Here is a 72,089-nt window from a genome sequence, read left to right as displayed (position 1 = left end):
CTGGTCTTGTAAAATAGAGAGACAGCCTTACTTAAGTCATAAAAGTAGCTATAAATATGTATAAAGTTGTCTTAAAGGTAAATAAGGTAGGAACATCTGTTAAGATGTGCAGAGCTTCACAATTTATGGATGGTTATGCAAGATATTTACACTTCCATTCAACAAGGTCTTATAAAAATAACACAGAAATATCTGCTTGATATTTTCATCTAGCAGTGGTGCACTGGGCTCCTGGCAGCCGGGAGAATGAGTGCTCTGACGACAGTCATCAGCCTTTTGTTGGTTGTTTTCAGGGCAGTTGGATGCTGTCTTTAATTCCACAAACCATGCATCATGAATATTGCATTTCAAAGCCTTTTTTTTAATTACAAAATCCTTTATTACAAATATCGGTGCTATACAATATATACAAAACAGTGGCAAACACAATTACTAAACTACAAATAGACAATAGACATTACACCAAAATGTTGCCATCTCTATCCACGATGGTATTTACACCCCGCGGAGCCCAACGGTCTCGAAACTCCTCTAGGGAACCCTTCCTGGGTGCGTTCACACTGAGAATGAAAACAAGTGTGTAACAAACTAATTTACATATATTTCCTTGAGTAGAGTGACATTCTTCAGGTCCATAGGCTTCCCTCACCTTGATTTGTCTCCAACTTCATCAGAGGTGGATAACATTGCATCTACGTGGAATCATTCACCATCCTGTAGTTTTGACAGACTCTGGGTCAAGGTCTCTTTAGGGGGCTTCTGCTGTTGCTTGCATACTGGGGAGTGGGGTAGGATAGGGGGTCAGTGCTTCTGCTGGTGGGAGTAAGGGGGCTGATGCATTTGCTGCTGCTTGTGCAAAGGCATTGGGGAGTGGGTGTTGTCGTGGTTTCTTGAAATAACCAGGAGACGCAGAAGATTCTTCGAGAAGTTTAAGCCTTTATTTGCAAACAAAAGCTGAGACAATTAATGAGCATGTCACAAATTGTCCGCTGAGCCCTAGTTCACAGCACTCTTTATAGTAATTTCTTATCTTAGTCGCATTAGCATATACTTGTTCTAGTGCCTTGACTGGTCCCCATACCATCACACCACTCCATAGCCCATACGTGCTCTGGTCTACCCCCTGGAAAATGTGTACCCCTTCCTGGCTTTGACTGGTCCCCATACCATCACACCACTCCACGATCCTGTCTACCACCGTTATCTCTACATTGCTTACTTTCACTGTTAGCTACATTCTCAAGGCATTGATGTGTTCAATAGTACAGAGACAATACAGAGATTTCATTCTCCTACTAAATTGGATACACACATAGCAAATAGCAAACACGAAGCTGGCTACATAGTTTTGGTTACACAGCAAACAATGCAACTTTATTCTCCAATAGTGTTGGGGCTTCAATCTTTCTATTATTCATTCTATGGGGTGTCTTGTTTCGTGGATGTCTGTGTAGAGTAAGAATTTCAGATTGTATACTGCATACAGACTCATATTAAATGAACCCCTTTGAACCTTCGAATGCAAGCATATCCCAGAGGCTTACAGCCAATGAAATGTAAAGTATACCAATATATAATGTTTTTATTAACACAGAATAAAAGGTGCATATTATTATTTTAATCTAAATAACTAATATTCCCTGCCTTTTTTTCGATTGGTGTCATTCAATCTTGTATGTCCCCTGAGGGAGCAGATAGAGCCTTGTTCTAAGTTCTTGGCTGAAAGGTAGATGGGGATGTCCTTAAACATATGGGTTGTTCCTTTTCACACCTTGTGGTGTATCGGGCAGCATTTTATGCCTTTTCCTTTGTGTTTTGTCCGTTTTTTTTCCACATTGCTAGTTTGACCTTCAACCCAATACACACAGAAAGCATGGAAGGAACTGCCTGGGTTCGAACCTAGGAACCACTGGGTGTTGATACCACTACACCGCTGGCCAGCTTATGTGTACTCTGTGACTCTCCAATAATACACAAATGATCAATGACCACGATTCTTCTCACTGCTCGAGTTATAACGAGAATCCCTCATTTCATTCTGTACAATTCATCTTTACATAGAATGTAAATTACTGATCGATGGTTTCCCCTTTCATTTGGTTGCTTTGCCTGAGTTTAACTACGTAGCATTGTGCAGCCTCTGCCATTCCGTTCTTGTTAGTCTGGGCAAAAGGCTATTCCAGCAGTTTCTCTGTGTCTCTGGAGACTGACATTTCTTTACGCAGGATTAATTATCAGTACGAGATAACAAATTGCATTGTAGTGACATTTAGAGAAACATATTCAAGGTTCTGTTCATTTGCAGTTCAACAACTGTGCACGGCAGCATAGTGGTTAGCACAACGCTTTACAAACCAGCGACCCAGGTTCAGTTCCCGCCGCTGACTGTAAGGAGTTTGCACATTCTCCCCATGACCACATCCCTTTTCATTTAAGTAGATTCTTACACAGCTCATATTTCTCTTAAGAAGCAGTTCACTCTAGTAACTGGGCCAGTATCAAAATGTCACCAGGACAAAAATCACTGGCAAAAGAATAAAAGACAGGAGATGCTGTTTTTAACCATAGAATGTAACTTCCCAGTTAAAATTATGGTGGAAGATTCTGCATGTGTTGAAACAAAAGGTGAAAACATACATTGGCCATCAGACGTTGCAGTGTAGTAACGTCGAGGAGCTGTGGATACCTCAAGGGAGAAAAGCACAGTCCCTGCACAAAACTTTATATAGATTGGAATTGATTAATTTACACTGTGCAACATTTCAGGCTGTGTTCCAGGAAGGTCTCATGACTCATGAGACTGTATATGCGTGTTTTCATTTTTCAATCTTCATCTGCCGAGTGCCCCATCAACCTCTTCTTTGTGTCTCTGGGATAATATTTCTGTAAGATCTTACTCTCTAGGAAGCTAGAACACCTGCAACCCTCTCTTCCCGATGCTGCTGCTGGTGAATTACAATATGCAGATCGATTTCCCCCCCATCCCCCAATCCTTTACTGCAATTGAAGTACCAATATCAGAACTGGCGGCTGAGTCAGATGTAGTTACGATGGGCCTTCTTCGATCTCATCTCAGCTAGCTGCACACATCTCCTTGCTCTACGCTTCTGTCACTTACCTTCTGATCGGATTGGAGGGCGCACCAAGGAGCAACGTGCAGTTGTGATGCCACACTTGCTGGGAGGTAGGACTTGCTAATGTGATTAATGACTTTCTACCGTGTAACATTGGCTTTGGCCTGACCCTGCCAAGTTCATCTGCTCCCTGTTATGGAACTACAGAACTGAAAGGGTTTCCAGTTCTATTCCCCTCCCTCCAACGTAACCCTGCTCTAAACATAGACAACTTCTCACTTCCTTTTTCCCCTGTCCTGGTTTTCCAGATGCCATTCCCATTCCCATATTTAGCCCCAGATTCCTTAATACTCAATGTTCCCTCAGTTTTTAAGTTTCACATAATACCTGGGTTTTAATTAATTGAAGCTTTGGTAATTTCAGCCCGAGGCTTTGGAATTCCCTGATATTCCTTAATATGTATCAATAATGCTTCTGTAAAAAGCTTTGGGATATTTCACTGCTAAGTAAATGCAAATTGCTGCTGCCGTTCTAGGGATTCAATCAGCACAGTTTAATTATGAGATGCTTCCACAGGACTCCAAGGATGTTGCTCATTGGTTATTACTTATTAACCAGCTATGAATAAATCTTTACCTGGCATCAGTAATGAATTCAGAAGAACTACCTGCAGATAAAACATGGGAATGACATGTTGTGGTCAACTTTGTCCAGATCAATACCAATAATTTCAGTCTGAACCCTCCTCCTTAACTCCCATCTCTCATATTTCTCCTTCCTAAAATCTCCCACTCCAACTCTAGCCCACTCACCCCCCTTCAACTCTCCTACTTCCCCCCATATCATCCTCTGTCTCCATCCTCCCTCCACTATCTTCCTCTCTTCCTTCCAAACCTCTTATTTTGCCCCCGCATGTTTCATTTGCATATTTTCTCTCCATACTTCCCTCCCTCTGAACCTTTTCCTCACTTTCTTTCTTCTTCAATGCCATACTCTCCTTCTCTCCAAATCCCTCCCTGACTCTCTAACTCTCCATCCACTTTCAGTCAGCCCTTGATATCCATATTCACCCAATACTTTCAAGAAGGCCACAAAGGACAATTGGTTTCACATTCACAGACAAGATTTCCTGACTCTCTGTGACTGCCAACTTCACACTTCCCTCCTGACCTCTCTCTTCCCCTCCTCTATTACCTCTTTTTCTTCATGTCTCCTCTATTTTTGTCTCCATCTCCTCCCACCTCTCCTTTCACTACAAGCTTCCCCTACTTTCCCCTCCTGTCTCCCACATCTTCTCTCCCCTTTCTCCATTTCTGTATTCTCCCTCTCCCCCTTAACTGCCTCCCCTCCTTCTGTCTCCATCTCTCCTCTCCCCAAACCACATCCGCTCTATACCCCCCACTCTATTTCTCCATCTCATCATCTCCTTTTCTCCTTTTCTCTCTCATTCTGCCTCACTCTCCCTCCCCATCATTTCCTCCATCTTACTGTTCTCCTCCTTCACTTTGACCCATCTGAAACAGCAACCACCAGGAGCTCAGTGCAGTAATTTGACAGCTTGTTAAGTCATATTCCCGTGCTCCAATGTTTATTGCAATACATTTGTACATGCTCTCTGCGTCTTTCAATCTACCTGACGATAACCCTAGACACATCTTGTAGCACAGGTTTCCTGCCTTGATATTAGTTACCCTCAATCACATGGTAAATATTTTTTCTCTTATCTGAGTACTTGAAGAACCGCGTCCATCAAATATTTCAATAGCCCATGCAGGAAACAGTGATCACACCTCTCCCTAAACAGTTGCAAAACTTTTATTGATACACACAGAAAGTATCTGGGTGCATCAGGGCTTGGTACGGCAACTGATCTGCCTGTGGCCTTAAGAAACAGCCTTGTGTTGTTTGCACAGTTCAGCACATCACAGGAAGCAGCTTGTCCTCTATGGACTGTGCCTGCGTTTCTCACTGCCTTGGTGTCAAGACCCCATCCAACCCAGACATTTTCCCTCTTCCATCGGGCAGCAGATATAAAAGGCTGGAAATGCATACTGCCAGGGTCAGGGGTTGTTTTAATGCTGCTGTTACGAGACTATTGAAATCCAGAAGTTCAAAGTAAAGTTTATTATCAGAGTACATACACATCACCACGTACAATGCTGAGATTCTTCTCTTGTGGGCATACTTGGCAAATCTATAGACCAGAAACTGTACACAATCTGTGCAGATGCAGATATAAATATATAGTAATAAATAACGAGCATGCAATAACAAGATAACAGAGTCCTTAAGTGAGTGCAGCTACTCCCTTTTGTTCAAGAGTCTGATAGCTGAGGGGCAGTAACTGTTCTTGAACCTGTTGGTGCGAGTCCTGAGGCTCCTGCACCTTCCACCTGATGGCAACAGTGAGAAAAGAACATGGGCTGGGTGGTGAGGATCTTTGATGATGCATGCTGCTTTTCTATGGCAACATTTCATGTAGATGTGCTTAATGGTTGGGAGGGTTTTACCCTGATGTACTGGGCCAAATCCATTACCTTTTGTAGGATTTTCCACACAAAGTCTTCAGTGTTCCCATACCAGGCCATAATGCAGCCAGTCAGCACAATTCCCACAACACATCTACAGAAGTTTGCCAAGGTTTTCGATGACTTGCTAAATCTCTGCAGACTCCTGAGGAAATAGAGGCACTGTCGTACTTCCTTCGCAATAATATTTATATGATGGGTCTAGGAGAGGTCCTCAGAGATGATGACACCCAGGAATTCAAAGTTACTGACCCTCTCCATCTCTGATCCTCCAATGATTACTGGCTCCCAGACCTCTGGTTTCCATCTCCCGAAGTCTACAATCAGTTCCTTGATCTTATTGACACTGAGTAGAGGTTATTATTATTACACCAGTCAACGAAGTTTTCAATCTCCCTCCTGCATGCTGATTCATTTGATACAGCCCACAACAGTGGTTCATCAGCAAACTTGTATATGGAGTTGGAATTGCCCCTGAGTACAATAAGGTGGACTTTTGACCTCACAATCTACCTTGCCATGACCTTACAGTGCAAATTCCCTATAACTGTAACATTTTATTCTGCAATCTGTTGCTGCCTTTACTGTGTATTACCTTAATGCACTGATGTGATGAAATGGTTTCTAAAGATGGCATGCAACACAAAATTTTTCACTGTATCTTGGTACGTCACAATAATAAACCAATTTATCAATTTACCAATTGTCCCTTGTGAATACTTGAGGTATATTTTGCAGGATCTGTAGAAAACTGTATGCCATGAACATTTTATATGTAGGCACGGCTGACTGGTAAAGCACTAACCCACCCACTCTGTCCTGGCTGTCTAGATAAGGTAAAAGCCATCTATTCTCCTTCATTTGTTACTCATTCTTAGCTGTTGAGTACCTTTGACCCCAATGTTAGGATCTGAAGGAGGAGGTCTTGCCAAATCTACACCTGTCAAAACTGCCAAAGGACTTGGATTATCTGTGAATGTCAGAGATGTTCACATAATCAAAATAATTGATTGCTGTGATTAGTTAAATTGGGCGGTATAGTAGCATAGTGGTTAGCACAACGCTCTACAGTTCCAGTGACCAGGGATCAAGTCCCACAACTGCCTGTAATGGGTTTGTACTTTCTCCCTGTGATTGCATGGGTTTCCTCCGGGTGCTCCATTTCCTCCTCAGTCCAAAGACACACCGGCTGGTAGGTCAACTGGTCATTGTAAATTTCCTCTGATTAGGGTAGGATTAAATCGGGGGTTATTTGGCGTGTAGCTCGAATGGCTGGAAGGGCCTATTCCACACTGTATGCCAACAAATAAATATATATTAATGTATTTGATTGATTAATTTTTTTTAAGATGCAAAAATTAAGCATTAAAACCCTAAAAAAATAGGGTAAATAGATTTACATTGTGTGATCCACCAGTATCCTGGAGGAATTCAGCAAGTCAGGCAGCATCTGTGGATTCCTCTTGTCCAAAATGTTGGCTGCTAATTTCCCTCCTGATTTGCTGTGTTCCTCCAGCACTTTGTGTGTGTAGCTCAAGACTTACAGCATCCGCAGAATCTCTGGTGTTTAAAATACATTTACATGACCTCGATTAATTAAATGTAAATTACCTTTTGCTCCTTTGAAGTAGTTTTATGCCATTGGAAAGAATGGAATTACTAGACTGGCTGGGTACAACTTATGGACATTTGCAACCTGCTTCTGGACAGAGTGATCCCCTCTTCACAGCTGATTCCCAGTTTCCCTGCTGGGTTGTGTGAGGGCTTTCCATCAACAATGAAGCCTGTGGCTCCCACAAAACCTGGAGACCAGGGTGGAAAAGTCTGCAACAGAAATGATGTTCCTCTCTTTGGAAAGCTGGTTTGGAAAATTTTTATTCTAAATTAACCAGTACGGTATGGGGCTACACTTCATCTGCAATCTGCAGCATCAGTTTCCCTACTCTACTTTTTCTAGCCTCACACACACCACACCGAAGGTATAATTGCTTCTACATGCTCACTGCCCACCCTCCCACCCCATGTCCATCCATCGGTCATCCTCATTTGAATACAGTTTCAGGGGGAGAGTCTAACATCCTTCACTATGGATTTCACAGCTGCTATTGGTATGAGAGCAAACGAAGTCGGCTCAGCATCAGTGATTTCCCCAGCTTGGCGGCTTCACAATTAAATAGGGACCCACTTTTTATGTGTCACTCAGTCACATTGATGCCAACAGAGACTAATGCAAAATTACGTTCCTGTTGAAAAGTTAAGGCATGTTTCCTTTGCTAGATATAAATTGCAGAGAGGAGCTCATGTATCATGATACATATTGCAGGTGTATAAAACTGCACCAGATGAAGTACTTGCTCATTGATGCATTTTTTGCTGGTGGGGGTCATTGCTTTGTTGCTGTGTATGCGTAGGTGGGGGGAGCTGGGGGGCTTTGGGGTTCTAACATTTATCTGTCATTCATTCTTTGGGGCACACCTCTGTTTTTGTGGATGGTTGCGAAGAAAAAGAATCTCAGGATATATTCTGTATACATTTCTCTGACATTAAATGTACCTTTGAAACCTCTGAAACCATTGATGGGACCAGTGTCACCCAGTGACTCAGAGGATGGTGGCAAGGACAGTGGCGATAGGCTCCATTTGGAAAGACCTCTCAGCTGGCCATGGATGCTGGAACCAGGTGGGCAGTGAGGAAGTCCACTCAGGAATGAGTGGGTAGCTATTACAAACGGTATGATAATGATGTTCTCGTCCAAGCATAGAACAGACAGCACTGCTGAACACCAAGCCACTATTCAAATGAGAGCATGCATTCTATAATTGCATGAAAGATGCCACATCATTTTCAGTGCCCTTAATATGTCTATTATTGTTAGATGCACTATACAGATCATTTCATCACAAGAGTACATTTAGATAGGACCTGGAAAATAAACAGAATGTAGAGTGAAGTGTTACAGTTATAAAGGATGTGCACTGCAAGGCCATGACAAGGTAGATTGTGAGGTCAGAGTCCATCTTATTGCACTAGGGCACAATTCAAAAGTCTCAGAACAGCGGCATTGACCTTACCTTGTTAGTTTTGACCTTGCCTTGCGAGTGACCACTGATAGGCATAAAGCACTCTTCACTGTTGTGATGGTCATGAAATATAGCTGAGCAAGGGAGTGCTGTTGATAATACAGGCCATACAAGAGAAACTCTTCTCAAAGCCTTTCCTATTCCTACCCTCCTTATCTCAGTCACTATCTAATGTCTGCTGTGTCCATGTTTCTAGACGATTGAGACAAGGGGACAGTTTTTTTTTCGGATGAATTCGCCCCCACGGACTCCGAGAGAGGCATCAAGGATCAGGGTAGATTGTTGAAGCTAAAAGGGCCTCACAATAAAAGAGTGTTTGGACAAAGACGTGGAAATCCTAGCAGTTACGCAGGAGTGCTGAAGTGACATGATGTGTTTGAGGAAATGTAATGCTGGTCAATTATTTTAAAACATTATAGGAAATGGGAGCAGGACTAGCCACATGATGCCTTGCAATTGCCTTTACTAAGATTAGAACCATCCTGCACCACAAGTGCACTTTCCATCTTTATCTGCACAACTCCTGATCGTTTCATTTTTCAAAAAGCTATTGGTCTCTGACTTCAACATCCCCCACATTTGAGCTTCCTCATTGCAACTTTAGATTTAAACATCGGCCCAGATAGACTGGACAGGCAGGGTATCGCGAGTCGGCCCGATTTCGCTCGCTCTCCCCTGATGTTCACTCCTCTCTCTGAGGCACTGAGGCTGTGAGCCTGCCCCTGGCTGATGTGCTTCATGTCTGCGAACTTTGCGGGGATTTACCTCGTTAATATGATGAACTGAATACCAAGGCTTTGGGCCTACTCTAAGCTGCTCTGGAGATTTGGATCTAAGGACTCAATTTGGATCGGAATGCTGTTGCTGTTGCTTGCTTCTATTGTTTGCATGATTTGTTTTTTTCTCTCTATGATGCACCATCAATAACTCACTCTGAGACGTAAGAAACGAGATATCGGCTTTTATTGACTGGAAGAATGAACAACACTACATCCTGGAGAATGAGGCCGGGCTCAGGCCTCAGGCCTCAATCGCCTTTATACAGGGGTCTGTGGGAGGAGCCACAGGAGCAGTCCAGACAGGTATATGTAGTTCACCACACTCTATCCATGTGCATTGAGGATTGGTCTTTATTTTTGCCTGTTTAAAAAAAAATCTTCATTTGGTTTTCTTGCTTTGCAGCTGCTGGTAAGCAGACAAATCTCAAGGTTGTATAATCTGTACATTCTTTGATAGTAAATGCTCTTTGAATCTTTGAAATCATGTCAAACTGATTTTTTTAAATGTGGGAAAAATGGTTGGTTTATGGCAGATATCCATATTGAAATAAGTAAGAATGGCTATTGGAGTGAAAAGGAATGTCTTTAAACAAGTGTAATTTTAATCCCAATTTGCTCCCTGGTTGCGAAAAGAAAACTCCAAGCTAAAAAAGTTTGCAGAAAATAGCCTTATATACAGTATTTCTAGCTTTATTTATTTGTTTTATTGTTGGTATCTGCATTATATCAGTGTTGTAATTTCTAAACTAATCATAATAAGCTAAATCTGCAAGTTTTTGCTAAGTAACCACTTGGATTATAATTAGATACATGGATTTGTCAATCTATTTAATAATGTAAACAAATGTCCTAATGTGCTTTGCAAGTGTCTCACAGTTTGGTTTGCAAATAGTTAACATTTCCTGTTGCAGTCTCTGCAAGCTTGTGTAACCCTTGGTGTTTGCTTGTTCCCCTGCAAGAAGGAAGATGTTACAAATAATGTTAGTTCAATAAAAATAACTTTAGCATTCTTTCATCTCTGTTTTTTGGCTCTGAGTATATCCTTGTTCACTTTCAAAGCTTGAGAGAAGCTGGTTTTTATCATCAAGAATGACAAAAGCTTCTTGCATTTTTGACAACAGTATTTGGCAATATGGCAATTTTTCTCTCTGCTGTAGAACCTGTTCCATGTGCCTCAATCAGCTAACCACTAGTGTGAAGAACATCACTGCAAATTTAGCAGAGGTGTGAACTACCGCAGAGGTATAGTAAACAGTGCGAAAAACAAAAGCGGACTTTGGGAGATCATCGAGAAATGGGCGGTTAACAGATGAGGTTGCTTGCATTTTGGATGGAAGAGTGAAGAAAGGCAGCAGGCCAGATTTAAATGGCGTTCTCTATTGACCAAACTTGATCATGTGCATAAACAGAAGAGATTCTGCAGGTGCTGAAAATCCAGAGCAACACACACAAAATCCTGGAGGAACACAGCAGGTCAGGCAGCATCTGTGGAAAGAACTAAATAGCCAATGTTTCAGGACAAGACACTTCGTCAAAACTGGGAAGGTAGGGAAAAGAAGCCAGAATAAGAAGGTGGGGGCAGGTGAAGGAATAGAAGTTGGCAGGTGATAGGTGAAAGTAGGTAAGAATACGATATGAAAGGACAGTGGACCATGGGAAAATGGTAAGGGAGGAGGAACACCAATGGGAGTTGATGGGCAGGTGAGGATAAGAGGGCTGAGGGGGTAGCCAGAAATGGGAAAGTGAAAAGAGAGTGGGAGGAGGTGGAAAAACCACTGGATGTTAGCGATATTGATGTTCATGCCATGAAGTTGGAGGCAACTCAAACAGAATATGACATATTGCTCCACCAACCTGAGAGTGGCCTATCATGACAGTAAAGAAGACAATGAGCTGACATGTCAGAATGGGAACGGGAGATTGAAGTGAAATGGGTGGCCACCAGGAGATACAACTTTCTGTGGCAGATTGAGTGAAGGTGCTTGATGCAGTGGTCCCTCCTCTATGTTGGGTCTTCCCAAGGTGAGTGCTGAATCCCAGTAAATGACCTCATGGACAGTGCTCATGTGCACTTTGGGTTTGAACCTTTTGTTCACAAAAGTTGTTGAAAGTGTGAGTCATTGCAAGATGAGTGAAACGGGGTACCAGGGACTTCTATTCATAACAGTTAATATTCGGCACTTTCACGAGTTTCCATTTCATTGCTGCATCTCTGACGTCACTGATGTCCTCAACACAGCCACAAGTGAAAATTCACCTCCCTCCCCTCAAAAAGGAAGCAGCAGGTTTTAGAGGCACACAGATTAAACAGGAATATAGGCTTCTCCAAAGTTCTGCTGATGCCTTCTGCTGAGCCTTAAGTTCTTCATGAAATACAAAGGACATCACTCCATGCTGAGTGATACTTGGAGAATGTTTGGACACGTATTTCGAAGGATCGTTTGCATTGGTTGCCATGGGTCACCAGACTTACAATTGGCACTATCCCCATCATCCTTGATTTTTCCTTGTTTGTTACATATGAATTAACATGGTGGCGGTGAATCTGTAGATGCCAGTGAAGGCCAAGTGATTGGGTATATTTAAAAGAGAAGATGATAGGTTCCTGGTTAGTAAGGGTGTCAAAGGTTACAGGGAGAATGGAGTTGAGAGGAGTAATGGATCAGCCATGATGGAATGCTGGGGCAAATGGCCTAATTCTGCTCCTATCTCTTATGGACCTATGATCATGTGGATTCACGCATAGTCAAACACGTGACGATTGTATTAGTGAGGATTAGATTATCATTTCAATCCATAGCCACTTGAACTGGCAAAGCATTACAAGTTTGGAACAAAGAATCAAGCTGGGAGGAAAAAAAATCAGCCCTACAATCAGTACAAGTAAAGCAAATTATTCTATCATGGGTCTCATGGGACTACTAAAGGAAAACCTTTCTAATCCAGTGCCATCAAAGATTTGTTCAGACATTGCAACTTTTACAACTTTGGGAAATTCTTAAACTGTTTGCTGTAGGATTAATTTATATGTGGCTTAAATGATGAATGGTTGGGTTCAAACTGTTAAGCATACAGATCCCTGTATTTGATTTGGCTTGCAAAATCACAACCTGACTGGTAAAGGTAGGGAAAAATGCCAAGAAATATTATCCATTACCGAGCATAAATATAACTGTGGTCTTCAGTGAGAAAACAGTAGCAAACGCTACGTTCCTAAAACAGTGTCCTCATCATATGGGCATAATAGCTGCGAGTCCTTGAGACAGACGCAAGGGCTACCATTCATTACAGGTCAATAGAACCGACATAAATCCAAAGCCAGTGGGATGCTGCTTTACAGGGAGCAACATTGTCCGCTAGGAATATACGGAGAGCCATTCTTCTTTACAGTGAAACTGGTCCAGATAGAGTTGAATTCCTCTATTGGAAGTGATAGGAGCAAAGTAGCAGTACAATTAAATACTAATTAGTACAAGTAAAGCAGATTATTCTACCATGCATCTCATGGGACTACTAACGGAAAACCTTTCAATCCAATACCATGAAAGATGTTTTAAAGGTACAGGCTTAGCACCAGGGATCAGAAGTTATGGGGAAGGAAAACAGGCTAAGAAGGAGAAGAAACAAGAGAAAACCTGTAGATGCTGGAAATCAAAGCAAGACACATAAAATAAGCCCATGGACTTTCTGACCTACCTGGATATAAACCCATGGACTCTCACCTGAACTATACCTCTTCCCAACCAGTTACTTATAAAAATGCCATCCCCTTCTTTTGATTCCTCCGTCTCCACTGCATCTGCTTTCAGGATGAGGCTTTTTCTTCCAGAACAAAGGCGATGTCCTCCTCTTTCAAAGAAAGGGGCTTCCCTTCCTCCACCATCAACTCTGCCCTCAAACGCATCTCTCCCATTTCACGCACATCTGCTCTCACCCCATCCTCCCGCCACCCCACTAGGGATAGGGTTCCTCTTGTCCTCACCTACCACCCCACCAGCCTTCACCAACAACACATAATTCTTCGAAACTTCCACCATCTCCAGCAGGATCCCACCACCAAGCACATCTTTCCCTACCTCACCCCCCCCCCCTTTTCTGCTTTCCGCAGGGATTGCTCCCTACGAACTCCTTTGTCCATTTGTCCCTCCCCACGGATCTCCCTCCTCGCACTTATCCTTGCAAGCAGAACAACTGCGACTCTTGCACCTACACCTCCTCCTTCACTACCACTCAGGGCCCCAAACAGTCCTTCCAGGTGAGGCGACATTTCACCTGTGAGATTCTTGGAGTCATATACTGTGTCCATTGCTTCCGGTGTAGCCTCCTGTATATCAGTGAGCCCCAACGTAGATTGAGAGATCGCTTCGCTGAGCACTATTACTCTGTCTGCCAGAAAAAGCGGGATCACCCAGTAGCCACCCATTTTAATTCCACCTCCCATTCCCATTCCGGTATGTTCATCCATGGCCTCCTCCACTGTCCTCATGAAGCCACACTCAGGTGGGAGGAACAACACCTTATATTCTGTCTGGGTCGCCTCCAACCTGACGGCATGAACATCAATTTCTCGAACTTCTGGTAATGATCCCCCACCTTTCTTTCACTATTCCCCATTTTACCTTATCTCCTTGCATGCCCATCACCTCCCTTTGGTTCCCCTCCTCCTCCTTTTCTTTCTTCCTTCTGTCCTCTCCTTTTCCTGCTCTGCATCTCTTTCATCAATCAACTTCCCAGCTGTTTACTTCATCCCTTCCCCTCCTGGTTTCACCTATCGACTTATGTTTCTCGCTCCCTTCCCTCGCCTTACAAATCTAGTCAACATCTTTTTTTCTCCAGTCCTGCCGAAGAGGCAACACTTCACCTGTGAGACTGTTAGGGTCATATACTCCCGGTGTAGCCTCCTGTATATTGGTAAGACCCAACATAGATTAAGTGATCACTTCACTGAGCACCTACACTATCTGCCAGGAAAAGTGGGATCACCCAGTGGCCACCCATTTTAATTCCACTTCCCATTCCCATTCCAATATTCTGTCTATCAGACAGAATGCACAATTCCGATATCCGATATCAGACAGAACACACAACATAAGCATTTTGCGTGTGTTGTTAAGTAGCAGATGAGTTCTAAATTGTGGAAAATTCAATTTTACTGAACTGACAAGTGATTTAACAAGTGGTTACTTGATGGTATATTAGTCTCACAGCGATAGATGGCTTTTAAGAATAAATCTAGCTGTATTACTGAACTGCCATAAAAATCTCTCCTTTTACTTATCAAGCATTAAAATCAGAGTTACAACCCCACCAGCCTACTTGGTTACACTTGCTACTTAGTGACTAAGAGTATTACTCCTAAATGCTAATGGCTAATTTCTCATTCAAATGTCTCAAAACCCTACACAGTCATGGAGAGAATGTACAAACTTTACACAACCAAAATCAGGATTAAATCATCTCAATGGAGCTGTAAGCCAGAACTCAATTAGCTGCACCACTTTGCTACCTCATTTTAATATATTTTAGTCTTCTCAATCCTAAGGAGAACCACCTCGTTTTCCCTAGCCTAACTTAATTGTCATAACAACTGCTTGACCTGCTGAGTATTATCAGTGTTTTCTGTTTTTAATTCCTGATTCCCAGCATCAGTAATATTTTTATTTCTTTTCTGATCGCTCTCTTCTGCAGCCTCTGCAAGATATTTTCCCTCAATTAAGGCAACCAGAACAGAATACAAGAAACAGATCTGAGGCCAAACTAATGATCTCCCAAGGATTTCTTGCTTTTGTGCTTTATAGTTTAGTTTATTTAATTCATGATATCACACCCTTTGTACCAGGGCTATTCACTTCTGCAGCCAGCTTCAAAAATTTCTTCATGCAAAATTTCCCATCTCTCTCATGCACAAGGCCCATTTAAGTTGTTCGATTTAGTTAATCATGGCCAGATTTTGCTGAAGAAATAATTATGGCTGAACAAGCATATCCTTCTTAAAGCACAAATTAACTAGCAATTACTGGGGAGGAAACAGCAATACAAGAACTACAGGAAGTCATATTACTGTTGAAACATGAAACTTTGACATTAACTTCTGAAAAAACCTGTCCTTCAGCATTGGCTAGAGATTACTACTGTAAGCAACCTGTTATTAAATTTCTGATTGTTTACGATCACCAATGCTCTTTCTTCATTTTCTTTTCGCTTTAGTCTTATGCTTTGTTGCTTATTAAAGTCCCAATTGCTGTCTTACTTGCTGCTGCACTGGAACCATCCTACAGCAACCTCGTGAAAAAAAATGGTTTAAATTAAGAATAGTTTTGTTTCATGTAAAATAACATATTTAATGAATGGGCCATGCAGCCAAAATCTGGCCCATTGCCTCTCCTCATCTGTCCTCTTAAAATACTTTACAGTCCAATGCAATAAATTTATTTTACAGCGTGTCATGTCATAACATTCACCTGCCCATTCCTCTATTTTCTCTTGAGATCTGCTATCTGCTTTCTGGGATCAGAATATCCAACTTTGAAATGATGTTCTTTCTGTCAGCACACAGTTAATTAATGTCCACTAAACCAATTCCAAGTCTTTAAGAAAAATTGACATAACGCTGGTTCAGCTTCTGACAGCAACATAAAGAGAAAGCTGCTTTAGTCATTCGCTCTCTCTGTGCAGTTGAGGACAATTCAGAGTTAATGAACAGAGGTGCTAGGAGTCCTGGGTTTTAGATGTTTCAAAAGGGAGCAGGGAGTGAGGTAAAATAGGTTGAGGAGTAGCATTGCTAATCAGGAAGAATAACACGGCTGCACAAATGGAAATTGTAGTGGAGGGATTATATATTGTGTTATTGTAGGCTGACAACAGAAGCAGGAGAGAGCAATTGTTCTAAGGCATATTCTATAAACTGCGCCCCTCCCCCCCCCATCAAAACAGAGACACCAAAAGCAGATCGAGAGGCAGATTTTGGAAAGGTGCAAAAGTAACAGAGTTGTTTTCGTGGGTGACTTCAACTTCCCTAATATTGATTGGCCCCTACTTAGTGCAAAAGGTTCAGATTGGGTGGAATTTATTAGGTGTGTCCAAGAAGGATTCCTAACCCAATATGTAAACAGTTAGGAGAAAGGCCTTACTGTGTCTGGTACTAGCCAGTGAACCTGGTCAAATGACAGATCTGTTGGTGAGTGAGCATTTCAGAGACAGTGACCACATCTCCCTGATCTTTACCATAGCCTTGGACAGGGTTCGGAACAGATTGTATGGAAAAGTATTTAGTTAGGGGTGGGAGAAATTATGATTCTATTAGTTAGGAACTTGGGAGAGTAAATTGGAAACAGATATACTCAGGGAAATGCACAACAGAAAGGTGGAAATTGTTTATGGAGCACTTGCATGTGGTTCTGGATAGGTTTGTCCCATTGAGGCAGGGAAAGGATGGTAGGATGAAGGAACCATGGCTGATAAGGGATATGGAACATCTAGTCAAGAGAAAGAAGGAAGTATACTTAAGGTGTGGGAAGCAAGGACCAGACAGGGCTCTAGAAAGTTACAAGGTAAACAGAAATGAGCTTAAAAATAGACTTAGGAAAACTAGAAGGGGCATGAGAAGGTTTTGGTGAGTAGGATTAAGGAAAATCCCAAGACATTCTACATGTTCATAAAGAACAGGAGAATGACTAGAGTGAGAGTAGGACTGATAAGGGATAGAAGAGACAACACATGCCTGGAGTTGAAAGAGGTAGGGTAAGTCCTTAATGAATACTTTGCTTCAGTATTCACTGGTGAGTGGGACCCTTACAAATAAGAGAAAAGTGTAAAACAGACTGATATGGTGGACCACAAACATGAGAAAATCTGCAGATGCTGGAAATCCAAGCAACGCACACAAAATGCTGGAGGGACCCAGCAGGGCAGGCCCATCCATGAAAAATAGCAAACAGTTGATGTTTCAGGCTGAAAACTTTCATCAGGACCGGAAAAGAAAGATGAGAAGTCAGAGTAAGAAGATGAGGGGAGGGGAGGAATAAGCACAAGGTGGTAAGTGATAGGTGAAACCACGAGAGGGGGAGTTGTGAAGTAAAGAGCTGGTAAGTTGATTGGTGAAAGAGATAAAGGGCTTGAGAAGGGGGGAATCTGATTAGAGAGGACAGAAGACCAAGGAAGAAAGGGAATGGGGAGGAGCACCAGAAGGAGGAGATGGGCAAGTAAGGAGATAAGGTCAGGAAGGGAAACAGGAGTAGGGAATGGTGGAGAAGGGTGGGGGTGCAATTACCAGAAGTTCAAGATATCGGTTCATGCCATCAGGTTGGAGGCCACCCAGGTGGAATATAAAGTGTTGCTCCTCCAACCTGAGTGTGGCTTCATCACGGCAGTAGAGGAGGGGATGGACTTGACATGTCAGGATGAGAATAGAAAGTAGAATTGAAATGGATGGCCATCGGGAGATCCTGTTTTTTTTTTTTGGCAGATGGAGCAGAGGTGCTTGGTGAAGCAGTGTCCCAATCTACATTGGGCCTCACCAATATAAGGAGGCCACACCAGGACTACTGGATACAACAGACTCACAGGTGAAATGTTGCCTCACCTGGAAGGACTATTTGTGCCCTGAATGGTAGTGAGGGAGATGGTGTAGGTGGAGGTGTGGCCCTTATTCCACTTGCAAGGGTAAGTCCCAGAAGGGAGATCAGTGGGGAGAGATGAATGGAGAAGAGAGTTGCGTAGGGAGTAACTCTTGTGAAATGTGGAAAATGAGGGACAGGGAGGGAAAGATGTGCTTGGTAGTGAGATCCTGTTGATGATGGGGGAAGTTGCAGAGAATTATATGTTGGACTCAAATGTTAGTGTGTTAGGTGAGAACAAGAGGAACCTATCTCTGATGGGGTGGAAAGAGCATGCAGTAAGGGAAGATGTGCGTGAAATGGAGGAGATGCAGTTGAGGGCGGCATTGATGGTGGAGGAGGGGAAGCCCCTTTCTTTGAAGAAGGAGGAGGACACCTCATTATTTCTGGAATAAAAAGTCTCATCCTGAGAGCAGATGTGGCAGAGATGGAGCAACTGAGAGAATGGTTTGGCATTTTTACAAATAGGATGGGAAAGAAATAGTGCAGGTAGATGTGAGAATCAGTGGCTTTATAAAAGTCATCAGTAGATAAAATGTCTCCAGGGATATAGACAGAGAAATCGAGAAAGGGGAGGAAAGTGTAGGAATGTACCAGATGAATTTGAGAATAGGGTGGAAGTTGGAGACAAAGTTAATGAAGTTGACGAGTTCCACATGGCTGCAGGAAGCAGCACCAATGCAGTCATCGATGTAGCATAGGAAAAGGTGGGGAGTGATACCAGTGTAGGCTTAAAACACAGACTGATCCAAGTAGCAGACAAAAAGGCAGGCATAGCTGGGCCCCATGTGAATGCCCATGGCTACACCTTTGGCTTGAAGGAAGTGACAGAAACAGGCCCTTTGCCCCTCTAGTCTGTGCCAAGCTATAAATATGTCTAGTCCCATCAACGTGCATGTAGGTCATAACCCTCCATACCCCTCCTACCCATGTACTTCTCCAAATATCTCAGAAATGTTGAAATGGACCCTACATCCACCACTTGTGCTGGCAGATCATTCAACACTCTCACCACCCTCTGAGTGAAGAAGTTCCTCTTCATATTCCCCTTAAGCATTTCACCCTTTACCCATAACCTATGACCTCTAGACTAGTAGTGTTCTACAGGGGTTGGTATTGGGACCGCTTCTTTCACATCACAGGTCAATGATTTGGAATTAATGGCTTTGTGGTCAAGATTGCAGATGATACGAAGATAGGTGGAGGGGCACGTGGCGTTGAGGATGTAGGGTGTCTGCAGAAGGACTTAGACAGATTGAGAGAATGGGCAAAAGGTGACAGATGGAATAGAGTATAGGGAAGTGTATGGTCATGCATGTTTGTTGCAGGAATAAAGGTGTGAACAATTTTCTAAATGGGAGAAAATTCAAAAATTAGAGGTGCAAAGGAACTTGGGAGACCTTGTGAAAGATTCCCTAATGGTTAACTTGCAGGTTGAGCAGGTAGTAAGGAAAGCAAATTTAATCTTAGCAATGCTTTCGAGAGGACTGGAATATAAGAGCAAAAATGTGACACTGAGGCTTTATAAAGCATTGTTCAGCTGTATCTGGAATATCATGAGCAGTTTTGATCCCTTAGCTAAGATGTTCTAGCATTGGAGAAAGTTCAGAGGAGATTCATGAGAATAATTCTGGGAATGAAAGAGTTAATGTATGAGGAGTGTTTGATAGCTCTGGGACTGTACTTGCTGGAGTTTCGATGAATGAAAGGGGATTTAATTGAAACCTATTGAATATTGAAAGGCCTAGATAGAGAGGACGTGAAGAGGATGTCTTTTTTTTATAGTGGATAAGACTAGGACCAGAGGGCATAGACTCAAGGCCTCCCTGTGTGTAATTTTTCTCTTCAGCAGTAAAGGAATGTGATGCACTGGCTATGGGGCATTCACTTCCATCACTCATAACACATGGCATGACTGCACCTAGACCATAAGGTGAGATGTCACCGGCAAGCTTCATTGTACGATGTGGATCACAATGTGTGAGTACATTGTTTGAAGTCACCATTTCCTTTGCCTTTTTGAAAGCCATGACACTTTGCTCATTGCCATTTCTTCTCAATCTGCAGTAATGAGTTCAGAAGTACAGTAGACAGCTTTAGCAGGAACTTATAATAGTAGATGACAAATCCTGAAAAGGACCACAACTGTGACACATCCTTTGGCCTTGGGTTGCCCTCCACTGCTTGAGTTTTCTCAGCACACTTGGTAAACCCTGTGCCTCAATAATGTGACCACAGTAAATGATCTTGGTTTAAAGAATTCACACTTACAGCATCACACCCATAATCTTCTAATCTTTGTAATGTTATCTTGAGATTTTGGAGATATTCTTTGTCTTTTTTTTTTGGTGACAATGACTTCATCCAGGTAAGACTGAATAATTTGACAGACTTGCATAGTAGCTGGTCCACAGCTTTCTGTCAGAGTGCAGGTGCAGATGCTACTCCAGAAATTAGCCAATTATAGCGATAATGACCTCTGTGAGTGTTTATGGTTAGAAACATTTCGGACTCTTCTTTCATCTCCATCTGTACATAACCATCAGCTAAGTCCACTTTGCTGAAGTGCTGTCCTCCTGAAAGGTTTGCAAAGATATCCTCTATCCCGGGCAGAGAGTTTTGATCTACTTTCCGTACTGGGTTAATGTTGTCCATAAAATCACCATAGATCCTGAGATACCCATTCGTTTTGGCTATTGGGACCTAGTGTTGCCCATGGGCTCCCTTCAACCTTTGAAAGAATTCCTTCAGCCTCTGTGCGATCTAGCTCCCTGGCTCCCTGGTATAAGGCACCGGATAGGCTTTGTTAAACCTTGGTGTGGCATTTTCATTTAACTCTTTATACTGTATGTTTACATTTTCCAATGCCATCCATGAACACTGTTGTGGCATCATCAAGTACCATTCTTAATTCACTTTCATTTGACTCTATTGCATGGATGTGGCATGGAAATAATGGATAAGTTTCCAATCAATTTGTAGTGTCTCAGCCAATCACAGTATCACAATGCTGGCCCTCCTGTTTTTAGCACAAACAAGCCCAATGTGGCTTGTTGGTTGTCAGATTTCACTGTTAAGAATGTCATTCCCATGGGAGTTACCTTTTTTTTCCATAAAAAGCTTTTAGTTGGATATCTGCAGACCTCAGATCAATATATTTGAAATACCATTCAAATTCATTTTTGTGGAATGACTGAAACAGCCAAGCCAGTGTCTATTCCATTTCAATTAGTTTGCTCTTCAATTCCGGTGAAAGCTATTTTGCTTGTCTATTGTTAGCTTTTACATTGTACTCTCAAGGCTGCTTAGTCCTGTGTCATTCTCATCATTATCATTTTCTTCATCAACTGCATGCAGATTAGTGCTCTTTTTGAAACCACAACTTGACTTTTTAGTTTTTCTTCTTCCCTGTGCAGTCCATTTATTTTTGTCTGTCCAACATGTGCTTTGCATGCTTCCTACTTTGTTGTGTTTTCTGCAGGTTTTGCCTTTAAATCTACAATGATTTAGTGTTTGTGAGCCCCTGCCACAATGGTAACATAATTTGCTTGGCCAGGTCAGTTTCTGTTTACCTGTTGCTATTTTGTTCATGTTCAGTCTTATTCCTAACAACAGCTCAATTGTGTCACTTGCTACGGTTTCTATTGAAACAGTAAATTCAACTGCTTTTTTATATGTTAACTGGGGTTCAATTAGGAACCGTTTTTGAATTCTTTCTTGCAAGATATTACAACTTAAGTGATTTCTTAGTGCATTGCTGTCTCTTCAATCTCTTCAATTCAGCCACACAAATTGAAATGGACTTCCTTGTGATTCTGATTATGAAATAAAGCATTCTGCAATCAACAATGGTTTTGGTACCAAATATTCCTGAATTACTTTCATGATATCAGCAAAGCTCATCTCTGCTGCTGTAGTTGGAGCAGTAAAACCTCAAAGCAAACTGTATGCCTTTAAATCCAACGCACTTGGCAGAATTGGCACTCAGTTCTCATCAGCTATTCAATTTGTTTTAAAACACTGCTTAACCAGTCAGTGTATAAAATCTGGTTATCTGTTGTGTAATCAAATGTGCCAATATTTCTGAGATAGCCATCCGCTTCTGCTCTTCTTTTTTATGATCATTATTACCCAGTGCTCACTGTTTGTTAACCCGTGGATTCTTCTTTTTCCTGCCTTGTTTTAAACTCAATTGTCTCCGCATGTGCTGCGTTGTGTTTTTTAACTCAACCGTTTCTTACTGTACTTTTATTAAAACTCGGATGTCTCAAAGTTATTTTAATAATAACAAGTTGTCACTGTGAAGTTTTGTAACTCCAAAGCATTAAACATGGGAGACTGACTCCCTGTTTACTCTGAGTGAGGTGCATGCATATTACGTGGTGGCATCTGCACTTATGCAATTCACTTATATTTTTATGCGTAACCTGTAATGAATTATTTAAACAAAGAATGCTTAACCAGTGACATATTTACAAGATTGCTCAATTACTGAAATATCACATACACGACACAGGGGGTGGGGCTAGAAGCCTCACTTCCTTCACAGTGACCTAAATTCTGTGCTGGTTGCTGAGAATTGCCTTAGATTGAGTCTTGAAATTGAGAGTTTAGTCACTGGGAAAGAAATGAGGCTTCTAGTCCCATCCCCTGTAGTTCTGTAAATTTGAACATTTTATCCTGTATCTTAATGCTCACGTAATGAACTGCAGTTATTATAAATTCTCAACAAGTTTCAAGATGTGTAACATTACTTATTGAACTGAGTGAAGAAACCTCTGGCACAGAAGTGAAAGGGTAGAACAACTGGATAGTTTACTTCAGAACTCCATCGCACCTAGGAAGAGTGTAGTATCAGTAAAGGGAACTCATGAGGCAGAATCAGGACCTGGAAATTCTTAACCTGCTCTATAAGTAGTACAGTACTCATTACCCTTTTAACTGCCTTGCTAATGGTCAGCTCTCCTGCTCCTTATCACCTGAACTAATTTTCATTTGGGTTTTTGTTGTGCACTGTACCTCCCTCCTAGCTCTGTCTGGAAACTGTAAACCCTTCCCTCCTCTTCCAGATCCTAACCTCTGTACGCTTTATCACGAACATTAACTGGTTTTGCTTTCCACAAATGCTGCTTCAGTGGCTGAGTTTTTACCATATTTGGTTTTTCTTTCAGAAATATACAATTATACGTTGGTTAGTCCTGACAAAGGGTCTTGGCCCGAAACGTCGACAGTGCTTCTCCCTATAGATGCTGCCTGGCCTGCTGTATTCTACCAGCATTTTGTGTGTGTTGTTGTTACAATTATTACTGATGCCACAGATATGGTCTTTGATTCTTTAGTCAGTGTAAACATTCCCCCTTCAGAATTTCATTCAGTCCATGATATCACCTTTCATTAATTTAAATGCCCTCACTCACTCCCCCTCTCCATCACAGATGCATTGATAAAGTGGGCTGTCACCAGCATGTCCCAAATAATACAGGTCATGCAAGATAATTCCTTATTCTATTTCACAGAAGTGTTGCTTAACTATGTCTTGCTGCCTACTGCATAATGGCTCGAACATAACATTGTGACTTAGGATCAATATAATCGTGAACATAGTACCCTATTTTGAATATGAACGCAAGGGGAAATCAAGAACTTCAAAGGACATTTTACTACAATAGTGTATAGAAAACTGGGCAAAAATATACACAAAATGATGGGTAATCTATTCAGTTCCTTGCATCTGTGTTAATATTTATTGGAGTTTTATACAAGCTATTTACTTGTGTGACTTTCATAACTCTGATAACCTGGACTATCAAAATTCTATTGGTTCTGTTATTACCTACACAAGGTCCAAATTTAGAAATGTTTTGTAAAAAAAATCCAACATCCTTTTTCTTAAGTGTTTGCTGGCATCGTTCCAGAATAAAGCTTTAATTTTCAGTCACGTTACTTTCTTATGTCTTATCCAGGGGAAATAATTTCTTAATGCAATCAAATCTCTTATTCACAAACACATCAAAATGATCACTTCTTAATCTATTCCCAATGTGATATCAGATATTATATCCTAATCATTTCAGTGTTTATTATTCTATTCAAAATCAAATCCAGTGGCAGCATTCACAAATGAACAGCAGTTAATATAAACACTAATTAGCATTTCATACTATCCATATTGTTGCAATTATATTTGCTTTTATATACTTTTGTACTGGTGTATACAAAGAATCTTGTATTTAGCCACATTTTCCTGTTCAATCCAAAAGTTCAAAGTTCAAAGTGCAAAGTACATTTATTACCAGTGTTACGAACCCCGTAACTGGGTATCTTACCAGCAAAGATAGGAGTATCTGTTGAAGTCTGATGATACTATTTTTAACAGTATTTATTAGTAAAAATACACAAAAATAATATCAATGCAAATATACAGATAATATACAACATCAATACTAAACCTAAAAGTGCGGGTATAATAATAATCAATAAGAAATAAGCTCTATCGTTGTCTAGGGGATAATGAATTGTCCGATGGAAATATAAAGTTCAGTTCAGTTCATGCAGGCTGCGGTAGTTGCTGATCACTGTGTTGCAATTGTTGGAGAGAGAGAGAGAGAGAGAAACTTGCCGACTTTCCTTTTACGATCTTGATCCGTCGATGCGTTGTTATTGTGGCCATTCACGTATGACCCCTCCGTCCTGTAGCTAGACCATTCCATGGAGGACTCGTCACCCAGGCAAGGGTGGACGCACACACACAAGCTCCCACCGGTCTCGTAGCGTCTCTTCTGGTGCGTCTGAGGGGTGTTTCCCCAGACTCTACTTTTATCCCCACTCACGGGGTCTCAGGTGTCAATCAGGTTGGGATGATGCAATCCCTCAATCAGACCACTCTGGTTGCCCCCTGAGGGGTTTCAATGAATAGAACAGTACTCAATACACAATTCCTTCTTCAAGAGACAATAGCAGTAATCTCTCTCTTTGTCAATAGGAGACATTCCAACCTTTGTGTATCCCTGCGTTGTCTCTCTCTCATTACTGACATGAGCTGTTGATCTCTCTCATTTCCTGGGTATCAGACCCGAAATAATAGCGATTTTGCGATTCTCAAAAAGGGGGGGGGGCATTGGCGATTCTGTACCCTTCTGCCCAGCAGAGTTGCTCATCATTCGTAACACCAGAGCATGTATAAACCATACAACCTGGAGACGTGTCTGCTTACAGGCAGTCACTGAAGAAAAAACCAAAAAACCCCATTAAAAAACCACCAACACCCAATGTGCAGAGAGAGAGAGAGAGAGAGAGAGAGAGAGAGAGAGAGAGAGAGAGAGAGAGAGAGAGAGAGAGAGAGAGAGAGAGACAGAGAGAGAGAGAACACAAATCATGCAAACAATAAAAGGAAGCAACATCATTCAGAATGAAATAGGCCTGAAGCCTGGAGCAGCCGGAACAGGCTATGACCTCAGCCTCCGTTCATCACACAGAGGGGCAAATCATTGCGAAGCTGACAGACACACTGCCCAGAGCAGCCGGAGCATTCTCACAGCCTCAGTGAATGTCGCAGAGCAAAATCGGGCTGAAACCTTGCCTCCGGTCCTCACACTCTGCCTTTTCAGTCCATCTGGCCCAGTGTTTAGATTATTTAAGCACCGTGTCTTCCCTGCACTAGGATCTGGGCCTTGCCGCCACGATACGCATTGGGCCTGGACCCCGCTGCCACATTCTGGCCCGAGCCCGACCTTTCTAAATCGGCCTGGTGCTTAGATGGATCCATCCTCGCTCTCTGTTTAGGTGGACATGCTCTGAAACTCCTCCACTTCGACTTTTCTCCACTTTGCCTGCCCCAACTCCAACTCCATCTCAAACATGCCTCAATATCACCCAGACCACTTCCCCTTGAGCGTGCCTCAAGCTCACTCTGACTTTGTTTCACACTCAAGCAGGCCTCGCCCCTCGAGTCAGCCTTGCCTTGGCTCCCTCTAAATTGTTTACCACAATATTCCACAGACAAAGTGTTATTAATGAAGTATTTAGATGTGTTTCTTGCTTTATGAACCACCAGTATGCTGTCGCCCATCTTGGGTAGCGCCATCCTAAACTCCTTTCAATTTATCTCATGGCAGGAGCTCTATTGAGTTACCTAGTGTTTTATTTAAGACCATAGACAGAGCAGCAGAATTAGGCCATTCCATCATGGCTGGTTTATTATCCCTCTCAACCCCATTCTTCTGTTTTCTCCACATTACCTTTGATGCCCTGATTAATCAGGTACCAATCACCCTCCAGTTTAGGTATATCCAATGACACAGCTGTCTGTAGCAATGAATTGCACAGATTTACCACCCTCTGGATAAAGGCATTTTTCATCATCTCTGTTCTAAGTAAATGTCTCCCTTTTCTGAGGCAGTGCCCTCAGTTCCTAGAGAAGCAAGTTCCTTTGATTTATTTACGTAAATCTTTGCCCTTGAGGTTGCACTTTGATTTTAACCATCTTTGGATATTTTCCACATGGGTCAGACTAATTTAATTTCCTTTTGATTTGGGCTTCCTTTTCTGATCTCCAGAAGACCTTCATTTTTCTGAATGATTGAACATGTGTATATAAACACTAACTTAGAGATTGTCCAACTTTTTCTCTGAATTATTGAATTTTGTTTCTTTTAATTGTGCTGCTCTTCAGAAGACGTTGCCTTATATTTTCCTTACCCTTCTTCTTTTACACTGCAGTGAAGGCTTACAGAATTTCTCCAAGAAGTAGACTAGTACCACACTTCAGTTATATCCCCGCACTTTATAAATCCAACAGTGTAACATGCTGTAAATAAGTAAGTGAATAGCTGAATTTGCAGCCTTAGCTCATCTGTAAACTCAGATATCCACCATTGTGAAATCTACAAGCTGCAGGTTCATGGTAGCAATCAGGCAAGAATTGTTTCTATTGAATCCTGCTTGTGTTTTCTTGCACATTGTCAGCTCAATGTCGAGAGAAATGGCAAGACCTTTGATATCCAAAACATATTACTGCTTATATTAATGCAATATTCAATGAAGGGCAGCTGAAAAAATTAGTCAGTGCAAGTAGAACTAATGGGAACATTAGAGAAGCACAAATGATTGAAAAATCAAAATCCAGATAGAATGGAATTAGATAACCTGACATCAATTGGACAATCTCTTTATAAACAAAATTAAATTTAAAGGTAAACTTCCCTACAACCCTCCCCTAAAAGTAAAGTTCAAATGTCTTTTTTATGTTAAAAAAGCAAGGAATGCAAGAATGAAACTACTTTACATCCTTTAGACCAATATTTCTGAATTTTCCAATCAGATATTATTAGAATGTATAATAATTCCTTAGATGGTCCTCTACATTTCAATGAATTACTTTAACATTGGGAGACTGAACACTTCTTATACCAAATTCTGAAACTTAAGCATCAAATCAGAGTGAAATGCAGCTCATTGCTGAATAAATTTCCAACAGTTCCAATTTAAAGAAAAGTCATAGCTAACACTGAAAAATTGATTTCTGCATTTGGTATGAATAATTTAACAATATTAAACATACTAAATTACAACTTAATAATTGGCTCCACTCAGTGATTCAGGAACAGCTCCCCTCTGCCATCCAATTTTTGAATGGACATTGAACCCATGAACACTACCTCACCTCTTAATTATTTCTGTTTTTCCACTACTTATTTACTGTAATTCACTGTTTTTTTTCCCCTCCGTATTATCATGTATTGCATTGTACTGCTGCTGCAATGTTAATAAATTTCACAGCATATGCTGGTGATATTAAACCTGATTCTGATTGTTATTCCAATAAAAAACAGTAAAGGAAAAGTTGCCTGCTTTGTTCAGTAGATCCGGATTACAACCTAGCCAAGCTTGGAAAAATTAAATCAAGACGGCAATAAAAAAAACTTAACTATTTTAGATATCTGAACCAAACCAAGAACAGAGAGTTTGGTACACTGAAAAATAGTATTACCCACTTTAAATTTTGGCAATATTCTAGTATATTGGAACAGCCAACAATTACAGGCACCGCTTCAAGTTAGTTGTATAACTGCAATATTAAGGCCAGAATGGATATTTAACCATTACTCTTTATTGAAGTGAGCATATTTTGGTACAGTATATTTTTTTAAATATTCAGAAAAATTGTGCTGCTTCATGCAGTTCATAAAAGCAAGTGGAAGGTTCAGTTGTTTCTTTTAAATTAATGGGTGTAACTTAAATAGACTATTTAAAGCTCAGTAAGCATAAAAGAATGAATTGTAGAACAATGTAACAATACACTTTTAGTGGACATTTAAATGTTATTGTTTCTATAATGAAACTTACAAAATAGCGCACATACTTATTAGTTATTAGTTCAAGTTACGATTTTCTTACTTCAAAATCTGCAACATTCAAATGAATATTTATGAATTTTGCCAAATCCATCTGTAAAATCTCAACGAGGTTGACAAATTAAGTTGCTACTCTACTCTCGGTATTAAAAGCTGTTAACAAATTCCACAGTTGCTGCCTTTGTTCTGAACCAAGCAAGAGGAAACCACTTATAATTATGATCTGAACTGAATAGTAGAACTATAGAAGGTGTGTTGCTTAAGCTGGAACCTTCCAGTTTTAATATTCCAAAATAAACATCTAAAAATCATGGAGTTTTCAGGAAATGAATAAAGTTAACAACTATTTTATATCTAACACCAGTTGGTACGTGCAATGGATTATGTACAGTTAGAAGATGAGTTATATTGCAACTAGATTTGTTACGAACTTAGCAGACATGCTCTCAACTGCATAGAAAACCATATTAAGAAGCTGTAGCTGTTCCTCTTTCATAAGGAAGGGATTTACTTTAAAACATTTTGCCTTTAAGAGAAAATGATTGATTTGTTTGTTACACAAACTAGATCTCAAAACAAGTTCACTAACTTAATCTGGCGCTTTTACCTGGCATAATTTACCTATGATTATTTAATTATTTATGGTTTTATATTGCTATATTTCTACACTGTTCTTTGTTGGTGCGACTGTAACGAAACCCAATTTCCCTCGGGATCAATACAAAATGTCTGTCTGTCTGTCTGTTTGGGTTGTGACATTAACCTCTCACCTTCTAGCTATCGTCCTTCTCCTCCCCCCACCTGTCTAATTTAATTTACTACCTATAACATTACAATCATACTGCACCCTCAACAAAAATATGAAAAAGTTTGACAAAATTATTTTTCTTAAGGGAAAATACCCCTTTCAATTATATTTCACTGTTTTTTGCCCCCTCATCTCATGAAGAGCCATAAAAATATTGGAAAATATAATGGTATTTGTGGGTCTTATTATGAAGTTGTAGCATACAATCTGAAGAACTCCATTGGTGGTTAATCAGTTATACAGTTCTTGTATCTCATTAAGATGACATGTGCTTATTTGGTTGTAGAGACCAAGCTGCTAACTAACTTAACAGGTACTTACTAGAAATATTTCATGTTGGTTCCAAAATAGTCAGTATATAAAACCAACTACTTGGTTATCTTAAACTTGAGAAAGTCTGTAGATGCTGGAAATCCAAAGGAACACACTCAAAATGCTGGAGGAACTCAGCAGGTAATGCAGAATCTATGGAAATGAATAACCAGTCAACATTTCGGGCCGACACCTTTCTTCAGAGCTAGAAAGGAAGGAGGAAGATATGGCAGGATGAGGTAAAGATTTGTTTGGTGCCTGCATCTGACCCATTTTCCAGGATATTTGTGCTCACCTTATCTTCCCGCCACATTAACAGGGATAGAGCTCCCCTTGTATTCACCTACTACTTCATGAGCATCCAACATCCAGCACATTATCGCCAAACAGATTTTTACCTTTCCCCCACTCCTGCACAGGAGGTTGTCAAGAAGATTCAATCACTTGGCATTCACGATGAGGTAGTAAATTGAATTAGACAGGTGGGGGGAGGGAAGGAAGATTGCTAGAAGGTGATAGACGAAACCAGGCGGGTGGGAAAGGCATAGGGCTGGAGGAGATGGAATCTGATAGGAGAGGAGAGTGGACCATATGAGAAAACAAAGGAGGAGGAGATCCAAGGGAAGGTGATGGGTAGGTAAGAGGCCAGAATGGGGAATAGAAGGAGGGAATTTTTTTTACCGGAAGGAGAAATTGATATTCATGACATCAGGTTGTAGGGTATTCAGATGAAATATAAGGTGTTATTCCTCTACCTTGAGGGTAGCCGCGTCTTGGCTTAAGAGGAGGCCATGGACCAACACGTTGGAACAGGAATGGGAATAGGAATTAAAATGCTTGGCTACTGGGATTTTCTGCTTTGGGTGGATGGAGCAGAGGTGCTCAGTGAAGAGGTACTCTAATTTATGATGGGTTTCACTAATGCAGAGGAGGCAGCATCAGGAGCACTGGACACAACAGGCAACGCCAGCAGGTTCACGGGTGAAGTTTTGCCTCAGCTGGAAGGACTTTGGGGCTCTGAATGGAGGTGAGGGAGGAGTTGTACCTGTACCTGTAGCACCTCGGCTGGTTGCAGGTATGTGCCATTAGTGGGGAGGGCTTATTTTGTTTTATTTCCTTTATAAATAAGCTGCAGAGGAAGTCTTGGAAAAGCAATGGAAAAGTACATGCATTTCTGCATGTATGAAATTTTCTCTGCCAAAATGGCAGGAACATATAAACACAAGAAATTCAAAAGGGATTAAAATATAAACAGGAGAACGTCTGCAGAACTGGAAATCCAAAACAACACCCATAAAATGCTTGAGGAACTCAGGGTGTAAAAATATTTTCCATTTTACATGAAGTTTTTTGGTTCAGTCAATACTTCAGATTTCACCAGCCTCCCTTTCTTCAGGACTTGCTGCATTTAATTCTGACTTCCCATTTGTACTTTTATGTTTCCTTTCTGACAAATTCTTCTCCTTTTGATCCTTATCTCTTGATTTTTCCCCGGAAGATCGATCCTGTGAAGACCTTGAAAAACAACACTTTTATTTAATACAAACCTCTATTATTTCAGCTGCCAAGTCGGCCCATAGGGAAAACTCTCCAAAAGATGCCGTATGCAGCTATGTAGATTAACTCCATTTCAAATCTGTTGCAAAATTGCCAATATAAAACAGACAGACAGACATACTTTATTGATCCCGAAGGAAATTGGGTTTCGTTACAGTCGCACCAACCAAGAATAGTGTAGAAATATAGCAAAATAAAACCATAAATAATTAAATAAAAATAAGTAAATTATGCCAACTGGAAATAAGTCCAGGACCAGCCTATTGGCTCTCTGAGGGAGGAGTTGTAAAGTTTGATGGCCACAGGTAGGAATGACTTCCTATGACGCTCAGTGTTGCATCTCGGTGGAATGAGTCTCTGGCTGAATGTACTCCTGTGCCTAACCAGTACATTATGGAGTGGATGGGAGACATTGTCCAAGATGGCATGCAACTTGGACAGCATCCTCTTTTCCGACACCACCGTCAGAGAGAAACGCTTGTTGGTGCATCTAAAACAGGGATGTCCAACCTATGGCGCATGCACCAAAAGTGGTGCATTGGATGATTAGAAGTGACGCATTGCACCCAGTGATAATAATAAAAAAGTAAGCCTACTCATGTAAAAAGTATTAACCAAAAACTGATTTGTAGAAAAAAAATCTATAACAGGAATTCAAGTAGCTTAGAGCTAGAAATGGGTTTTACTGAGAATAAATCTAAAATTTAGCAATTATTTTTAGCAATTTTGTTATTTTGTGCACATCTTCTGACAAATGTTATCTTCTTTCACATTAATCTGTTTTCAATTTAAAAAAATGTTCAATGAGTCAAACTAGGAAAGAAGGACTTTTGTTCCGCAGTCGTCCCATAACTGTTCAATACACGTTTGCTACTTGTTTGATCCTGAGGCACCAGGCGTCTGCACCAGCTGTGCGTCGCAGGTTTTTGCCAGTCAGTTTACAATTGACATTTGTGTGCTTCGGAGTTGTGCTTTGTTCGTCCTTTGTGAACATTTGGAGTTTTGTATTTTTTCGAAAATTAAGCCTTGTTTTTAACATTCAGTCACCCATCACAGTGCAAAAGAAAATGAGCAAAAGAAAAGCGGAAAGTGATAGTGATAGCAATGAACAGTGAGAAAATGAGTTCTTATTTATAGCGGGTCCGTCAGGAAAACCCTTGTGCATTGTTTGTAAAAACACTTTCTCACATAATAGAAGACATGATCTTAATAGACACTATAAAACATAACATCAGACTGAAATAGAAGGAAAACTGAAGCTAGTGCTTGGGTCTGAGTTACGGAAAGAATATGCGATTAAGAAAACGGAAGAAATCAAAAGAAGACAAAATATATTTGTTAGAAGTCTCATTAAGGTAAGTAATGTTTATCGTATCTTTATATTAAATCAATATATCATGTAAAAATGCTAAATATGTCTTTATTAACATACTTTTACGAGAATTGAATGGGAGTACAAGAGTTGTATGGTGCATCTGAATTCCTGCGTGAAAAAATTGAAGCATGGAATGTAAAAGGTTGGCCAGCCCTGATCTAAAAGAAGAAATCTAGAAGTTCCTTTCAACCAGTGAGGAACACTTACTGGAAGTGCATAGGTTAAGTGACCTGGTACAGCTTTCCCATCTGTTTTAACTTGATGAACAGTCTGCTAAGATCAAAGCTAACAATTCAGAATATTGTATGCAAAAGACAAAATGTAATGGAATAGATAGAATGAGCAAAGTTAAGAGAAATTCTGAATGTGAAATAGGAAATATAGTGATGAAGAAAGACAAAAGAAGATATTAATTTTGTTTTCAAATTAAAGATTACGTTTATAGTTGTTTCAACTCAACACTAGATATTACAGTGATAAGGGTACTTTTTATTTGGGGATAATTATCATGCACTGGTTTTGAATTTTTATGCTTTTTTGATTGAGTTTGGGAATTTTTGTTGGTTTTATTAGTGTTCATCCAAAACAGGTATTAACACTGAACTTCACTTAAGGATTGAAATAACTTCCAGTCTCTCTAAAATTCCATGTTCAAAGTAAATTTATTATCAAATTACGTATATGTCACCATATACAACCCTGAGATTTACCTTCTTGTGGGCATATTCAATAAATCCATAAAAGAATAATCATCATAATGGGGTCAATGAAAGAATGCAATAACTTTGCTGTTCAAGCAACGTGAAAAAGACTCAAAGGAAAGAAATGATAATAATAAGCTCCTCCAAAATTATAACAGCAATAAATTTAAAGTTGCTAACTCTCTTCATCACTGATCCTCCTATAAGGACTGACTCCTGGTCCTCTGGTTTCCTTTGACTAAAGTCTATAATCAGCTCCTTGATAACATTGAGTAAGAGGTTGTTTGTTGTGGCAGCACTCAACCAGATCTTAAATTTCCCTCCTATATGCTGATTCATCACCACCTTTGATTTGGCCTATGACAGTGCTTTCATCAGCAAACTTGAATATGGCATTGGAACTGTGTTTAGCCTCACAGTGTAAAGTGAGTAGAGCAGGGAACATAGCACACAGCCTTGCAGTGCACCTGTGCTGATAGAAATTGTGGAGGAGATGTTTTTGCCGATCCGAATAGACTGGGGTCTGCAAGTGAGGAAATCAAGGATCCAATTGCATAGCAGGTTTTGAGGCCAAGGTCTTGAGGCTTATTGATTAGTTCCGAGAGGATGATGGCGTTGAGTGCCAATCTGTAATTGGTAAAGAGCATCCTGATTCCACATATTTTTGCTGACAAGATGCTCTAGGGTTGAGTAACTGGAACTACATGAAAGCTATACATTGGGAAGTATTTGGTGTCTCCCCATTATCATCTATGGGAAGAATGGTTTCCGGTGCAAAGGAGAAAGCAGAAGTACTCAACCAACAGTTTTGCTCTGTTTTCACAAGGGAAGATATCTCATCATTACCAGACCTAGGACATGGCAGTGTTCCAAATATGCTGAATATCAATATTACCACTGCAGGTGTTGAAAAATTATTGAAAAAACTCCAGGCCCACAAAGCCACAGGACCTGATAACGTGCCAGCACGTATTCTCAAAGAATGTGCTGCTAGTGCCGCTCCAATACTCCAAGCAATCTATCAAAAGTCTTTGTCTACTGGAACCTTGCCTAAAGCCTGGCTCAATGCCAATGTCATAGCAACCTACAAGAAAGGGGACAGGTCTTTACCATCTAATTACTGTCCTGTGTCACTTACTTGTATTGCAAGCAAGCAGTTAGAACACATTATTCACAGCAATATCATGGGTCATCTGGAAAGATTGTCACTTCTCTCCGACAGACAGCATGGATTTAGGAGTGGACGGTCTTGTTAGCCGGACTCGTTAATGATCTAGCCCAGATTCTGGATGCAAAGAGTCAAGTTGAGTTTTGCATAATGGATTTTAGTGAAGCTTTTGATACTGTACCACATCAACACCCGTTAGCTAAACTTGACCATCTTGGCATCCGAGGTGCTACCAAGGATCGGATCAAAAGCTTTCTAACGAAACGGCACCAGAAGGTATTAATCGATAGACAATCCTCATCCAGCTGTCCAGTGTTTTCAGGAGTACCACAGGGCACTGTCTTGGGCCCACTACTTTTTTTTAACCTATATAAGTGACCTTCCAACTTGTGTTACATCTGAAGTTAGACTGTTTGCAGATAAACCTGATTCTGTACAGACCAATAAATTCTCCAAATGACATTAACTCGCTGTGCAAGTGGGAGCCCTCCTGGCAGATGAAATTTAACATCTCAATGTGCTACATTATGAGAATGACCCACAAGAATTTTTTTTACCATCATCAGAACATCATGAGAAATGCCGCACTCCAGGAAGTAAAACATCACCCCTACCTGGGCATTGAACTGTCAGATAACCTTAGCTGGGTAATACACATCAACCAAACCATTTCAAGTTCCAACAAAATCCTTGGCCTTCTACGGCATAACTTTTGGAATTGCTCAAAAGCCACAAGAGAAATTGCTTATAAAACTCTCGTCCGTCCAAGACTTGAATACAGTAGTGCCATTTGGGATCCCTACCAAACCATTCACATCAATAACCTTGAGAAAGTCCAGAGAAGAGCTGCCAGGTTTGTAACCAGTGATTATGGAAGGACCAGTAGTGTTACAGATATGCTTCTCGACCTCAAATGGGATACCCTCCAAAGACGCCACACAATAGCCAGGCTTACTATAGTTTACAAGGAAACTCATTCATTAACTCCATCCAACATTAGTCACCTTTTGTGTAGCCAGAATAACAGACCCGCAACGCGACAAAACCAAGCCCTGAACTACAAGACCATCCAGACCAACAGGGACTGCTACCGCTACCCACTGTACCCTAGGACCATTCCAGTTTGGAACTTCCTGCCGCCACACGTTAAATCTGCCGCTGATAGTAAAACTTTCAAGTCGCTGCTCTTAAACACCGCAATTTAAATTACAATAGCATGCATGAGGGACTGCACGTTTATAGCCCAGCGGCGGCTGTTGGTGCAGTATGGACAAGACAAGACAAGACTATTAGAATACTGGAACATTAGAAAGGTTTTGACAAGAACAGGCCATCTGCTCAGCAAAGCTCGTCAAATTCCTATTCACATAGTGTGTTGAAATAACTATTGAGGTTAGATTTAAGTGTAAACCGGTAGGCAAATTAAAGTGGAACCAAGTCACTTCTCAAGCAGTTGTTGATATCTTTCATAACCAGCCTCTCAAAGCACTTTCCCACTGTGGATGTAAGTGCTGCTGGATGATAGAGATTGAAGCAGGTTACCACATTCTTCTTAGGCATCAGTATAAGTGAGGCCTGATTAAAGCAAGCGGGTACCTCAGTCTGTTGAAGCAAGAGATTATAGATCTCAGTAAACACACCAGCCAGTTCATTAGCACAGGTCTTTAGTACCTGGCGCAGATACCCCACCTGGGCTGGATGCTTTCTGTAGCTTCATCCTCCTGAAAGAAGTTCGCACATTGGCATCAGAGACTGAAATCGTGGGATCATCGGGGGCTGTGGGAGCTTGTGATGGTGGCTCCACGCTTTGACAGTCATTGAACTCACCTGGAAGAAAAGCTCTGTTGTTGCCTATGTATGTCTCATGATCTTACCTTCGAAGAACTGATAGCATTCAAGCCCTGCTGCAACTATTGAGCAATCTTCACTGATTCAAGATTAGTCTGGAATTGCTACTTTGCCCAAGAACTGGCTTTCTGAAGATCATAACTGGACCCCATGTAGCATTCTTGCTCACCAGACTTGATTGCCTTTGATCAAGCAGATTGTGCATCTCATGCTTTATCCTTGTCTTCGGGATGCAGATTTTGTGAGGCCTCATTAATCTACAACAGCTTTTATAAAGCCCTTGACAACTCAATGAAAACTGACAATGTTAGCAACTGTGGACTAATTAAAGCTCTCCCACAATTACTCCTTCAAGCCCTAATTATGTACAACAGTGAGTGGTGAGTCATAAAATTTATGGGTGTCAATTTAATGTCACTTAGCAAGCTTAAATCTGACAACAGGAATATTCCAATTACATTCCTTCCATTAAAAATTCTTTTTACATTATACATTAATGATTTGGATGACGGAATTGATGGCTTCGTTGCAAAATTTGCAGATGATACACAGATAGGTGGAGGGGCAGGTGGTTTTCAGGCAGTAGAGAGGCCACAGAAGGAATTAGACAGATTGGGAGAATGGGCAAAGAAGTGGCAGATGGAATACAGTGTCAGAAAGTGTATGGTCATGCACTTTGGCAGAAGAAATGAAAGGGCTGACTATTTTCAAAATGGAGAGAAAATACAATAACCTCAGTTGGAAAGGGATTTGGGAGTCCTTGTGCAGGATTCCCTAAAAGTTAATTTGTAGGTTGAGCCTGCAGTTAGGAAGGCAAATGCGATGTTAGCATTCATTTTAAGAGGACTAGAAGATAAAAGCAAAGCTGTAATGTTGAGACTTTATAAAGCACTGGTGAAGCCTCACTGGAGCGTTGTGAAAAATTTTGGCGCCCCCTTATCTTAGAAAGGATGTGCTAAAACTGGAGAGGGATCAAAGGAATTTCACAAACATGATTCCAGGTTTGAATGGCTTGTCATATGAAGAGCATATGGGTCTGTATTCACTGGAATTAAGAAGAATGAGGGGTGACCTCATAGAAACCTATCGAATGGTAAAAGGCCTTGATAGAGTCAATGTGGTGAGCATGTACCCTGTGGCGGGAGGTCCTAGGAGCAGAGGACGTGGCCTCAGAATAGAGAGGCATCCTTTTAGAACGGAGATGAGGAGGAATATCTTTAGCCAGAGTGGTGAATCTGTGGAGTTCATTGTCACCGGTAACTGTGGAAGTCAAGTCTGTGTGTATATTTAAGGTAGAGGTTGATAGATTCTTGATTGATCAGGACATGAAGGGATATGGGGAGAAGGCAGATGATTGGGGCTGAGAGGAAAAGTGGATCAACCATGATGAAATGGAGGAGCAGACTCTATGGGCCAAATGGCTTATTCTGATCCTATGCTTTACAGTCTTATGGTCTAATATGACAACCCCACCGTATAAGAAAAAAATAAAGAATTTTGAAACCTAATGAATGAACCCATCCAAGGGGTTTGTTAATCATTAAGACACCACTATGGTGATGGGGACAGATCAGTTTTTCTGTACTTGAATTAATTGATATGGCATTGGAAATACTGATCCTCTTAGCAATACAATTGTTGAAGAGGCCCTACAGAACAACACTGAAGTCTGATCGTTTCACAAGTCTATTCAAAGGTAATAATAGCTTTTAAATCATTTCCCATCCTCCCTACCCCTCTCCCCACTTCCAAATTCCTTTCCACAGCTCTGCTTTCCAATTTCCGTAATGATACCATTGCTACTTCTGTACATGCCCCACATTTCTCTCCCCCACCTCTTATTGCTGTGTCCTACTCATTTCCCCCAAATCATTTCTTCTGTCACTTTCCTTTCCTACTGCGCTCAGTGTTCTTTCTCCTGTGTTCACTATCCTTCCCTTGTCCTCTCTATGTACTCTATTGCTTCTCTCCTTCTGCCACTTTCCAGCCAGTATCATTTTTGCATCTTTCATCCACACATCCAAAAATCTTTAATTCCGTTCCTTCTATCCAGATTACAATGCAAAATCCACCAAAATGGTACATGGAATTTAACACTTTCCAAATACTTTCTTGCAATTAAAATGAAGCTTCTAGGATCACTTATAAATCAATCCCTTGCAAAGGAAGATGCTCTTGATGAAATGTAAACAGTGAAGCTGATCAGTCTGAATGCAAATTATACAAAAGATTTCGATAACTAAAGTAAAAAGAGTTAGGTTAAAATGATTGTTTTATAAAATGCTTGACAAATTTACATGTTTCTTGATTTGTCTCCCCCTCCCCACCCCCAACCCTACCCCCAAAACCTACAGCTTACCTAACAGAAGTTTGCATGGTTTATTGCATAATTAGAGAATGCAATTTTAAAAAGATTAATTCTGAGAAAATACTCATAAGAAATGTTTAACTAATCACAAATAGGTTTCTCAATCACAGCAAAATTAATTTGTGCTGGTGGTGGTAACTAGTTTAACTTTATCCATATTTCTCAGTTACATTTCTTGAATAAGGCTAAAAAGACACTCACACATAATGACAACACATCAAACCCATCACTATAGTCTAATCCCCCTAAGGGGAAGTTAAGTTAATTGGAAAGACTGTTTTACAATTCTAAGAGCATGGATCGATCTTTGATGGAACAGCTGAACCTTGGAAAAAGCTACGAATCTCCAACTATTAAATACAACAAATCACACATGAATAACTGGTTAGATCTTCAATTACGACGATCAGGTAAATAATTCTGCCGACATTTTACAAACATAACCTGTGTTCAGGGTCATTGTATACAGATTCCTCTTAAAATCCATACCAACATTAAAAATTAATACAAATAAAATATGTAGCTAACTGCACAGGTTATATTCAGTCATAAAAGGGGTTATAACCTGTTGCAGTCTTAACACAGAATTAATATCATAATGAGTTGGAATGATATTCCAGAAATTTAAAACTTCAATAACTTCATGAGTCTTACTTATGCTTTGAACTCCGATCCCTGCTTTTCTCTCTTGAGCTGCGACAATGCCCTCTGCTGCGGCTATGTGAACGAGATCTGTGCCTGCGGCGTCTTTCTCGCTCTCTGGACCTGGACCTTGACCTAGACCTACGTCGCTCGTGAGCAGGAGAACTAGAGCGTCTCCGCCGGTGATCCCGTGACCTTGATCTGTAAATGTTTCAACCAATGGTTAACAGTAGTAAGATGGAGAACCACAATACACATTTCTAGCAACATGAAACAATTGAACAGGAGGATAACTGTAGTCAGATTGAACCCTTGTGCATTGCAGTTTTTTACCTCAGTGTTTGATTATCTGCCAGCTAAACAAAGAAATTTAGTAGAAACAAACGACTGCAATGATGGACACAAAACATGCTGGAGGAACTGAGTGGGCCAAGCAGCATCCATTGAGATTTCATCCTGCCCAATGAAGGGTCTCAATGTGGAACAATGACTGTCCATTTCCCTCCATAAACACTGCCTCACCCACTGAGTTCCTCCAGCAGCTTGCATGTTGTTGAAAGAAATTTAGTATGGTCGCTTGCTGATAGAAAGGCTGAACAATCAAATCTTCAGTAAGTACTTAAATAGAAATAAATCTGCTTGCTCATATTTCCATATTTTCAAAAATTTTGGCTTTGCACAAGATTGACAAATGTTAAGTGTTTTTATTTGCAAACAGCAGCAAATATTTTGTGTAATGAAATTGGTGCAATTAATAATATTGAAACAAATTAAGGAATACGAACAATACCATAAGACCATAAGATATAAGAGCAGAATTAGGCTATTTGGCCCACCGAGACTGCCCACCCATTTCATCAAGGCTGATCCATTTTCCCTCTCGTCTCCAATCTCCTATCTTCTCCCCATATCCCATCATGCCCTGATTAATCAGGAGTCTTTAAACCTCTGCCTTAAATATTCCCAATGACTTGGCCTCCACAGCCGCCTAAGGCAACAAATGCCACAGATTCACCACTCTCCGGCTAAAAAAATTCTGGAGTACGAATATCTACTCCAATCAGGGTAATCACACAGCATCCAATGGAATCAATCCTGAATGTACCCCTACAATTGTAATTCTCGCTTTGGCTAACAGCTTAATATAGGGGATGATAGTCCCCCAGCCCGGCCAAACTTAAGAAATCTCATTTAGGTGGATGCTGCATGATGTGTCCGCTGTTACAAATCATTACCACAAAATGAAAAATAGTATACAATATGCAATTAAACAATTGAGCTTTATAATTCTTAATTTGACTATCTGGTTAGTAAAGAAAATGAAAAAAGAAAAAGGGCCCATTCACATGAAACAGTCTAATGCACAAACCTTGGAACTCACTGAAAAGGCCATTCGTCCACCATCGACCTCCTCCGATCGTTGCTGACCTTCGGACCCTCGCTCCAAGTCCACTCCGGCCGGCAGTATACCAACTCTCTCTGTTCACATCTTCTCTCCTCATCTCTCTGCGGTAAAAGACTGCAAATTCCCGGCTCCCAGACACACAAGAAAGAACAACATCCTGCTCATTGGCTAACATGCCTCGTTATCTCTAGTCATAACCCAAACATTTCTGCTATAGAAAAACTATTACCTTAGCAGTGGAACATTACAGAGAAGCCATTACATTAGCAGTGAAACTTGCAGCATGTTATGTAAGCAAAATACATCCAGGACTGGCATTATTTAGGGTTTAACTAAACAGGAATGTCAGGATGTTCCAATTAAAGGAACCTTGATTTGAGCGAATGTTGTATAAGTACTGTTCAGTCACAACCAGGAAATGACAGATCGTACACTAGCATAAAATTATAAAGAAAATATATTTAACAAACTTCAACTTTATCAACAGTTAACAGGAAAAGAAAAGAAAGAGGAAAGGGCCCATTGTAGTAAAACCAGTTCAAATGTGCACATAAACAGTGGAGCTCGTTTCAGGAGTAGTTGGGTGTATCACTTTACTCATGCACTGGACCCAAGTTCTGCATGAAAGCACCTGCCACAGTCTGAACTTCCCTTGAAGACCATCTCAAATGAACTGGCTAATTCAGGAGCATTGGCCCTGTTTCCTTGAAGCCAGCTACCTACAGAAAGCACTTCTTACAATGGGGTCACTCCATTCAGAGGCATCTTCCCTTGTGCCCCGTCCTGCTGCTCGCACCGAAAGGACATCAAAACCGACTACTGTCCTTCAGAGCTCTCAAGAATGTTCCATGCCTTCCCACGCCTGATCGGCTGACACAATATTCCTAAATTGGACAGCATGTCTCCTTATCTTTAGCTGAAGTCAAAATACTCTTCCCAGCAGGACACACTGCTTTTACAGAAAACTGCTAAAATGAAATACCTCACAGTATAACAGTAGAAATCTTAACCAAGGCATTACGTATATATTCTGCACAATCTTCAAGTTCTTCTGTAAAATGCTCTGCAAAGAACTCTCATTCACAAGATTTTCAGTTATATAGATTCAAAGATCATCCAAAAGTGCATTACTTGAATTTGCTTTTTTTTCCCTTGAATTTCTGTTTTAAAATATTTGTATGTTGCCAAATGTATGTCTATGAATAACAGCAATTATTTGTAGCATTTTGTAATCTCAGTAGTGTTTTAACAACAAAATTGGGCACAAAAGCTCACAGGGCAGATGGCCAAATAGTTGCTCAAGGGATTAGGTTGTAAGGAATACAGTGTAAGTGCTAGTGAATATCACTAGAAGATAGTGATGATTATGTGGATGAATAGCATTAGAGGACAGATTAAATGATTATGTGGATAGTGAAATGATTCAGGAAGGAGGCTTTTAGATTTTTGGATCATTGGGGCTATTTCCGGAGAAGACAGAAACCATGAGCAGGATTGGTTTTACCTGGAATGGAATGAAGCAACATTATTATAGATAGAGGAATAGCTATGCTGGCAAATCACAGAGAAATGTGAAAACAGTATGAGAGAGTTTCACACAAAATTCTGGAGAAACTCAGCAGGCCAGGCAGCATCTATGGAAAAGTACAAACAGTCGAGGTTTCAAACCAAGACCCTTCAGTAACAATGGACAAAAGATGAGTGTCAGAGTCAGAAGATGGGGGATGGGAGGAAGAAGTACAAGGTAAAAGGAAAACAGGAAAACAGGGGTGAAGTAAAGAGCTGGGAAGTCGATTAGTGAAAGAGATAAAAGTCTGGTGAAGGGGGAATCTGATAGGAGAGGTCGGAAGGCTGTGGAAGAAAGGGAAGGGGGAGGAGACCAGGGGAAGGTGATGGACAGGTAAGGAGATAAGGTGTCAGTCTCCATTCCCATTCTAACATGTCTGTCCCAGTCCCATTCTGACATGTCAGACCATGGGATCCCTTACTACTGCGATGGGACCACACTTAGGTTGTAGGAGCAACACTGATGCACCATCAATAACTCACTCTGAGACGTAAGAAGCGAGGTATCGGCTTTTATTGACTGGAAGAATGAACAACACTACATCCTGGAGAATGAGGCCGGGCATCAGGCCTCAATCGCCTTTATACAGGGGTCTGTGGGAGGAGCCACAGGAGCAGTCCAGACAGGTATATGTAGTTCACCACAAACACCTTATATTCTGTCCGAGTTACCTCCAACCTGATGGCATGAACATCAATTTCTCAAACTGATGGTAAATGCCCCCTGCCCCTGCTTCAGCATTCCTCGCTCCCATTTCCCTTTCTCACTTTATCTCTCTGGAAAATCTTCCTAAACTCAAAGCATTGTGTTTTTACACATAAGAAGATGAAAATATTGACTGAATACAATTTCAAAGTTACAATTGCTCTGTTTAATATTTTGAGTGCAGAGGAATGGATGCCTGGAATTGCGTATTTAAAATGGGGACATATCATACACGACAAATCACTCTGAATATTGAAAATCTTTGCTTGGATAGAGTAATTCACAAAGACAGTCTAAAAGCTTCTGGGGACAGAATCCACAGGCACTCAAAATTAGTGGTGTGAGAACTGACTCTCTCAAGAACAAGTACCTCAATTATTGATTGCTTGCATTCAAGATTGTTCAATGTCATTGCCATTACACAAGTGTAAAGGAGACGAAATAATTGTTACTCCAGATTGGATGCAGCACAAAGAAATCATGATAAGATGGCTGGCATTCTTCAGTCTCGAAGGACAATGGGGATGATCATCATCACAAGCCTGGGTGGAGGTTATGGAGATCCTGAGATGACCAGTCATCAAGATCCCCCTCTTGGCCTCACCAGTGTAGTTTAAAGGAAAGCTTATGGAGTAATACTTTTGGGACCAGATTGGCTGCAGGAGCTGCCGGAAGGATGTTCAATGACTTAGGGGCTCCACTCTGGACTTGTTGTCTGGGTTTTCTCCCGTAGCCTTCGTCTCTCTCAAGGCTGCCCACAAGACAGTGGGGCTATATACCCGTAGCTGGGGATAAGATAAAAGAAAGAACACAATAATAAAAAACACAGTAAATGTAAATACATAAGATAGCTTATATACATGGATTGACAATATGTACATAAAGCATTATAGGTAGAGGAGTGACTGGATGTAAGGTGACTGACATGAAATGATAAAGTAGTGGAGGTGGGTTAGTGGGTGGAAGTGTTGATCAGCTTCACTGCTTGGGGAAAGTATCTGCTGTTGAGTCTGGTGGTCCTGACTTGGACGTTATGTAGCCTCCTCTCTGATGGGAGTAGGACAAGCAGTCCATGAGGAGGGACACTGTGAAACTTTGATAAAGTAGTGGTGGTTGGGACCGTGGTGATATGGGTTAATGGGAAGAGAGGTTGAGGAAAATAACTCATTATTTATTTATTTATGTACATCTGGGTGCAGAGTAGGCCCTTCCAGCCTAACGAGCTGCAACACCCAGCAACCCACCTTTCTAACCCCAGCCTAATCACAAGACAATTTACAATGACCAGCTATCCTATTAACCGCTATGGTTTTGGGCTGTAGGAGGAGAAAAAGTGCACCAAAGGGAAACCCAAACACTGACAGGAAGATTATACAAACTTTCTTACAGAGGACTTCGGACGTGGACTCCGAAAACCAATGGCCCAAGCTGTAATAGCATCACCATAACCTCTGTGCTACTGTGACACCCCAATTCTGGTGGTCCTGGCATGGATATCTACATAGCCTCTGCACTGATGGGAGTGGGATAGTCCATGAGCAGGGTGCGTGGGATCCTTCATGATATTTCTGGCCTTTTTCCTGCACCCTTCTGTCCTTGATGACGGGCTGACTGGTGCTGGTGATACACTGGGTAGTTGATTACCCATCACAGTGCGATTTCCGTATCATGCCATGATGCAGCATGTTAGGATGTTCTCTACTGCACATCTGTAATGACGTGAGTACTGATGTGCACAGTCCAGCTCTCCTCGGCCTCCTCACAAAGTGGTGAGCTTTCTTGATTGTATAGGATGTGTTCTGGGACCATGAGAGGTTGTACGAGATGTCCACTCTCAGGAGTTTGAAACTGCTAGCAGATTCCACTGCTGTGCCACCAACGTAAAGGCGGGGGTGAGTGGAGTGAGTTCTTCTGCAGTACAGTATATAACCATCTCTTTTGTCTCATTTTTGTGGCACATGGCCAAGTGGTTAAGGCGTTGGTCTAGCAATCTGAAGGTCATGAGTTCGAGCCCCAGCCGAGGCAACGTGTTGTGTCCTTGAGTTGAGCAAGGCACTTAACCACACATTGCTCCAGTCCACCCAGCTGAAAATGGGTACCGGCAAAATGCTGGGGGTTAACCTTGCAATCGACTGGCGTCCTATCGGTGGGGGGGGGGGCAGTCTCGTACTCCCAGTCGCTTCACGCTACAGAAACCAGCATAAGCACTGGCCTGATGAACCGAAAAAGCTCAGGACAGACTTCAACTTTAACTTTTTAACACTGAGAGGTTATTTTCCTGGCATCAGGCCTCGAGCTCTTCAACCTTCTCTATGTAGGCCATTTCATCATTGTTGGCGATGAGCCCCACCACTGTCTTGCCATCAGTGAAGTTGACAAAGTGATTACTTGGGTGCTTGGCAGTGCAGTTGTGTGTGAGCAGAGTGTACAGCAGTGGGCTCAGCGCACAGCCTGGAGGGGGCACCTGTGTTGAGGATGCTGGGGAGGGAGGAGCAGTTGTACATCCTGACTATCCGAGGTCTGTTGGTCAGGAAGTCCAACACCCAGTTGCACCGAGTTGTGGGAGTTTGTTCATCAAGGTCTGTGGACAATAATGTTGAATGTTGAACTGAAATTCAGAAACAGCATTCTGACATAAGAGTGCTCATTTCCTACGTGTGTCAAGGCTAGGTGCATGACAAATGCTATTTCATCTGTCTTTAAGCATATTGGTGACTGTCCAGTGTGGCAGGAATGCAGTTTTTGATATCGCCATTACCAGCCATTCACAGCACTTCATGATGAATGGCCTCAGTGCCACCAGGCGGTAACTGTTTAGTTCAGAAGTAGAGTTCTTTGGTACAGGGATGATGCTGGCTGATTTGAATCGTGTGGGAACAGCAGCTTGGATGAGTGAAGTGTTGGAGGTGTCTATGAAGACATCAGTGAGCTGGTGTGCACACTCCCTGAGTACTCACCCTGGGGTGTTGTCTGGTCCAGCAGTATTACAGGGATTTGGGACATTGATAGGATGCAAAACTGGGCTGAGAAGTGGCAGATGGAGTTCAACTCAGATAAGTGTGAAATGGTTCATTTTTGTTGGTCAAATATGATGGCAGAATATAGTATTAATGGTAAGACTCTTGGCAATGTGGAGGATCAGAGGAATCAAGATGGCAGTGCGACGCAGCTTGCAGCGGCCACTCCAGAGCTGATTATCTGTTATTTGTGAAGCGGGGTGCCATGCGCAATCCTAATCTAATGAAAAACGGACGTGGGAGCACGGAGCACGGAGGAACATCTGGGAATCTCAAGGAAGGCCCTCTTTGTTACTGCTGCTGCTGTGAGGTCCGGGTCTCTGCTGAGAAGAACAGGCTCCTAGTCCTCGGGGTCGCGTTGCCGGTGGCCATTGGCGGGGGCGTCTTAATACGCTCGGCAGAGGATGGTGCTCGGAGAAGCTGTGCCGGAGGATATGGTCAGAGGCTCGGAAGTTCAACGGACTCGGAGTCCGCTGCAGTCAGGTCGCTTTCAGTGTGTGCTGTGTCTGCGAGGCTGGGTTTGACGGAGCTTTCTCTGTGCGCTGCGTCTGCGAGGCTGAGTCGGGCGACGCCGTGGAAGTCCATAGCGGGGGTATTCCCTTCTGCCGCTGGCGTGGTTCTGTCGGGACCCTGAGGACTTGAGGAAACTGTATGATGGTTTCTTTCAAACTTATAGTCTTGTAACATCTTTGGACTATTTTTACCGTGCCCATTGTCTGTTTTTTATTAAATTATGGGATTGTTTGCACTGTTGTAACTATATGTTGTAACTATGTGGTTTTGTGCAGGTCTTGTAGCTTTAGTTTTTGGTCTTGTTTTGTCTGGTGGGTTTGGAGCTCCTTTCCAGGGAACGCGCTAAGATGGTAGCGCGATATTAATACACAGCAGTCTCTCCGGACTCTGGATTAGGGATTGTCAAACGTTATGTGAATTTTCTGGTGTAGTCTATTTTGTCATGTGCTTTGTTGAGATCATTCTGGAGGAACATTGTCTCATTTTTTAACTGCATTGCATTTATGGTTTTTAAATGACAATAAACTGAATCTAAACCTGAATCTGAATCTTGGGGTCCGAGTCCACAGGACGCTCAAAGCAGCTGTGCAGGTTGAATCTGTGGTTAAGAAGGCATACGGTGTATTGGCCTTCATCAATCGTGGAATTGAATTTAGGAGCCAAGAGATAATGTTGCAGCTGTATAGGACCCTGGTCAGATCCCACTTGGAGTTCTGTCCTCAGTTCTGGTCGCCTCACTACAGGAAGGATGTGGAAACCATAGAAAGGGTGCAGAGGAGATTTACAAGGATGTTGCCTGGATTGGGGAGCATGTCTTATGAGAATAGGTTGAATGAACTTGGCCTTTTCTCCTTGGAGTGACGGAGGATGAGAGGTGACCTGATAGAGGTGTATAGGATGATGAGAGGCATTGATCGTGTGGATAGTCAAAGGCTTTTTCCCAGGGCTGAAATGGTTGCCACAAGAGGACACAGGTTTAAGGTGCTTGGGAGAAGGTACAGAGGAGATTTCAGGGGTAAGTTTTTTACGTAGAGAGCGGTGGAATGAGTTGCCGGCAATGGTGGTGGAGGCAGGTACGATAAGGTCTTTTAAGAGAATTTTGGATAGGTACATAGAGCTTAGAAAAATAGAGGGCTATGGGTAAGCCTAGTAATTTCTAAGGTAGGGACATGTTCAGCACAACTTTGTGGGCCGAAGGGCCTGTATTGTGCTGTAGGTTTTCTATGTTTCTATGTTTCTCTACTCTCTGCAGAGTTCTTCTCACATTTACTGCTGTTACATACATTGGCTGCTCACCTAGAAGGGGGTAACTTTCATGGCTGACATTGTGCTGCATGCCTTGAAATGTCAGGGAGGGAGGCACACACAAACGCTGGACGCTGTTTTTCCTTGCATAGTTATTAATGCTCTTAATGCCCAGCCATACATGCTAGGGATTGTTAATGGACAGGTGTTCCCTAAATGTTTTGTGTGTAGTCTGTCTTTGCCCTCTGTGGCATATTCAATATTTCAATAATATTGCAAACATGTTGTTTGATTAAGCATTCTTTGTTTACTTGGGTTATATGTAAAAGTGTGTGAATGGCATACCGCATTATGTCACCATGTCATATGTGAGATCTTCACTAAAGAAAAGGGAAAGAAAACTAAATAGATAAATATCCGGGCTCCTGTATTTTTGTTTCGATTTGTTTCTGGAGTTTACAAAACATAGCAGATGCGATGAAGAAGTTTTAAAATGAACCTGAGATGACTACCTACCTTTGAAGCTCTGCACATTTTTTTCAGCAGGGGAGAGAGATGTCAAAATTAAATTAAAAAGACAGAAAATGGACTAAATTAATAAGCATCGGATATGACCACAGGTTCATAAACAGTGTACTGGGTGATAATATATATAAAAAATCAGAAATGGAAAGATAGATGTGTTGGATTGTACAATAGAAATTGAATGATGTATATACTAAATGAATTGAGCTGTATTTTGAAGGAAATAAAATAGCCAATGAAAAGCAAGTGCCAGTATTACTGAATGCAATATGTGGAAAAACATACAGTTTGCTAAGAAGTTTAAATGCTCCAACCAAACCAGCCAAAATGATATTTGCTGATATCATGAATATAATGGAGGAATATTTAGAACTGAAGCCATTGTTGATTGCAGAACACTTTAGGTTTCACAAGCAGAATCAAATGGAAGGGGAGTCCAGTTTAGCTTAAATGGCTGAATTAAGGAACTTGTCCGAGCCTTGTCAGTTCAGCGATGGGCTTAATGATGCTCTGAGAGATCATTTAGTTTGTGGAATCTTACTAAAAAAAATCAGTAATGTCTCCTAATTGAAGCACAACTCACATTTAAGAGAGCAGTTGAAATTGCTTTATCAATGGAAACGATAGCTAGAGATGGAATTGCGTTGTAGTCAGGAAGCATAAACAGAATTGTAATGTCTAAAGAGAAACCTGCCTGGCTGAACAAATTGTGTTACCATTGTGGCAGGGGCTCACAGACACCAGCTGAATGCAGGTTTAAAGTCTGTGGAAAAAGCATTTTGGGCACCAAAAATGAAATAGACTGCACGGAGAAGAGAACAGGATAAAAATTCAAGTTGCGGTTTAAAAAATAGCACCAGTCCTCATGCTGTTGATGAAAAATTTGATAATCCAACACATTATTAGTTTTTTTATACATTTTCTACATAGCTACAGATAAAAAAAACCCCGGATCAAAATGAAGAACATTGATACAGTGCAAAAATAAACATACAATAATAATATGATACAAAGAAAGATAATTGAGAAAACACCCAAATTGAAGACATGTAAAATTAGTATCCTCCCCAAGCCCCGCAACAAAAAAAAACTCCAGACCAACCACAACACAATATAGAGAATATAAATCAGGACAATCAAACCCCCAAAACTGTAAATATGCTTAACAACAGAAGATATTAATGCCTACTACAAAAAAAAAGGAGCTGAAAGCTAGGGACCGAAAAAAAACCTTAGTTAAGAGGAAGGTTATGAAAGTACTCAATAAAACGTCCCCAGACCTTATGGAACTTTAAATCTGAATTAAGGACTGAATAATAAATTTTTTCAAGGTCTAAGCAGGCCATAATATCGTTAAGCCATTGAGCATGTGTGGGCGGGGCAACATCTCTCCATCTAAGGAGGATTAAACGTCTAGCCAGGAGAGAGGCAAAAGATAATATTCAACACTTAGTCGAACTCAGACGTAAATCTGTCTCACCCCAGAAACCGAACAAAGCAATTAAAGGGTTAGGTTCTAGGTGGTGATTCAGAATATACGATAACATTATGAAGACATCTTTCCAAAATTTCTCCAAGCTAGGACAAAGCCAGTACATATGAATGAGAGAGGCCTCGCCCCTTTTGCATTTATCACAAAGCGGACTGATGTTAGGGTAAAACCGAGATAATTTGGATTTAGACATATGGGCTCTATGAACAATCTTAAACTGTAAAAGACAATGGCGAGCACAAAGAGAGGTTGAGTTAACCGATTTGAGAATCGCGTCCCAAGTCTCATCGGATAAGGAGGTATTTAAATCGTGCTCCCATGCCATTTTAATTTTATCCACAGGGGCACGTCGTAGGGCTGCCAATTTATCATGAATAAATGATATTAAACCTTTACCTAGTGGATTAATAGAAAGAAATAAGTCCATAATATTTTTCTCAGGCATTTCAGGGAAGTTAGGGATTAAAGGAGTAATAAAGTGTCTAATTTGGAGATATCTAAAAAAATGAGCATTAGGCAGATTGAACTTAGCAGAGAGCTGTTGAAAAGAGGCAAAGCGATTATCAATAAAAAGATCTTCAAAATGTCTAATGCCCTTCCTATACCAATCATGGAAGGCTGAGTCATACGTAATAGGTAAAAAAAGGTGATTATGTAAGATAGGGCTAGAAAAGGAAAAACCATGGAACCCATAAAATTTCCTAAACTGAGCCCATATACACAAAGTGTGTCTGACAAGAGGATTAACTATTAACCTGGACGAACTACTAGGGAGTGCAGAGCCGAGAAGTGCAGAGATAGATAATTCTTTAGTGGAGCTCAACTCCATTGCCACCCAATTAGGGCACTCGGGTTGGCCATGGAAAAAAGACCAAAAGGTAGCACAAAGTATATTGGCTGCCCAATAATATAAATGAAAGTTAGGTAAAGCCATGCCACCCTCTTTTTTAGATTTTTGGAGATAAACTTTGTTAATTCTAGAGTGCTTATTCTTCCACAGATATGACAAAATAATAGTCTAAGGAATCAAAAAAAGATTTAGGAATAAAAATTGGGATTGATTGAAATAGATATAAAAGTTTAGGGAGAACATACATTTTAACAACATTAATACGACCTACCAAAGACATAGATAGAGGTGACCATTGTAACAGACTCTGTTTAATAGTATATGAAAGATTGGCAAAATTTTCACGAAAGAGATCTTTAAACTTCCTTGTGACTATAATCCCAAGATAAGTAAATTGATTGTGGACTACTTTAAAAGGAAGATCACGAAATGTTAATTCTTGTGCTTCTTTATTAATTGGGAAAAGTTCACTCTTATGTAAATTAAGTTTATATCCAGAGAACTGGCTAAACTGGTCAAGAAGTGAAAACATTGGAGGTAAGGATGTAGACGGATTTGAAAGAAAAAGTAATAAGTCATCGGCATAAAGAGAAACTTTATGCTCAACACCCCCTCTCCAAATCCTGGTCAGTTCAGGACAATTTCGAAAAGCTATCGCCAAAGGTTCTATAGCCAAATCAAAGAGAAAGGGACTTAAAGGGCATTCCTGACGGGTGCCACGTTTGGGGTTAAATAACTGGGATTTCTGAGAATTAGTTAAAACAGAGGCAGTAGGACACAAATACAGCAATTTGATCCAAGAGATAAAACTTTGACCGAAGTCAAATTTTTCTAAAACTGCAAAAAGGTAGTTCCACTCTATACGATCAAATGCTTTCTCCGCATCAAGGGAAATAACACATTCAGGAATCCCAGTCGGGAGTGAATATAAAATGTTAAATAAACGCCGAATGTTAAATAAAGGAAGACGGTTTTTAATAAAACCAGTTTGATCATCAGAAATAATAGGGGGGATAACAGTTTCTAATCTATAAGCCAAAACTTTGGCCAAGATTTTAACATCAACATTAAGCTATGAAATCGGCCTATACGAGGAACATTCTGTTGGGTCTTTACTCTTTTTTAATAAAAGAATAATAGAAGCCTCATTGAAAGAGGGTGGCAATTTGCCGTAGTTAAATGAGTCAGATAATACTGTAAGTAACTGAGGGGAGAGAAGTGAAGAGAATGATTTATAAAATTCTACGGGGAACCCATCAGGTCCAGGAGATTTCCCCAAGGACAATGCAGAAATTGCAGAAGATATTTCTTCTGATGATATAGGCGCATTAAGTTTGGCTTTAAAATCAGATGAAAGCGAAGGAATATTCAGATTATTTAAAAAATGATCGATAGAGATATTGTCATTCAAAGATTCAGAGGAATAAAGTTGAGAATAGAAATTTTAAAATGCGTCATTGATTTCTAAGTGATTCGATGTAAGGTCTCCATTCTCCTTCCGGATCTTTGTAATATGTTGTTTGGCTTTGGAACGCCTCAGCTGATTGGCTAGAAATTTACCAGATTTGTCACCATGAATATAAAAACAACTCTTACTTTCAAGAAGTTGGCATTCGACAGGTTGAGTGGACAGAAGATTAAATTTAGTTTGAAGTTCTACATGTTTCTTGTATAGTTCAAGATTCTTAGTTTGAGCATACAGTTGATCCAATTCTTTAATCTGATTAATGAGGTCTAATCGATTTGCACAGGACTTTCTATTAAGACTTGCTGTATAGGAGATTATTTGACCCCTCAGATATGCTTTCATGGCATCCCAGACAATCTGGGATGACACTTCAGTTGATGTATTGGTGTTAAAATAAAAGGTTATCTGATCCTTGATAAATTTTAGAAAATCATCATCCGATAGTAAAGTCGAATCAAACCGCCAGTGTTTATTCCTCTGAGGAAGGCCAGGAAAATTTAAGGACAGAGTAATTGGGGCATGGTCAGAAATCAGTATACTCTGATAATCACAAGAATAGACAAATGGAACCACTTCCTACAACCACCACTCAGGAGACCCCAGAACCTATGAGTGTCCTCAGCCACAAATCTCACTTTCCAAGCAAAGTCACCCCCCCCCCCCCACCACCCCATCCATTATCAGGAGAGATATTATCTCACAATAGTAAGAAATCCTCCCAAGTGATTAAACCTTTAGGCCTGAATGGGACAATTTAATTAACTATTCTTTGGATGTCTATATAGTCATTTTATTATATTGTATACTGTGAGGACTGCAGTGTATTCAATATTTCAGCAATATTTGAGTAATAAATTGTTAGATTAAGCATTATAGATTAGACATAAAAGTAGGTGAATGGAATATGTCATTATGTCTCCACATCATATATGAGCATCTCACCGAAGAACAGAAAGAGAAAACTAAGAAGAAAAATAACCTGCTCCTGTGCTTCCTTCAATTAGTTTCTGGGGTTACCCAAACTTTACAGGACATAACAGCCTCTTGATGCCTAAGATGGGATTTCTCCTGGCTGCTCTGGGAGCTGGTCTGTCACCTGCTATGCGATGACTGTTCTTGAGGTACTGATGTCATCTACACATTTGCAAAGTTAGCCGGAGACAGATGAGGCCTGAGTTTCCTCTGTTGGTGTTAACCTCCTTGAACATCTGCCAGCTGGTCCATTTAAGACAGTCTTGAAGCATAGACATTGCCTCATTAGGCCATACCATGATGGCTCTTTTGACTGGTTTCTCCCTTTTCAGCAGAAGTCAAAATGCTGGGAATAACATTTTAGGGATGTGGTCAGAAAGGGCACGATGAGGGGGTGGGTGGCTTTGTAAGTATAACATCTGTTTGTATAAGCATGGCGCAGTTTGTTTGTTCCCCTAGTGGTCATGATAACATGTTGGTGCAATTTGGGTAAAATGTCCTGCAGGTTAATATGATTAAAGTCTCCTGCATTTAGAAAGAGATGATCCAGATGCTTGCTTTGTAGAGAGCTGATGATTCTGTAAAGCTCCCCTAGTGTGTCTTTGGCATTCACACTTGGGGATGTTGATGGAGATGTCAGATGCCTTGTTTGATGTAGACTAATAAGCATAGCCCCATTGTCTATACGTTGGGTCAGTGTATCTGAGAATGCCAGTTTATAAACCATATCTCTTGATTGTCTTCCGTCTGTAAACCAATAAAATGATTCTTTACACAATGGTGCTTATTCAGACATCTGTGTTTCTAATTTCAAGGCTGGTTACTGTTTGCAGTTTACATTTTGAAAAAGTTTAATGTAGATAGTTTCTCATTGTATTAATGGCCAATATATCTTAAATTTAATATTTAGACCATGTCTGGTCATTTAGTAGGCAGATCTGATTCCTCATGGGGTATTTTTCAAACAGTCGTTTGGATTTCATTCATTGTGAAACATATCCAGCAGAACCAAGGAGAAATCCTGTCCTTTGCCAGGGATGCTGGAATGTTTCTACCATGAATCCAGGGTAAATTAATAAAATAAGTATTGGAGATGGTGCCATGTGGCAATAGCACAATTCACTGCACCAGAATGCCACCCTAAGTATCGATCTGCACTCTCCACAATGGAGAGTTAAGAGCTGTGTAGTGTTCTCGCTCAGGTGTAAGAGAACGCTGAACTAAACACCGAGGTAAACCGTAGTCAATGAAAACAGGATCGCAGTAAGATTAACCGTTTACTGTTCACTCTTCCACATTAACGTATGGTGAAAACTGTTGATAAAACAATACAAAATTTGTACAGTATTTGTTTCCTTCTTGATATCACATTTACATCGTAAATACTTGCAAAAGTAAACTACAACTACATTACATTAAAATGCAGCATACAGTCAGAATCTACCTACGCCATTGACTGCTTTAAATACACTTCAACACAAACTATCTGCAACTCTTTAACTAACGAAAACATAAACCTTATCAACCGTCATTACTTTTAACAGAATCAGCGTTAACATTTTTAATTCAACACATCGATTATCTCATGAACTTACGGCATTGCTTTACTGATGTTTCTAGTGCGTAGAAAGAAAACTTTTCTTGCGCTGATCCTGCACATGTGAGCCCCCTCCTTCCCATTTCTCCAAACTGGTATTTTCCCACAAGACGCGGCGAAACCGGATGTGACGTCATCGCATGCTGCGATATATCACAGACAACGAATTTACTTTAAACAATCTTAACTTTAACTAGAAAATGCTAACAAATGAATTACTAAAGCGAAAACATTATAAACTAAATAAATGCCATAAAGGCAACACAAGCTGACTGAAGATGCACACTTGTCAACACAATTGGTAAGCGATAATCCTGTTGCCTCAATGAAGTGAGTCTGAACAAATCATTGTAACAAGTCTAAAGCTCAGTCATTGTCAGGAGTATGTAATGCATGCAGGCAAAGCAAATCAATGCTGATGTAATTGTCAGTAGAAATTTTACCATAATTCTAGTTCTTTAATACTTTGCAACTTGCACAAGCATTAATCCTAAGGCTGCTAAATGCATGTCAGAGTGAGTGATATTAAGATGAGGCAGGCTGAGAATCGAGGATCGCCTTGTGCAGGCCAGGTGAAATTTTTAGGTGAGCTCTTAACGGGCAAATAGCCAATCTAGCTGCTTCTTCAAGTGAGGCTTTAAATATATCTAAAGCACAGCATCTCTACTGAACACACATTAAAAATCAGGGACCGAGAAATGGGCAAACTAATGACTGGAATTCATAAAGAGTCCAGTCCAGGGAAGGACTAAGCTTCAATCAGGACTATTGTATGTCCTGATCTCTCAATGAAATGGCCCTTAATAGTTGACTCTTGTTTGGTGACTGATGTACAAACTTATCATAGTGATAACACTGGTTAATATCATTAGTAGAAAGCATTGAGGTGGCGTTGAGTGATGATGGCACTAAACAGCGACTCCTTTGCTTGCATCTTCGAAACAGCTTTATTTCTGTCTTTGATATCTCTTTTTTTCTCTTTCAAGGTTCTTTTGAAGACCCTGGCCTGGAGTTACACTTTGACTTTGGTTCTTTGCGGGAATGGGACCCGCTCTCAGGGCCTCACGACCAGCCACTTTTCGATGTGCCAAGGACACAGCCTAGAAGACTAGTGCGCCTTCAGCATGCCAGATTTTCATGGCTCTGGTGGCGGGCAGATTCAAGGCTGGTGCCTCCGCTGCCGACTAATGCGTTGCGGGAGAACAAGGAAGATCGGAAGTAGCGGGCTTGTCACTGGCTGTGTGCCCAGAGGCACAGAGCTCGGAAAAAGCAACACAGCAACACCATAAATCAACAGGTTGTTTTGTTATGTCTCCCTCTCACTGTGAAACGGGAGCACCTCTTTTTACCTTATTATGGAGAGAGAGAGAGAGCCTGTGGTATATTGAATACTGGGTGAATGAATAGTCCTTGGGGTATTGCAAGTCTGTGCCTTTATTGATGCTTTTCTGCATGCTTGAGTCCTCAGTGGAAGGTGCTAATGCTCTTTTTGCTGGTGGGGGGTTCATTGCCTTACTGCTGCTTGTGCATGAGTGGGGGGGAGCTGGGGGGGGGACTTTGTGGTTCTAACATTTAACTGTCATTCATTCTTTGGAGCACTCCTCTGTGTTTGTGGATGTTTGAGAAGAAAAAGAATTTCCGGATGTATATTATATGCATTTCTCTGACATGAAATATACCTATTGAAAAAGACAATTACCAAATTAGCGTTTATCTTGTGAATTTAAAATCAGTGTTAAACAAAGATTGAACCATAGTTGGAGGACACTGTGTGCTGAACTATTGAAAGGATTTAGTTATGCAGAAGAAAGCAAGAATAGTTAACAAAGGAAAAAAAAGCAAACTTCTGGAGGAACTCGGCAGGTCAAGTAGCATCCGTGGGGGGAATAAAATTCTTCGATTATTTGGGTCAAGACCCCGCAATCTGGATGAGATAGGATCTCAACTCAAAAAATCAACAATTCCTTTTCCCCATCAGATGCTGCATGACCCATTGAGTTCCTCCATCAATTTTTTTTTGCCCCATATTCTAGTACCTGCAATTTCTTGTGCCTACTTAACAAAGATTAAATTGAAGTTTAAACTCACGTGGTCAGAATGAACCAGTTGTGCCTCTTTCCTAAGGGGTGAGGGTAAGGGTGAGTTCGTGCAGAAATTTAAAATTGTGAAGATTTTGCCAAGTGGGCACACGGAGCACTTATGGGGAAGAGAAAAGGTGGAGTCTATCAAGAGCTGTCACCAAGAGATCCGAGTGGGGAAATTTGGAACCTACCTTTGCCAAATATGCTTGAGAGAGTATAGAGACGTTTAAGAAGATAGTGGGAAAGCTTCACAAGGGAAGAGGGAAAAGAAGCACACATTGAAGAGTCAGATACAACCGGAGAAGGCTTGAGCAGAGTGAAGTGTGATTAGTTAAACAACTTGATCTAGGCTGCATGCTCTATTTAATTCATTCACTGAAATTCCCTTTCTCCTTTGTCATTCTAATGGCAAGCACTCACTTGCCAAGGTTTTGTTTGCCACTGATGGGCGCAGCTTTCTCTCTCCAGTGCTACGCCCTATTCCGCTAGCAATGTGCCACAGTCCTGCTATTAGCAACACAAAACTTAGATAAAGATTCTTAATAAAAAAAAGCACAAGAAAGTCTGCAAATGACGGAGAGCCAAAGAAACACTCACAAAACCATAGAGGAACTCAGCAGGTCAAGCAGCACCTATGGAAATTAATAAACAGTTGACATTTTGTGCCAAGACACTTCTTCAGGACTAAGAAGGAAGGAGAAAGACAAGATGCCAGAATTAAAGCGGTGGTGGGGGAGGGGCAAGAGGCTAACTGGAAGATGATAGGTGAAGCCTGGTGGGTGGGAAAGGTCAAAGGCAGGAGGAGAAGGAATCTGATAGGAGAGGAGAGTGAGAAGAATAGGAGAATGGGAAGGAAGAAGGGATCCAGGGGGAAGTAATAGGTAGGTGAAATGAGGTAAAATGTCAGAGTGGGGAATAGAGGAAAGGGTGGGGGGGGGGTTTGTTTACTGGAAGGAGAAATCAATAATCATGCCATCAAGTTGGAGGGAGCCAGATGGATCTGAGAGGTCCATGACAAATGGAGGAGAGAGAGGCAGAGACTGAGACACAGGTATTCATAACGTCACATCCAACTGCCACATCAGCTCATTTGGTCTCACTCTATCAACTCATTTGCTCTACCCAACCTTCTCTCACCTTCTCTGCTACTGTAAATTAACATTTTTTTTCTCTTCCCTCGTTCTGATGATGAATTTCGGAGCTTAAGGATCAACTCTGATTCTCTCTCTACATATGCTCACATGTAAGGTTTTTCCAGCACTTTTTCTTGTTTTTATCTCATATTTCCAACATCTGTAGTTTCTTCATTTTTTGTTTTTGTTATGAAAGCCAGCTAGAGCTGAACTTGCGGGTTAAATGCAGAGAGCTCTGTGGTGAACTGGGAGTAATTATGGCATCCTATGAGTTAAGCATTTTGGGACATGCACGTAACTCGGAAGTTCTGAACTCGTTGGTTCCAGCAATTTTCTGTTTGTGCTCCGGTATTGGAGACTGCAAAGAGTACAATAGCATGGCGTGTGCTTATTATTGTTCCCTAGTGCTGGCACTGAGCTTATGCGAGAAACATTCATCAGTTTGAGAAGAACAGCTGCGCAGACAAAGGATAGCTGCAAGATAGTTACCATTTTAAAATTAGAATTAATTTGATGCTCTTCAGTGTTTCTAATTTATTGGAAGTATACTTATTTTTTGAATTTTAGCATTTTGCAAAAAAGGATAAATTAATGCTTGCAATCTGTTTCTGAATATCAGGCACAGTGAGAAGAGTCGGAAGTCATTGCTTGAGGGTATTGTCAAAATCTGAAGCCAGAGCCTTGCCTGCAGTTATTGCTTTTCTGAACAATTTTATCTTTATTTTTATTTATTTTATTGTACTTTGAGATACAGCACCGAGTAGGCCTTTCTGGCCATTTTAGTTACGTCACTTGGCAACCCCCAGTTTAACCCTAATTTAATCATGGGACTATTTTTTAGAATGACCAATTTACCTACAAACTGGTATGTCTTCGGACAATGGGAGGAAACCAGTGCACCTGGAGAAAACACAGGCATCTCACGGGGAGAATTTGCAGACTCCTCATAGATGATAAGACTATATGATTATAAAACCAGAAATAGGCCATTTGGCCCATCGAGTCTGTTCCACCATTCCAAAATGTTGACTTATTATCCGTCTCGAACCCATTCTCCTGCCTTCTCCTCGTAACCTTCAATGCCCTGATTAATCAAGAACAAGAAAATCATAACAGCACCTGTCACCTGAGTGAATAGAGTCAGAGAAATGATCTTGAGGCTTTAGCTTTTCGAGGCTTCTGCAAAGAGCGGTTACAGTCAGAGAAAGCAAAAGAAAACAAAAGCTCTAGGCTACATTTTTTTCTTTTCCTTCTTTATATCTGCTCAGCTAAGACAGTAGAGATGCCAAGCAGGATAGTGGAATGCTCCTTTTGCGGGATGTGGAAGGCAGGGAGACCTCCAGCATCCCTGACAACTACAGCTGCAAGAAGTGCATCCAGCTACAGCTCCTAACAATCCACCTTAAGGAACCGGAGTTCGAACTGGATGAACTCCCAATCATTCAGGGGGCTGAAGGGGTGATAAATAGGACATATAGAGAAGTAATTACACCAGAGGTGTAGGTCCCAGGAAACTGGGTGATAGTCAGGAAGAGGAAAGAGGTTAAGGAGCTAGTGCAGAGTACCCCTGTGGCCATTCCCCTCAACAATAGGTATATCACTTTGGATTCTGTCGGGGGGGTGGCCTAACAGAGGAAAATCACAGTGGTCGGGTCTCTGGCACTGAGTCTGCCTCTGTGATTCAGAAGAGAAGGAGGGAGAAAAGATACGTTGTGGTGATAGGGGATTCGAATTTCAGGGAACAGGCAGGAGGTTCTGATGGCGAGAACAAGATACCATGGATGGTGCATTGCCTCCCGGGTGCCAGGGTCTGGGATATCTCAGATTGAGTCCTCAGCATTCTTAAGTGGGAGGGTCAACAGCCAGAAGTTATGGTCCATGTAGGTACCAATGACATGGATAAGATGAGTAATGAGGTTCTGCACTGGGAGTTCAGGGGGTTAGGTGCTAAGTTAAAGTGCAGAACCTCTTGGGTTGTGATCTCAGGATTGCTACCCACACCACATGCTTCTGAGCCCAGAACTAGGAAGATTATACAGTTTAATATGTGGCTAAGGTGTTGGTGCAAGAGGGAGGGCATACGAGGTTTGGATCATTGGGCTCTCTTCCAGGGAAGGTCTCAGGGTACTTGAAGGCACATGATAACATAGGCCAAGTCAGCATGGTTTCCTCAAGGGAAAATCTTGCCTGACAAATCTGTTGGAATTTCTTGAAGAAATAACAAGCAGGATAGTCAATGGCAAGTCAGTTGATGTTGTGTACTTGGAATTTCAGAGGGCCTTTGACAAGATGCCACACATGAGGCTGGTTGACACGCTACAAGGCCATGGCATTACAGGAAAGATTCTTGCATGGATAAAGCTGTAGCTGATTGGAAGGAGGCAAAGAGTAGGAATACAGTGAGCCTTTTCTGGTTCTCTGCCAATGATTAGTGATGTTCGACAGGGGTCTGTGTTGGCACCCATTCTTTTTACATAATATGTCGATGATTTGGATGATGGAATTGATGGCTTTGTTGCAAAGTTTGCAGATGATATGAAGATAGGCAGTGGGTAGATAGTTTTTGAGGAAGTAGATAAACTACAGAGGGACTTAAATTCAGAGAATGGCCAAAGAAATAGAACATAAAACATAGAACATAGAATAGTACAGCACATTACAGGCCCTTTGGCCCACAATGTTGTGCCAACCCTCAATCCCTGCCTCCCATCTAAACCCAACCTTAAGTTCTTCCATATACCTGTCCAGTAGTCTCTTAAACTTCACTAGTGTATCTGCCTCCACCAATGACTCAGGCAGTGCATTCCATGTACCAACTGCTCTCTGAGTGAAAAACCTTCCTTTAATATCCCCCTCTCATCTGCCTTCCCTCCAAAGAGTAAAGCCCTAGCTTCCATAATCTCTGATCATAATCCATACTCTCTAAACCAGGCAGCATCCTGGTAAATCTCCTCTGCACCCTTTCCAATGCTTCCACATCCTTCCTATAGTGAGGCGACCAGAACTGGACACAGTACTCCAAGTGTGGCCTAGAGTTTTATAGAGCTGCATCATTACTTCGCGTCTCTTAAACTCTATCCCTCGACTTATGAAAGCTAACACCCCATAAGATTTCTTAACTACCCTATCTACCTGTGAGGCAACTTTCAGGGATCTATGGACATGTACCCCCAGATCCCTCTGCTCCTCCACACTACCAAGTATCTTCATACTCCTCCATACTACCAAGTATCTTCATACTCTACCTAGGAGTTCGTCCTTCCAAAGTGTACCACCTCACACTTCTCCGGGTTGAACTCCATCTGCCACTTCTGAATCCTATCAATATCTCTCTGCAATCTTCGACAATCCTCTACACTAACTACAACACCACCAACCTTTGTGTCTTCTGCAAACTTGCCAACCCATCTTTCTACTCCCACATCCAGGTTGTTAATAAAAATCACGAAAAGTAAAGGTCCCAGAACCAATCCTTGTGGGACACCACTAGTCACAACCCTCCAATCTGAATGTACTCCCTCAACCACGACCCTCTGTCTTCTGCAGGCAAGCCAATTCTGCATCCACCTGGCCAATCTTCCCTGGATCCCATGCCTTCTGACTTTCTGAATAAGCCTACCATGTGGAACCTTGTCAAATGCCTTACTAAAATCCATGTAGATCACATCCACTACACTACCCTCATCTATATGCCTGGTCACCTTCTCAAAGAACTCTATCAGGCTTGTTACACACGATCTACCCTTCACAAAGCCATGCTGACTGTCCCTGATCAGACCATGATTCTCTAAATGCCCATAGATCCTATCTCTAAGAATCTTTTCCAACAGCTTTCCCATCACAGACATAAGGCTCACTGGTCTATAATTACCCAGACTATCCCTACTACCTTTTTTGAACAAGGGGACAACATTCGCCTCCCTCTAATTCTCTGGTACCATTCCCGTGGATAATGAGGACATAAAGATCCTAGCCAGAGGCTTAGGAATCTCTTACCTCGCCTCGTGGAGCAGCCTGGGGAATATAACGTCAGGCCCCGGGGACTTATCCATCCTAATGTATTTTAACAACTCCAACACCTCCTCTCCCTTAATATCAACATGCTCCAGAACATCAACCTCACTAATATTGTCCTCACTGTCATCAAGTTCCCTCTCATTGGTGAATACCGAAGCGAAGTATTCAGTAAGGACCTCGCTCACTTCCACAGCTTCCAGGCACATCTTCCCACTTTTATCTCTAATCAGTCCTACCTTCACTTCTGTCATCCTTTTGTTCTTCACATAACTGAAGAATGCCTTGGGGTTTTCCTTTACCCTACTCGCCAAGGCCTTCTCATGTCCCCTTCTTGCTCTTCTCAGCCCCTCCTTAAGCTCCTTTCTTGCTACCCTATATTCCTCAATAGACCCATCTGATCCTTGCTTCCTAAACCTCATGTATGCTGCCTTCTTCCACCTGACTAGATTTTCCACCTCACTTGTCACCCATGGTTCCTTCACCCTACCATTCTTTATCTTCCTCACCGGGACAAATTTATCCCTAACATCCTGCAAGAGATCCTTAAACATCGACCATATGTCCATAGTACATTTCCCTGCAAAAATATCATCCCAATTCACATCCGCAAGTTCTAGCCTTATAGCCTCATAATTCGCCCTTCCCCAATTAAAAATTTTCCTGTCCTCTCTGATTCTATCTTTTCCCATGATAATGCTAAAGGTCAGGGAGCGGTGGTCACTGTCCCCCAGATGCTCACCCACTGAGAGATCTGTGACCTGACCCGGTTCGTTACCTAATACTAGATCTAGTATGGCATTCCCCCTAGTCAGCCTGTCAACATACTGTGACAGGAATCCAACCTGGACACACTTAACAAACCCTGCCCCATCTAAACCCTTGGAGTTAATCAAGTACCAATCAATATTAGGGAAGTTAAAGTCACCCATGATAACAACGCTGTTATTTTTGCACCTTTCCAAAATCTGCCGCCCTATCTGTTCCTCGGTATCTCTGCTGCTACCAGGGGGCCTATAGAATACCCCCAGTAGCATAACTGCTCCCTTCCTGTTCCTGACTTCCACCCATACTGACTCAAAAGAGGATCCTGTTACATTACCCACTCTTTCTGCAGCTATAATAGTATCCCTGACCAGTAATACCAACCCTCCGCCCCTTTCCTCCCTCTCTATCCCTTTTACATATCCAATCTCTCAGTTCATCACCTTTGTTTCTGATGCTTCTTGCATTGAAGTACACACACTTTAGCCCTTCTCCCTTACTACCTTTACACCCTTTATTCTGCTTCTCTTTCCTCAAAGCCTCTCTGTATGTTAGATCTGGCTTTACTCCATGCACTTCTTTCACAGCTCTATTGCTCCAGGTCCAATCCCCCTTGCAAATTAGTTTATACCCTCCCAAACCATGCTAGCAAACCTACCTGTAAGGATATTGCTCCCCCTCGAGATCAGGTTCAACCCATCCAATCTGTACAGGTCCCACATTCCTCAGAAGAGATCCCAATGATCCAAAAATCTAAAACCCTGCCCCCTGCACCAACTCCTCAGCCACGCATTCAACTGCCATCTCCTGCAATTCTTTCCATCACTATCACGTAGTACTGGCAGCAATCCTGAGAGATGGCAGAGGCAATCAAATGTTGGGAAGTGTATGGTCATGTACTTCAGTAGATGAAGTGAAAGGGTTGACTATTTTCAAAATGGAGAGAAATGCCAAAAACTGTGGTGCAAAGGGACTTGGGAGTCCTTGTGCAGGATTCCTTAAAGGTTCATTTGTAGGCTGCCTCTGTGGTGAGGAAGGCAAATGCGATGTTAGCATTCATTTCAAGAGGACTACAATATAAAAACAAGGATGTAATGTTGAGACTTTATAAAGCACTGCTGAGGCCCCACTTGGAGTGTTGTGAGCGGTTTTGGAAAGGATGCGCTGAAACTGGAAAGGGTTCAAAGGAGGTTCATGAAAATTATTCCAGGATTGAATGGTTTGTCATATGAAGAGCATTTATAGCTCTGGGCCTGTATTCACTAGAATTCAGAAAAATGAGGAATGACCTCATTAAAACCTATCGAATGGTAAAAGGCCTGATAGAGTGGATGTGGAAAGGATGTTTCCTATGGTGGGAGAGTTTAAGACCAAAGGACACAGCCTCAGAATAGAGGGGAGTCTTTTTAGAACGGAGATGAGGAGGCATTTCTTTAGCTAGAGTGGTGAATCTGTAGAATTCTTTGCCACAGGCAGCTGTGGAGGCCACATCTTTATCTATATTTAAGTTAGAGGTTGATAGATTCTTGGTTGGTCAGGGCATGAAGGAATATGGGGAGAAGGCAGGAGACTGGGGCTGAGAGGAAAATTGGATAAACCATGATGAAATTGTGGAGCAGCCACGATGGCCAAATGGCCTAATTGTGCTCTTATATATTATGGTCTAATATATTAACCTCCACCTCAAATGCAACCAATGAATTGTCCTGCACAGCTTTCTGTGTTAAAGAGTTTAACAGATTCACCAACCTCTGGCTAAGGAAGATTTCTCATTGTCCATTCTAAATTGATGTTCCTCAATTCTGGGGCTGTGCCCTTTGATTCTAGACCCCTCTTCTGCAGGAAATAACCTCTCCACATCCACTCTATCCAGGCCTATCAATATTCCATAGGGCTTCAATGAGATCCCTCTCATTCTTCTAAACTCCAGTGAGCAAAGGCCTATTAAACACTCCTCAAAGTTTGACCTTTTTATTCCTGTGATTTTTCTTGTGAAGCTCCAATGGACTCTCTCCAATGCTAACACTTCCTCTCTTAGATAAGGGACCCAAAACTCAAAGGTTTCAAAGATTTCAAAGGTACATTTAATATCAGAGAAATGTATGCAATATACATCCTGGATTGCTTTTTCTTTGCAACCATCCACGAAAAAACAGAGGAGTGCCCCCAAAGAATAAATGACAGTTAAATGTTAGAACCCTAAAGTAACCCCTCAGCTCCCCTCCCTCCAGCACGTAAGCGGCAGCAAGCAACAATCCCCCTTCTCCCACTGGCAAAAAAAAGCATCGGCACCCACCACCAAGCGCTCAAGCATGAGCAAAGCAACAGCAAAAACACAGACTTAGAATCCCCCAAAGACTGCACATTTTCCCGGTATTCAACATACCAGAGGTGCTCTCCCTCCCTAATAAAGGAGAAAGAGATGTCTCCATTTCACAGCGAGAGAAGAGACAGAGCAAACAGCTCACTGGTTTACGATGTTAAAAGTCCATTGCGTCGCTTTTTCCGAGCTCTGTGCCCAATGATCTTGGGTCTCTGTGCAGACAACCAGAGATCTTCCATCTCCCGTAACACAGCGATCTCCTACCCGGACACTGACCTCCGATTCCACCCCCATCTCCAGAGCCAAGAAATCTCGAACTTCTGAAGGCAAGCGAAGCTCTCAGGCTGCGCCCTTGGCGTGCTGAATAATGGCCGGTCGTGAAACCCTGGGAGTGAGTCCCATTCCCACAAAGAACCAAAGTTAGCGTGTAACTCCAGGTCAGGGTCTTCAATAGAACCCTGAAAGGGAAAAATAGAGATATGAAAGATGGAAATAGAGCTGTTTCAGAAGATGCAGCAAAAGAGTTGCTGTAAAGGCTGATTTATACTTGTGCATACGGGCTACGCCGTAGTCCTGCTTTTCACTTCTGCGTTGCTCTATGCCATAGCGAGCATGCGTTGGTGTGCTCCAAAACGCTAGTTGGCGGTGGGGTTTCTATGTCACTGTGTTGAGTTTCTTCATGAGACATGGACGAGGAAATGCATTTCAAACATTTTCACATGTCGGCAGGTAGATTTGATGATTTGTTTCATTTATTTCGCATCGGTGTACAGACATGGCAGAGGAGAAGCAACCGGAAATGCGTAGGAGGAAATGTGATACTACCAAGTGGATAAATCACAGTTGTTGCGGCCTGCATCGCCGTGACGCATGAGTTACTTTTTTGGGGAGGTGCACATCACCCTCCGGCATAGGTTACGTGGTACCTACGGTGTAGATGTGACACACAAGTGTAAATCAGCCTTTAGGCAGCATTGATTCTCCTGAGCTCCTCTTTCTAAACTGCTCACAATGCTCCAAGTGTGGCCTGACCAATGCCTTTCAAAACCTGAGCATTGTGCCCTTGATTTTCTATTCTAGTCCTCTCAAAATGAATGCTAGCATTGCTTTTGCCTTCCTTACCACTGACTCAAACTGCAAGTTAATCTTTAGGGAATCCTGCACAAGGACTCCCAAGTCCCTCTGCATATCTGATTTTTGAATTTTCTCCACATTTACAGAATACTTTGCCTTTATTCTTTCTTCCAAAGTGCTTGATCATATCCTTCCCTACATTGCATCCTGTCTGCCACCTCTTTGCCCATTCTCAGAATCTGTCTATATCCTCAGTAGACATCTTGTTCCCTCAACACTATCTGCTTCTCTACCTATCTTCATACTGAAGGCAAATCTCGATACAAAAACATCAATTCCTTCACGCAAATCATGACAACATGAACAGAAACAGTTTCAACACCAACCCCTGTTACAAATTTGTTTAATCCTCCTCAACAGCTCTAGCAAACATCTCCTCAAGGATATTGGTCCCTCTGGGATTCAGGTGTCATCCATCATTTTAGTACAGGTCATATCTTCCCCGGAAAATGTCCCAATGACCCAGAAATTTGAAACTCTGCCCCGTGCACCAATTCTTCAGCCACATATTCATCTTCCAAATCATCCTATTCTTACCCTCATTAGCACGTGCCATAGGCAGCGATCCAAAGATGACTACCCTGGATGCACTGTTTTTCGGCTTTCTGCCCAACTCCCCGTAGTCTCTCTTTAGGACCTCCTACCAGATGTATGCCACAGGTACCAATATGGATCACAACTTCCTGCTGCTGGCCCTCACCCTTTGGATGGTGATGTCAGAATTGAACTCTGAACTCTGGCACCCCGAGCTGACCACTATGCTACCTTATGGCCATTTTGTAGAAAGACCTCCTCTCAAAATGATGGCATTTCATTGGGCAATATCCCGCCAGCCTACTGGGTCTCACAGTTTAGGATTGGGACTATACCTAATAGTAAGGCAATTTTGCAGAATTTACAAAAATTATGCCTGTATTTGATGAGTGTTGGCTCGATAGCAGGTCAGTTCTCCAATTTGTGTTTGTGAGTCTTTGCTCTTAGGAAAATATCGACTAGCTTTCAAGAGCATTTGCAAGTCTTTAGAACATCTACAAATCATAAATTAATGATATTAATTCTGCTCACATTATTCAATGCACAATAATAAATTATTTCATTAACATCTGGATAAATAGAGATAGTATTTTTTTTGGTTGCTAAGTAACTAGATATTTTGCTTTTATTTGGTATGTATATTCAGTTCTGTGTTAGGGTGTGGGCTTAGAGATAGCCATGACACTTGCTTTATTCAAAAGAATTAGTAGCTCATGTTTTATGTTCTATGGTTAATCCACTAAATTTGACATACACACCCTGCAGAATATCAGGAAATGTGTAACTGCTGATGTATAAAACACCATACTCTAAGCTTCTATTTATGTTTTACAGTACAGATAAGTACTATGTGATAGATTGTATGCTGGTTTATGTTATGCCTGTTGGAATCTTTCTAACACGATATGTTTAGCTGATATTTAACTTAAAATCTTAATCAAGGCCATGTAGACAATACAATATGTCAGACGGATGAGTAGGGAGGGTTGAACTCAACAAATTGTAATTTGGGTATTCCTTGCAATATCTGAGGCGGAATTAGTCCAGGCACTGAACATATGCTTCATTTAACTTTTTATAACCCTTCCAAAATTTTCGACTACACTTCAAGTCAACATTTTTTGCAGTTGCTTCTGTAGCCTTTACCCACATACTAAAACGAAAGGCATCCCCAATGGGCAACACATTTATATCTATTGTAGAAGAGCTTCTATCCTGCCGTTCTAACCTGTTAAGCCTGTATCCCTACTGGTTTTGACTTCCATATCATAGTAGGCTACTATACCAAAGAGTCTACACAGAATGCTTATCTAATTTTCCATAACAGTTCCTTTTGTATCACTATCTGGAGTTCCCATTTCACACATCTTCAACAATTTAGAAGAAATGATGCTGTGCCCTCATTCAGTCCCATGTCTAAATAAGCCCATCTATTTATTGTGGATTTATGCACTTTCCTTGAAGATTGTGTCTTTTGTTGTAACTTTAGTAATTTCCACTGCTGCGTTGGGCATCAGCCGTTGTTCTGAGATTCCAGTTACCTGCCACTTTTATTTTGCATCTGACTCCTACTCTGACCAATGTCTACACTGTTACAATAAGAATTCCAGTTTGGAGAATTTACAAGGAAATATGGAATAAAGTAGTTAAATTCCCACTTACCACACAACTTCAGACGGGGGAGTAGGGAGATAGACAGTAGGGTGAAACAGGTTGAGAAGGAAGGGGACATGGAAGACTAATCAAATATTACAACAAAACTTTGGCTTAACAGTTTACCCAAGCTTTGTAACAGCAAGATGCTGTGGTTCCAGAATGGCAGTGTATTTAGAAAGGAGGTAGATAGAATTCTAAATTTAAAACAAAATGTATTGGGAGAGAGCAGAAAAATAGTATAGCCATGATCATGTTGAGTGACTCGGGAGGCTTACAGTGCCGCATGGTCTGCTTCTGTTTGAAGTCTCTATAAATATTAATAAAAAGTAAATGTGCTGCTGAGCAGAAGGTTGTGATTTGTTTAGCTGTTCTAGTAGATGAAAATGGACTGCAGCAATGCATCAGGCTGGCGTTTGTCTGATACATATATGAACTTGGTGCTTTTGAAAGCATAAATGTAAAGCTATAACACATCTTAACATTCTTTCAGAAGACTCTCTGAACCTGATGACGATATGTTTAACCTGAGTACATTTTCCCAGTCCGCCGTGACCACTTCCATCCCTTTTCTCCTTTGTCAAATTTGTTTGTTCATCAGTCAGACAGAAACAAAACAAAAAGTACTGCGAGCACTCAGCCGGCAGGTGACATCTATGGGGAGAGAAGCAGAGTCAGTATTTCAGGTTCCTAAAGATATAGTTGAACACATTACTAGACTAATTGGTTATTTTTGACTTCAGTCTTTGGTCTCTTTGAACTTTATTGCTTCCAGATTTTCATCTTTTAGAAAGTACCTCCAAGCACCAAAGAGGTTGAACTTACACAGTAGGGATATCTGTTATTAGCCAATTTATGGATGTTGCCAATATGCCTGAAAGTTCAAAAGTGCAAAGTAAAATTTATTATCGGAGTACATATATGTCACCACATGCAACCCTGAGATGCTTTTTTCAGCAGGCATCCTCAGCAAATATTTAGAACAATAACTGTAAACAGGATCAATTGAAGAGCAAGAGCACAGACAACAACAAACTGTGCAAATGAAAATATAAATAAATAGCAATAAATAATGAGAGCCTGAAATAACAAGATAAGGAGCTCTTAAAGTGAGATCATAGGTTGTGGAAACATCTCAATAGATGAGTGTAGCTATCCTCTTTTGTTCAGGAGCCTGATGGTTGAGGGGTAGGAACTGTTCTTGAACCTGGTGGTGTGAGTCCTGAGGCTTTTGTACCTTTTACCAGATGGCAGCAGTGAGAAGAGAGCATGGCCTGGGTGGTAAGGATCTTTGATAATGGATGCTGCTTTCCTCAAAACAGCGTTTCATGTAGATATGCTCAATGGTTGACAGCTTTACTTGTGGTGTGCTGAGCTGAATCCACTGAATTTTGTAGTATTTTCCACTCAAGTGCACTGGTGTTCCCATACCAGGCCATAATGCAGCCTGTCACTACACTTCTCACAACACCTCTATAGAAGTTTGTCAAGGTTTTTGATGTCATGCCGAATCTCTGCAGACTCCTAAGAAAGTAGCGATGCTGCTGTGCTTATTTGCAATTACATTTATATGATGGGTCCAGGACAGGTCCTCTGAGATAGTGACACCCTGGAAGTTAAAGTTACTAACCCTCTCCACCTCTGATCCTCCGATGATTACTGGCTCATGGACCTCTCATTTCCCTCCCCTGAAGTCTACAATCAGTTCCGTGGTCTTGCTGACATTGAGTGAGTGGTTGTTATGATACAACCCAACCAAATTTTCAATCTGCTTACTGTATGCTCATTCATCACCACCTTTGATATGGCCCACAACAGTCATGTCATCAGCAAACTTGAAAATGGTGTTGGAGCTGTGCTTGGCCACACAGTCATAGGTGGAAAGCAAGTAGAGCAGGGGGCGAAGCATGCAGCCCTGTGGTGCACCTGTGCTGATGGAGATTGTGGAGGAGATGTTCTTGCTAACCTGAACTGACTGGGGTCTACAAGTGAGGAAATCCGGGATAAAATTGCGCAAATGGGGTATTGAGGCCCAGATCCTGGAGCTTACTGATTGGTTTTGAGGGGATGATGGTAATAAGTACTGAGCTGTAATTGATAAAGAACATCTTTGCTGTCCTGATGTTCTGGGATTGTGTGAAAGAGGAAGAGATTGATTTTAGTGATGGACTTATGGAAGCTGGATACAAAACAGGAAAGACGCAGGCTCTTTGTGGACAGATGGGAATTAGAAAGGGACTGGAGAGAAACAGAAGAAGTGGCAAGCGAGCTTCATGTTGCCTACTACAAGACGAAAGTTGATGAGATTGAAGAAAACAAATGGGCGAGTCCATTGCTGTTGTATCTGGAAGCTGTGGCCTTGGTTGGGGAGGGGCAGGTGCAGTGGTGAACACTGGGGAAAGAGCAGAGCTGGAACGCACATTGAAGAAAACATGGGAATTTAGCTGATGAGGTAGTTAGGAAGGATTAAATGGCTTGATGACAGAATATATTGATAGGAGCAATGAAGATAACTTTGATAGAGCATTAATATATCATTGAACAGAGCATTAGAAAATCATTGAAGAAAAAGACTCTTTTATTGAAGCACCCAAAGAAATGGCAGCTCCCCCCCCCCAGCATACTAGAATCATGGGTCCAACAGCTTCCTTTACCAGAAACAACTGATAACTTCTGAAGCAACACCCACAAAGTGCTTGAGGAACTCTGCAGGCCAGGCAGCACCTGTGGAAAAGCGTAAGTGTTCAATGTTTTGGGCTGACATCCTTCATCAGGATTGGGGAAAAAAAAGATGAGAGGTCAGAGTAAGAAGGTGGTGGGGGGAGGGGAAGGTGGTAGGTGATAGATGAAACCGGGAGTTGGGGGAGGGGTAAAGTAAAGAGCCGAGAAGTTGATTGGTGAAAGAGATAAAGGGCTGGAGGAGAAGGAATCTGATAGGAGAGGACAGAAGAACATGGAAGAAAGGGAAGGAAAGGAGCACCAGATAGGCAGATAAGGTGAGAGAGGGAAGCAGGAGTAGGGAATGGTGAAGGAGAGAGTAGGGAATTACCAAAATCGATGTTCATGCCATCGGGCTGGAGGCTACCCTGATAAGGTGTCGTTCCTCGAACCTGGGTGTGGACTCATCATGGCAGTAGAGGGGGCCATGGACTGACATGTTCTCATGTTTGTGATAACTTCTGCTTTTGTACAGATATAGTGTGCCATCACAAGGAAGAAACATGTACTGCAAGATTGTGAAATAAACAATGATGAAAACCCTCTCAAACTGGTACAACAGTCTGAAAACAGAAACATCAATAGTTTAAGTCTGGAGACATGCGAGACTGCAAATGCTGAAATATAGAGCAACATACAATTTCTGGAGAAGCTGAGGGGATTGAGAAGCATCTGCAGGGGTGAGCTAGGAGGGGGTCGGTGGAAGGAATTGTCAATGATTTGGGGGGAATCTTGAAGCAATCAATGCAGGATTTCTACCCAAATTGTCAACAATTCCCTTCCTCCAAAATGTCGCTCAATCCACTGACTGCCTCCAGAAGACAGTTTGCAATGTCTATTGATTTAAATAGGCACAATGATACTTGAGACAGAAGAGAAAGCTGCCCTGATTTCTAGCAGTTGGAGGCTAGGTTGTTTAATTCACCAGAGATGCTTCCTGATTGAACAGCAAAGAGCATCAAGCTTTTTCTATTTTTGTTTATATTAAATTTAATGTTGCACTTTTAGTTGACTAAACTGTTGGGCTAGGCTTCATTAAAAGCATAAGATTCCCGAATTAAAAACTGGGTCCTTTTTAATTAATCAAAATTTGTGTGACAACTTTCTGAAATTCAGTTTAGACTCTGATGCACCATCAATAACTCTGAGACGTGGGTTAAGGTAGGCTTTT

At 41.4% G+C, this 72,089-nt stretch overlaps 1 long non-coding RNA gene across 1 annotated transcript; it reads right to left on the bottom strand.

Moving 5' to 3' along the window:
* Nucleotides 1-42,704: 42,704 nt before the first annotated feature.
* On the bottom strand, nt 42,705-57,329 carry LOC140735110 (uncharacterized). The gene is made up of 3 exons (XR_012100691.1): nt 57,242-57,329; nt 54,562-54,706; nt 42,705-43,669 (listed from the first exon to the last, which is right to left on the bottom strand). It is a non-coding gene; the product is annotated as an uncharacterized lncRNA (long non-coding RNA).
* Between the last annotated feature and the right edge of the window lie 14,760 nt (nt 57,330-72,089).

The sequence above is a fragment of the Hemitrygon akajei genome, chromosome 11, assembly GCF_048418815.1.
Source record: "Hemitrygon akajei chromosome 11, sHemAka1.3, whole genome shotgun sequence".
Lineage (NCBI taxonomy): Eukaryota > Metazoa > Chordata > Chondrichthyes > Myliobatiformes > Dasyatidae > Hemitrygon > Hemitrygon akajei.
This window is presented reverse-complemented; position numbering and strand designations above follow the sequence as displayed.